The 72,089-nt window shown below is 35.7% G+C and overlaps 3 protein-coding genes across 3 annotated transcripts; 1 reads left to right on the top strand and 2 right to left on the bottom strand.

Annotated features, from left to right (window-relative positions):
• Positions 1–46,177: 46,177 nt before the first annotated feature.
• LOC131659136 (secreted RxLR effector protein 161-like) lies at positions 46,178–46,735 on the top strand. Its single transcript, XM_058928369.1, has one exon. It carries the CDS (start codon positions 46,178–46,180, stop codon positions 46,733–46,735), a length of 558 nt encoding a protein of 185 aa, XP_058784352.1.
• A 7,297-nt stretch (positions 46,736–54,032) lies between these two features.
• On the bottom strand, positions 54,033–54,808 carry LOC131656784 (glutathione S-transferase F9-like). Its single transcript, XM_058926393.1, has 2 exons — positions 54,616–54,808; positions 54,033–54,517 (listed from the first exon to the last, which is right to left on the bottom strand). Exons 1-2 carry the CDS (start codon positions 54,806–54,808, stop codon positions 54,063–54,065), a joined length of 648 nt encoding a protein of 215 aa, XP_058782376.1. The 3' UTR covers positions 54,033–54,062.
• An 11,334-nt stretch (positions 54,809–66,142) lies between these two features.
• On the bottom strand, positions 66,143–67,054 carry LOC131656782 (glutathione S-transferase F10-like). Its single transcript, XM_058926392.1, has 2 exons — positions 66,862–67,054; positions 66,143–66,649 (listed from the first exon to the last, which is right to left on the bottom strand). The coding sequence occupies exons 1-2, from the start codon at positions 67,052–67,054 to the stop codon at positions 66,195–66,197; spliced, it is 648 nt and encodes a 215-aa protein (XP_058782375.1). The 3' UTR covers positions 66,143–66,194.
• Positions 67,055–72,089: the final 5,035 nt, after the last annotated feature.

The following is a 72,089-nucleotide window of genomic DNA, read 5'->3' as shown; positions in this document are numbered from 1 at the left end:
AGAAAGTCTGTCGGGTACACAACTCGAGTGGTACTACCAGCTGGAAAGTACCAAAGTTCATACCTGGGAAGATTTAGCTGCTGCTTTTTACAAACAGTATCAATACAATGCTGATCTTGCACCAACCCGTACTCAACTAAGGGGCATGTCCATGGCACCAAAAGAAAGTTTCAAAGGATATGCACAAAAGTGGAGAGATATGGCTGGAAGGGTTCAACCACCCTTATCTGATCGCGAGCTGGTCGACATGTTCATGGGCACTTTAACTGGCCCTTTCTATAGTCATTTGCTGGGAAGCTCATCATCAGGTTTCACTGACCTAATATTGACTGGAGAACGTGTCGAAAGTGGCATTCAAAATGGAAAAGTTCAAATAGGCTCTTCCTCTGGTACTACAAAAAGGCCCATTAGTGGGAGAAATGAGGTCAATACAATGCAAATTCAGAAAGGTCGCAAAAGTGACCAGCACCAATCTGTGGGGGCAGTTCTGATCTCCGCATCTGCACCTCAAAAAGATCAACAGCCAAAACATACGCGTCGACCAGATGCGCCAAGAAGAAATTTCACCAGAATCAATATGCCGATCTCTCAGGCATTGCAGCATTTGCTAAAAGCAGATCTAATCACATTAAAAGATCCTCCAAAGAATGTCAACACTTCCTCTCCGAGTTATCGCCCCGATGCAACGTGTGCGTATCACTCAAACTGTCCAGGACATGACGCAGATCACTGTTGGGCCCTGAAAAATAAAATACAAGACATGATAGATGCTGGGGAAATTGAGTTTGATCCTCCAGAAACTCCAAATGTCATCACGGCACCCATGCCGAAGCATGACAAAACTGTTAACGCTATCCTAGACACTGTTTACATCTATGATGTGACCGAATTGTCAACTCCGTTCCTCGAAGTCAAAGGAAAGCTAATCCAAGCTGGTTACTTTCCAGGTTGTGACCCTGATTGCTTTTATTGCTCATACCTGCCCAATGGTTGTGAAAATCTGAGAATGGGAATTCAAAAATGGATGGATCGCCGTATCATTATGTTTGAGAGGCTCCCTTCTATGGACGTTTTATGCGAAGTCTTTGCAAACGGGATGAGAATAGAGGATGTCTCAGTGGTTTCCAACTTACCATTCAAAATCTCTGCCAAGGCTCCTTTCAAAATTTCTGCTACACTCAAAGTGGCATCAGTAATCATTGCTAGTCCAACTCCATTTCCATACTCCTCAGACAAATCTGTCCCGTGGGGTTACGACACTAATGTTTATGTCCATGGAGTTAAACAGGATACCTCGACTGAAGAGGCCACGAAGTTAACTGCTCCAACTGTGGATAATATTGTGGGTACCAGCAAGATCACGAGAAGTGGAAGGATCTTTTCACCAGAAATTTCTCCAAATGTTGCTACTGGTCCAGTCCAGGTCCCAGTTCCTAATCAAGATGACAACGCTCGAGGCAAAGAGCCACAAGTTGAGCCAGTTCAAATACCGGTGGAGGTCACTGTTGAAGATCCATCGAAGCAAGAAATGGAGGAAATACTGAAAATCATCTGCAAGAGTGATTACAATATTGTCGAACAACTGGGGCACACTGCTTCAAAAATCTCAATGCTGTCTCTGCTAAAGTATTCAGAAGCTCATGCCAAAGCTCTGATGAAGTTCCTGAAAGCTGCGCATGTGCCTCAAGAGATTTCAGTCGTTCAATTTGAGAATTGTGTTGCCAATCTAACCGCGAATAACAGCCTCGGTTTCTCTGATGTTGATCTAACCCCTGCTAGAAAGAATCACAATAAAGCCCTACATATCTCCATTGAATGTAATGGCACCACTCTATCTCATGTGCTGGTAGATAACGGTTCTTCTTTGAACGTGTTACCAAAAACAGTACTAGAAAAGCTTGACTTCGAAGGAATTATGTTACAACCGAGCGATGTTGTGGTAAGAGCCTTCGATGGGTCAACAAGAACAGTGTACGGAAAGGTGAATCTCCCAATCAGAGTGGGCTCTCAGATCTTTGATTCTACCTTTTACGTAATGGAAATTCGCCCAGCATATTCCTGTTTACTTGGACGCCCTTGGATACATGGGGCAAATGCTGTAACTTCTACCCTGCATCAGAAGTTAAAATATCCAGTAAAAGGAAAGATTGTCACAGTTTATGGCGAAGAGGAATATGTGGTTAGTCACCTGAGCAATTCCAAATATGTTGAGTTGGATGACGAATTCATCAAAACTCCCTGCCAATCTTTTGAGGTGGTCTCTCCAGATGTCTCTACTACCAAGCATATTTCTGCTACTCCAACTACAACTATGGCTTCTCTCAAAGATGCCAAAGCTGTGATCAAAAAAGGTGATTGCACAGTATGGGGACAGCTCCTCGATATACCTTACAAGTCCGACAAGCTAGGCCTGGGCTATGATAGTGGAAATCAAAAGAATGATCAAAGTCCTTGTTCTAGAGGACTAATATCACATTTCATCAGCCAAGGAGTGAATGCTATTGAAGAAGATGGAGTGTTCTTGAACCATATCATTCAGCCATATCCAGATGAAATTCCACCCCTTCCCATGGGAATGTGGGATACTTTGGGAGAACCAAGCAGCGGGTATAATTATCAATATACCGCACCTCAGAATTCTTTTATTGCTATGGAAGATATTACCCCAACTGGATGGGGTGATCAATTTGAAAATGACAAAAGTCTCACAAGTCCCAGCACTCAGCAATATCAAAATCCACCTAAAGAAGTATGGGATACGCTAGGAGAGCCAAGTGGCAAATATGACTTTATGGTGAAATACTCCGCTCCTCCGAGCTCACAAATCACCATGGAAGCCATTGTCCCAACTGGATGGGATGAACATTACGACGACAATTTCACTCTCGAAGAAGCCAGGGAAACACCAAATAACGAGGGTTACTTTCTGTCAGAATACACCCCTCACCAGGATACACAAGTCTCTATCCAAAACATCATCCCGACTGGATGGGACGGCCTTATCGAGCATCTCGCTCAGCCAACAGAGATATCTCAGCCTGGGCTCTCGTATCCAGCAGAGTATATCACTTATCCCGAAAGATCACCGGCTCATTTCCCCACTAATGAAATCAATGCTGTGGGAGATGAAGAAGACAACTGCAACTGGAGCAGCTGGATACTCCCTGCTCACAACAATGGATTGAACAACTGGGAAGCTGAGGATGTGATCTCCTTTGATCAGGAGTAAATGCAATTTCCTGTTTTCGCTGTTTATATTGTTCAAAGATAAAAATGGTTCCTGTACTATCAAACCATGAGCTTGAAAGCCGTGTGCCTTGCCCGAAGCACACTGGTCCTTTTATAAGGGTTTGTCATATCATGATCATGTGCATTCAATAAAATCATGGGACGTTTGCATATTCAAATTTTGTGATCCTTTTTCTTTCTTTTCTTTTCAAATAGCTATGTTTTCTTACACACACCCACATAAATAAATGCAGATTCACACTCACTTTGGATCCAGTCAATAACGATTCTGCTATTGCCCGTCATGACTTTGAAAATCCGATCTACCAAACTGAGGACGAAAGTGAGGAAGATTGTGAAGTACCAAGAGAACTTGCAAGGCTGCTAGAACAAGAAGAGAAGGCTATACAGCCTCATGAGGAACCAATTGAGGTTATCAACTTGGGCAGCAAGGAAGAAAAGAAAGAAGTCAAAATAGGGGCTGATTTAGAAAACAGTGTCAAGCAAAGACTGATTCAAATGTTGCAAGACTACGTCGAGATATTCGCCTGGTTCTATGAAGATACGCCAAGCCTTGACACGGACATTGTGGTTCATCGCCTGCCAATCAAAGAAGGTAGCACTCCAGTCAAGAAGAAACTACGAAGGAGTAGGCCTGATATGTCAAAAAAGATCAAAGACGAGGTTGAGAAGCAATTCAATGCCGGCTTCCTGAAAGTTGTAAGTTATCCTCCTTGGATAGCTAACATCGTGCCCATACCTAAAAAATACGGGAAAGTCAGAATGTGTGTAGACTACAGAGATCTGAACCGGGCAAGCCCCAAAGATGATTTCCCTTTACCTCACATCGATGTACTGGTTGATAATACCGCACAATGCAAGGTATTCTCCTTTATGGATGGATTCTCAGGGTACAATCAAATCAAGATGGCACCCGAAGAAATGGAAAAAACAACCTTCACAACACCCTAGGGAACCTTTTGTTACAAAGTAATGCCCTTTGGTTTAAAGAACGCAGGAGCAACCTATCAACGTGCAATGGTAGCTCTATTTCATAATATGATTCATTAGGAGATAGAGGTGTATGTCGATGATATGATTGCAAAGTCCAACACCGAAGAAGAACATCTGGGTCATCTACACAAGCTGTTTGACAGACTCAAGAAATACAGGTTGCGACTGAATCCAAATAAGTGTACCTTTGGAGTAAGATCCGGCAAACTCTTAGGTTTCATCGTCAGTAGCAAAGGTATTGAGGTTGATCCTGCCAAGGTCAAAGCCATTCAAGAAATGCCTATACCCCGTACCGAGAAACAAGTCATAGGATTCTTGGGACGTCTGAATTACATCGCCCGATTTATTGCCCACATGACTACTACTTGTATGCCGATCTTCAAACTGTTGAAGAAAGATCAAGTGGAAAGGTGGAATGACAAATGCCAGTTAGCCTTTGACAAAATCAAAGAGTATCTCCAAAAACCGCCAATCTTGTTACCACCTGTGGAAGGAAGACCTCTGATAATGTACCTAACTGTGTTAGAAGATTCAATGGGGTGTGTACTGGGGCAACATGACGAGTCCGGCCGAAAGGAGCATGCAATCTACTATCTTAGCAAAAAGTTTACCGATTGTGAAACAAGATACTCACTACTCGAAAAAACTTGTTGTGCCTTAGCATGGGCGGCTCGCCGACTAAGACAGTATATGCTAAATCACACCACTTTCCTAATCTCCAAAATGGATCCTATCAAGTACGTGTTCGAAAAACCTGCTCTCTCTGGAAGAATAGCAAGATGGCAAATGATCTTAACAGAATATGACATTCAATACACTTCACAAAAAGCAATCAAAGGAAGTGTGGTAGTTGATCATCTGGCTCATCAAGCAGTGGATGATTATCAAACATTGAATTTTGACTTCCCAGACGAGGACATTATGCTAGTCAATGACTACAAACAACCAGGACCAGAAGAAGGACCCGAGCCAGGATCCCGGTGGACTATGGTTTTTGACGGAGCTTCTAACGCACTTGGCAATGGCATCGGAGCTGTGATCATTTCTCCTGCAGGAGGTTATACACCATTCACTGCCAGATTATGCTTCAACTGCACTAACAATATAGCCGAGTACGAAGCATGTATTCTGGGTCTCAAAGCTGCAATCGATCTAAGAATCAAGTTCCTGAAGGTCTACGGAGACTCGGCTTTGGTAATTTACCAAGTCAAAGAGGAATGGGACACGAAGCACCCGAATCTAATTCCTTACAAAGAATATGTGCTGAGTCTGATTCCTTATTTCGAAGAAATCACTTTTGAACACATCCCACGCGAGGAAAATCAACTAGCTGATGCCTTAGCTACCATGTCATCCATGTTCAAAGTCAGGTGGGACAATGAGGCGCCGATGATCACCATTTACAGACAAGATGAACCATCCTATTGCAATGAGATCGATGCCGAAGGAACAGAAGAAAAACCATGTTTCCATGAAGTTAAAAGATATCTCGAAGCTCAGGAGTACCCTGAAGGGGCGTCCATTAACGACAGAAAGTTTCTAAGGAGGTTTGCTGCCAAATTCTTTCTAAGTAATGGGACCCTATACAAACGCAACCATGACTCGACTTTACTTCGTTGTGTAAACAAGAAGGAAGCAGAACAGATTATGGAAGACATACACGATGGTGCCTTTGGTACTCATTCAAGTGGACACACAATGGCTAAAAAGATCCTCAGAGTAGGTTATTACTGGTCTACCATGGAGGCAGACTGTCATCATCATTCCAGAACCTGTCACAAATGTCAGATATATGCTGACAAAGTACATGTACCTCCAGTTCCGTTAAACATCCTGACGGCTCCTTGGCCTTTTGCAATGTGGGGTATTGATATGATTGGAGAAATCAAGCCTACTGCCTCCAACGGACATCGCTTTATCCTGGTCGCTATTGATTACTTCATTAAATGGGTAGAAGCAGCTTCTTTTGCTTCTGTCACCAAAAATGTTGTGGCCCGATTTATCAAGCACAATCTCATTTGTCGGTATGGCATCCCTGAACGGATCATCACAGACAATGGCACAAACCTAAACAACAGAATGATTACTGAACTTTGCACACAGTTCAAGATCAAACATCATAATTCTTCTCCATATCGACCAAAGATGAATGGCGCGGTGGAAGCTGCCAATAAAAACATCAAGAAAATCATACAAAAGATGACAGTAACCTACAAAGACTGGCATGAGATGTTACCTTTTGCTCTTCATGGTTATCGCACATTTGCGCGTACTTCAACAGGGGCAACTCCATTCTCCTTAGTCTATGGTAGGGAGGCAGTTCTTCCAATTGAAATTCAGATTCCTTCCCTAAGGATTATGAAAGAAGCCGATCTAGACGAAGACGATTGGATTCAGACCCGGTTGGTTTAGATAAACTTGATTGATGAGAAAAGGCTCGCAGCTATTTGTCATGGTCAATTGTACCAAAAGCGTATGATTAAAGCCTTCAACAAAAAAGTCAAAAGTCAGGCATATCAAACTGGTGGCTTGGTTGTCAAACGCATCATCTTACCACAAGGTGATCCCAGAGGCAAGTGGACTCCCACTTATGAGGGGCCATTTGTAATCAAGAAAATATTCTCCGGCGGTGCCATATTGCTTACCACTAAGGATGGCGAGGATTTCCCACACCCTGTAAATGCGGACATAGTCAAAAAATACTTCGCTTGAAGAAAAGCTCGCTAAGTTGAAAACCTGAAAGGGCAACTTAGGCAAAAAAAGAGCGTCTCGGTGGATCGAAAACCCGAAAGGGCGATCCGGGAAAAAATTAGAGACTAAATAATACTATCCCGGTAGGCTGAAAACCTGAAAAGGCATCCTAGGCAAAAGTTAGGGAATAAAGCGTACAACTATGTTCCGTTCAGTTGCCTACTCACCGTCAAAATTCAATACATCGAAGACACCGATCAGTCCAATTACTTTCTTCCAACAAGTGAGGGATGAGATGCTCGAAGACAGATTGGCAATAGCAGAATTGAAACTTGACTGGATTGTTTTCACATAGCTATTTCACTTTATAAATATTTTTCAAAGCTTTATGACAATTTCCTACTACTAGGATTGTTGTCTTCCTGTACTAATCAGCCTATCATGGCTCTTTTTCAAAAATCAATGCAGCTTAGGCTCAAAATCAACATTTTCACTTTTCTGTTTTGAATACGTAAACGTCCCAATGATAATTTTGAATGAACATGTGCATTTGAATATGATTGATGTTTACCAGGAAAAACAGGAATAGCATTCAAGTAATGTCCCAATCATTTGGACATCATCCCGAAACCAGCATCAGAAGAAAAATCTCCAACAGAGATGCATTTCTCAGCAAAATCCTCGATAAGATTTTTCTCTCCAAGCAAAGTGATTCGAGAAATCTTATCCCCCAGCAGGGCTGTTCCAGATTACTATCTCCAGAAGGTGTGGTCTCCACACCAGGACTTGGTCAAATAGTGCATCGGAGGATTATGCATCTTCCTCATTCCCACTTTAAAGGGCATCAAAATCAGAACTTTCAAATTACCTTTCATCCCCGAACAGTAGTCGAAGATCCTTCAACAGAGTACCATGGTTCTCAAAGAAGGTTCCCAGCCGAGGGTACTCAAACAAGACGGCAAAAATCATCAACGATCACAATGCCTTCACGTCCAGATGACTAGCAGGGATTTATTCTCCCAACTAGAAGCTTGATATGCTCAAAATCATACATCATACATCATACATCATACACCATGCATCATACATCATACATCATATTCATACACATATTCATACACAACATAACATGCATATTTCTCCTTTAGTTCGAGAATCTCAACACATCCATTACATACATCATAAACATTGCATATCACTAATTTGATTTTTTCAGGCAGACGGATGTCTTCAGCAAAGATGTTCTCAAACACATGCAGTGTTCCCCTGAATTCTGTAAGCAGTCCTCTCAGATATAATCAAGCCAAGGATTCATTCTGAAGAGATCTCTCTTTCCAAATCACTTATCAACTCAAAAAACAAGTAACACAGATCAAAGTCGATACCTCAGACGATTCCAGAACGATCTACCATCGAAGATCTAAAGCTGATACCTCTGACGGTTCCAGAACGATCTACCATCGAAGATCTAAAGCTGATACCTCAGACGGTTCCACAACGATCAACTTTCGAAATCTAAAGCGGAAAACCTTTGAACAGTTCCATAACGATCATCCTCCTAGACTTAAAGCGGTAACCTTGGACGGTTCCGGAACAGTCAACGCAGAGGTTTTCAAATCCTTCATCAAGATATAATCAATGGATTCATTCTGGTGAACAAACCATCAAATACATTTGCCAGATGGCATCTGGAAAGCCCATCTCATGTAATGTTTCAATCTGCCAACAACATTTCTCAGACAACGTTCAAAGACAAACTTCCAACATCTCTTCCGATCAAGGTAAGTGCAAATTTTCAGGGCATCTAAAATATTCAATCATCTTCCACCTTCAGATTTCAGACAATCTCTTCAGGTTTAAGAATATTGAATAGGGGCAACTGTTATACCCAAAAATTTGCCCGCATCTTTTTTTAAGAAAACTCCAATTTAAAAATTAGGAGTTTCATATAATCATGGATTTTTATTTCATAAATATCCTGACATATGAAATAATTAGTTTTTAGAATTTTTCTTATACAGTATTTTGGCTCGCTGTTGAATTTATTCTTACGCAAACGCAAGTTACTGTTTATTACTTCACACACGCTATTTATTTGATATTTATTTACAGATAAATAGTACTGACACAATTGGTACAGAGATAAATCTTTTGCGGGCGCAGAGTCCGGGATTCAGACTGTACTGGTAACAAGTAAATTATTACTAATTTTTTTGTTTCTCACTAACTTTTGTACTATATTCCATTGTTTTCAAAATCTCTTTTCAAATCTCTTTTTCAAAAATCAAATCCTAACTTTATTCTATACATCTTTCTTTTTCCCAACACTATCATACACTTTTTTTCAAATCTTACTTCCACTCAAATTTTTATTTTGTACGGAATCACTTCATTCCCCAACGTCTCTATCCTTCTTTTCATTCTATAAATACCTCTCATTTTTTCCATAAAATCTCACATCAAATTCTAACTCATCTCTCAAATTTCTACTTCATATTCGTTCTCTCTTCTTCCCCGGCAAAAATGGCGAAGCGGATAGAGACGTGTTTTCTTATGATCATCACCGTCGTGGTGGTAATCATGTCTTTATTCTGTCTACATAGCCCGGAAAAATGTGGACCTGGGATGTTGACACTCCCAATCATCTACATGTTATTGTTTGTAGCATGGGTTATTAATCGTCATTCTTAAAGTTTGCCGTATCTCTTATTTTCTTAAATGTACCGTTTACTCGTCGTACTGTTCATTATAGTATGTAATATTTGTACTGTCAGTATTAAATGTTGTACTATTTGTCATACTGTTGCTTAATTATTCAGATAATATTTTGTGTGACAGTCAAATATTTATTTTTCTGTGCATTAAATGATTTTCAGGGTTATCGGTAATTTTGCTCGCGTACAGTAAATATTAGTTATTTATTATGTCTGTGTTTTTTAACAAGTCATGTAGATAAACTTTCGTCTTCCACATAAAACAAAAACAACAAAAAGAAAATTAACTTTGACTGTTGATCTTTCACTCTAACTGCTACATTAATACCTGAACAGTCAGTTGACAGTCAAAACTGCTGACAGTGCAATTCTCCGTGTCTTGTACCATCAATCAAATCAAACTTTTGCATTTCAAAATTCCAAGATTTTTGTCCTAGAAGTCTTCTGAATATCACATGATTAGCAGAGACTCAGCACTGCACAAAAATCAAGTACGCTTAACTGTCTCCTACACAAACAGTCCCTAACTAGGGTTTCTTGTTTTTTCAGGAGAAACAAGTTTTTGAGACCTCAAATGGATTTCATGGATCTCCATATATCTCAAAGTACCATCATACAAATTTTCAAACTTCAATTCACTCAGACGCACCGTCAGCAGCTCAAACAGTCAACAGACGACCCGGTTGACCAAAAAGTCAACAGACAGTCAAAAATGAAATTTTTTGTCAACATCCATATTTTGTCAAAGGATTCATCATTTGATCATTGGATGATCATAATTCATCAAGGAAAGATCAAAAATCAACAAAACCCTAAGATTCAAAATTAGGGTTTTCTCCTAAAACGTCAACTGAACTTTGACTGGTCATAACTCTCTCATCCTTCATCCAAAAAATTCAAACCAAAGCTCATTTTGAACGAAATTCAATTATATTTCAAATGCAATTGGTCCCATGGTCATTAGGTTCACCATTTGAAAAATATGAACCAAGACATTACAGGTCATTTTCAAAGTCAACAAAAAGTCACTTTTTTCAAAAGGACACACAAGGAGCATCAAAAATCATTTTGACATGAGACCAAAGACATTGGTTAGAGGACTCTTTGAGGTTTCCAAAAAGTGCAAGATCTCCTTTATATGACAAAATGTGAGGGATTTACACCTTGTTGAAGTTGGCTAAATTTTGGGAAAATGCATAAAACCAACATTGATCAAAAATGTATTTTTTTCCAAATGGGGCCAAGTTTTCATAGTTCAAACATACTTCCCATGATATAATGGGCCTCCCACGACCAAGACAAAGCCCACATCATTTTTATTCCATTTTTGGTTTAATTTTATCCCATTTAAGATTAAATTGAAAAAGGAAAATGGAAGGATAATGCATGGCTTAAATCTTAAGCATGACTCATCAAAGAATCTTTAATTTTCTGCAGAAAATTGAAGTACAAGGCAAGAGAAGTGAAGAAGAGCAAGACTTGGTCAAATATTCAAAGATTTTTAATATTTAAAAATCAAAGTTTCAACAAAGCAATGAATGCTTCTTGGCTTAGTTTCTAAGCACCTCTTGGCTTATAAATGAAGCTGCATACTCCATCAAATAAACACACACAAAAATAGCAAGGGAGATAGCAAAGAAACTTCACAAAATTCTCAAAAATTCCATAACTTTGTAAATTTTCGTTTTCCATATTCCAATCATTATCAATACAAATAAACACTTCCAATCATCTCCTAAAGTAATATAGAGTAAGAATAAGCTTTTTGTTTGGTCCCATGAGAGTCATAATATGCGTATGATGTTTTACATGAACATACACACATAGCTTTCGTTTTCGTATGCATGCTTAACTAAAATGAAATCTAACCATTTGCATGGACTCATGGCATGATATAGAGTAGGTTTGAGTGATCACATGCAAGCTTTAACGTGGTTTTGAAGCTCCACCATTTTTGAGCTTCAAACATGTGAAGCTTTCGTTCTCCATGATACAGGCTCCAAATGAAAAAACTAACGACGCTATCATGTTCAGAAGGGTCCATTTAGGTGATCTGGGTGGCCCTTGTTCTTTTCCATTTTCATTTTGTAGGTCATTCAAAAGGTTAAAGAATTGAAAGCAAAATCCGCAGGAAAATCCGCAGGTAAGTCTGCAAGAAATTCCGCAGGTAAAAGGAAGAAGATGATGAATAGTGAGGTTGACCATTTGACCGCTCGCGTGGCATATTCTCCTCTTTCTATTCGCCAGTCAGCTTTAGTGGGCCCCATGTTGGACTCTTAAATTCAGCATGATCACATGTTGCACCTCTAACCACGTGTACCATGTATCCACGCATCTGGGCCATAGATCTCCACTAATTCTCCATCCAACGCACCAAAACCCACTCCCCATATCATAGACTCTCAGATCAATCACACATGATCATGCCTTATTTTATTTTCTATTTCTATTTTAATTTCTTTGCAAAATTAATTAAAAATAGTTTTAAAAATCCAAAAAATACATAAAAAATATTTTTAAGTTGCTAAAATAATATTTTATTTTCTGAAATAAAAATATTTTATTTTTCTTCATAATTTAAATATTTTGTATAATTAATTAGATAATATGCATATATTTATCTTTTAATTATTTTAACCAATCAAAAAATCATTAAAAAAAATTGTTCTTTATATTAAATATAGTTTATATATTATAGGCTAATTTTGTACATATTAAGGATAATTTTCTCTTTAATTTTTAATTATTTGTGTAATTATTTGTATAATTATGTATTAATTAACTTAATAAATTTCAAATCAATTTCAAAAATTCCAAAAAAATTAGTTTTGTTTTAAAATTAATTGAAAAGCATTTTGAACATATTTTGAACTTAATTTTTAGGTTTAAATTTATTTTCATCTTTTTTCCTCATTTTAATTTAATTAATCATGCATTAATTATAATTAAAATCAATCATAAAAAATCCAAAAACATTTCTTTATTTTCTTGCAATTTAAATTCCTAGATAAATGTATAGGTTGTCAAATCCATGTAAATAGCGTAGTTTACATTTCCTGCACAATCGATGTAATAGCGTAGATTTACTTTCCGCATTTTACATTTCCGCATTTTAAATTCCAGCACATATAAAACTGCGTGTATGTCAAAGATAAAAATTGAATCGTTATATCACTAACTTCAAAGATAAAATATCTGAATCTAAACACAATCACACTTGCACCTCTTAAGGTAATCCCTTTTCTCATTCTTTTCAAAATCAAAAAATCAAATTCTACTATTTCGAGTACAAAATCGAACTTTTGTTTATATCCGGTGAAAGGATAGATTTTTAAAGGAAATAGGATAAAGACCTTATAACTCAGGGTAGACCTCCTAATTTGCTTGCTCAAATCAAAACAAACAAATCTCTCATATATCATTGTTTTTCAAAATAAAACTTTCAAAAAGACAATACTTTGTATATATCCAAACAAGGATCATTACGAAGTTAACGTTCTTTTTTCAAAACATCTTTTGAAAGATAAAAACACTTTGTATACATCCGCACAAGGATCATTACAAAGTCAATTTACAAAGGTATTTGAAACCACATACGAGCATTTCAAGGCAATAGAAAAGTAATTGAAAACAAGTGAGCTAAGCAAATTAAAGAGCCCATGGATAACCATGGATACAAAGGGTGCTAACACCTTCCCTTTGTATAACCTACCCCCTTACCCAGAATTTCTTAAAGGTCTTTTTTCTGTTTCTTTTATAAACCTTTCCTTAATTGGATAAAATAAAAGGTCGGTGGCGACTCTCTGATTTTCAAATACAAAAGCAGAAACAAAAAAGAGTCAATTCGCGTATCTCTCTGTGAGAGGTATGGCAAAAAACCGAGGGCGCGACAGAACTGGCGACTCTGCTGGGGATTTACTTTCTAAAAACAAAATGTTTTCAAAAGGGGTTACCTTTAGAGAATAGATCACTTCGATGTTTTCAATTGTTTGGCTTGATTGCTCTATTTTTCAAAGGTTTGTTTGGGTATTTTGCTTGTGTGAAAGATTCTAACCCGAATCTCGAGATACCTTAAGTATGTGACAATAGACCAAGGAAACTGTACGGCATGTACCGATACGATTGATCTGGTAGTCACCGTTAGTGCGATACTTTGGTTTATACTGATGTCCCTTGAAAACGATCAAGGAGTATATTAGGCTTCCGAAATGTCATTAAACACTAATTTGTCTTAGAACCTTTTAGTTGAACTTGACTTGTGGCCTATTAAGTGGCTAGCTTTGAAGTTGATCGAAGTTAGTTATCCTCGAGGAATATTTTAATCGGCCGTCCGAGCGCCGTATTGAGATGTTACCTCCAAGGATCATAGAACCCAAATACTATTCTAGGATAGGTTTTAACCAACTCAACTTTAGTGGGGAGGGTATCACCTATGGACTTCATGCAAGCCTTTAAACTTAAGGCTATTGTTTGATTTGTTTTTGTGTGCCACATGTTTGACATCATAACATCATAAGCATCATAAGCATATCATTTTCTCACTAATCATTTCAAGGATCAAAGAGTTTACCTTTGTTTTGTTATTGCAGGTTGTAACACCCCATAATTTCAGTTTATTAATTTAATTTGGATTTAAATTAAATAATTGGAATTTTAGTATTTTTATTGGGAATTATTTGGAAAATGATGAGTTATTGGCATTGGGCCTAGAGTGGTGATTAGCAGAAGAGGGGGTGTTGACTAAGCAAGCCCATTATAATATTTATTTTATTTTATTTTTCATAAAATAAGGAATTTGGGAAAAAGAGGAAGCAGAAGCAGGAACTGAGTCTGAAGAAAGGAGAACACGTGAAAGTGAGAAGAGCCAAAGGGGAAGAGAACCTTCGAAGTTTCGACTCTGAGGTAAGGGGGGATTCTTCGGGTTAGTATTCCTTATGTGATTGTAGGTAGTATGATTGATTAGGATTGTTATCTAGTTCAATCGTACGTGTCGGGTTTGGGATTTATGTTAGGTTTTGATGAATTGTATGAATTACATGATTTTGTTGATATTCATGTTATATGTGTTAATACTTGTATAAAACTTGTCTGAAATATGTTATGATGTGCAAACTGATGGTAATTGTGTGCTATGTTCGTATGTACCTGAAATTGGGGTTATGGGATAGGGTAAAAGCTGTCAAAATGGTGATTTTTGCTGTACAGGTACGTAGGAACCGGTTCCCATGTGGGACGAACCGGTTCCCCCTTGTAAAAACAGAGAAATATGGATTCTGGGTAGCTGGGAACCGGTTCCCATGTAGGGACAACCCGGTTCCCCATAGTAAAAACCAGAGACGAGACTTTGAAGCTGCCAGGAACCGGTTCCCACGTAGGGACAACCCCGTTCCTGCAGCATTTTTCTAAAAATGTTTTATCTTTGAAAACTCATAACTTTTGATCTGAGTATCCGATTTATGTGCCGTTTTGGGCGTTGCGAAGCTAATGAGATGCTTTATCTGATGAATTGATAAAATGGGCAATAGCCAACTTTACTTTTTAAACTCGATTTAATGATTAATGAATTGAAAGATAGTATATGTATATGTGCTTATATATATGACTATTGATGCATGTATTTGTGTTGGTGATGAGATTGTGATATCCATTGAGTGATGTTAGTATATAACATGTCGTAGATGATATATGTTTTGTGATTATGTTGTTGGGTTGCTTTGACAATTTGTTACATTGTGTGCAATGATGATGGATATAACGATGTTTGATCGTGGTGATGATTGGTGATTGTGAATATTAATATATTGTTAATATTAATATGTTGGTTATGGTGGCAATTAACATTAATATGATGTGTATGTTAATTGTGAGGATGTAGTGTACATATGTGAATGATTGTATATGTATGATGATGATGATTGATGATTGTGAATATTAATATGTTGTTAATATTAATATGTTGGCTATGGTGGCAATTAACATTAATATGATGTGTATGTTAATTGTGATGATGTGATGTATGAATGTGAATGATTGAATGATGCTTATACATGTACATACTTGTTGTGACCTTATTGGTAAGAGGTGTTAAGCGATGTTAAGCATCGGAATGATGATGATGTATGAAGATGTAAGTATGTGTCATGTGTGCATTATTCATAAATCATTTGCATTGGAAGGCTAATTCCCATTGTGTGGAGATTAGCGGGAAGTCATCGTGTGCCCATGTGGGGTGTGAGCGATGAGGCAGTAGTCGTGTGCCCATGTGGGGTGTGAGCGACTAGAGGGCAGTATCAAAGAGAGAAGTCCTGTGATATGATTCACGAATTTTGGTACCACATGCATAGTGTCAGTTGCATCATATGCATTGGTGATAACATGATTGGATGAGATCCAGTGTTATGCCTTGGTGTGTTTACATGATTGATGTGTTGAGAAGATGATGTTAATATGACTTGATCCTTGATGAAATTGATGAATTGTGGGCCGATGGCCAATGTTGTTGGATGATGCTTGCTTGTTGTAATAATTCCGATTATATGTATGATTGAGTGGATGATAATTACTATGAGATTTTATTGCTTATGATTGCATAATGCTTATTAATTCGAATGAAACTCACCCTTACTTTGATGATTTCAGATTAAGGATGTAGCGGCGTCTTGATTGGGTGAAGATAGCTTGTAAGCTAGCCCGTAGTTCGTGTCGAGTCATGCTCTGATTGTAACACTGGGGAACGATAGTTTAGAGACGAATGATTATGTCGGTCTTGTTGTTTTATGATTGTTTTATAATAACTTGCATGGATAATGAATATGCAATGTTATGGATTATTGTCCGCTGTGTTGAACATGAATTGTAATTATGTTAAGTGGTTCCTCGTGTAGCATGACAAATGACTATGGTATTTTTCTGTTAAAGAAGTTGTGACATCCTTGTATTTCATGTTTACTCTGAATATTATTCTATTTTCCGCGGGGGTTTAGAAGGGTGTTACAATAGTGGTATCAGAGCATAGTCGGTCGTTGTGACCAGAGTCTTGTTGTTAATTCCTGTCGGTATGCGACATGTGTGAGAAACACTGTCGGTACTCAGTGTGTTCTGACGGTTTGCTTGCAGAAGTAGGATTGAAACTAGTGGGGGAGAAGTCATGCTTCTCGGATATGTCTCAGATGCAAGATGTTAGAGTGATGCGTAGGGCAGCAGTACAAGAGTGTGGAGTTATTGTTTTCTGAAGTAAAGGTGACATGGACTGAAGACCGTGGTTGTTGTTCAGTCGGGGTGTCTCGGAGTAAATGATGGTTATTTCTGAGAAATGGAATTTCGAAGTTGTGATGCTTCAAGTGCTACTGACGTACTGCGATGTTGTTGTATGAGTAGCCCTATGTAAAAGGTTGTTGTTGAAGCAGTGATTAAAGGAAGTATTGTCGTAGACCTTGTCGTAGGATTACTAGTAAGTAATTGAGATGATAGTAGAGGTTATCGATGTTGTTGAGAAAGTTTCGAAGTGCGAGTAACGTAAAGAGACGAGTATGATCTCAAGGATAAGAAGGTTGATGATGGCGTACATGAATTTGGTTTCCGGATGTTGCAGAAATCGAACTTCAGCGATGAAATGTGTTGTTTAAGTTATAAGAAGTTTGGAAGCGAAGAGATGTGATGAGATAATGTTAATAATGAGATTAATTTGGAAAGGATGAGTTTTGGAGCAGAATTTCCATAAGCAAATCGCAGGAAGATTGCTGAATCGTTATGAAACTTCGAAAATTCATAACTGGAGTTCTGGACATCCGATTTGAGTTCCGTTTGAGGCGTCGGAAAGCTAAAGAGATGGAGTTTGTTATAAAAATGGTTGCAGCAGCTGTAACATATTTAATTGTGACCGGGTGCTGTTGGAAAGAGGTGAAGTACGGTTACACTTGTCCTTAGAACTAGATTGTTCGTTGGTGCGGCATGGGATGTCAGTGTCAGAGTTAAACAGAATAAAGGAATAATGAGGAGGCTTGTTGAGAAGCAATCTTAGAGATTAAATGTGCCAACTGAGAAGTTTTGGAGATGTCGTATAGGGTTTTGTTGCATGGTGTCGGTATTGTATCTTGGATAACGATTGGAAACATTCATGTCTTGAGCTTTGAGTGTCAGATTAATGTACCGTTTGAATCCACGAAGAGGAGAGATTATGTTCTACATTGTGGAAGAGTTATAAATACAGTAGAGTGGTCCTATGAGGAGATATTATAATGTTGGATAAAGAGGCCTAGACCAGTGTTGAAATAGGAATGTTTATTACCGCGATTGTTCAGAACGAAGTCGAGTAGAATATGTCGTTGATGAATAAGATGATAAATATGATTTAAGTATTAATGGAATTGAGTGATGAGGAATCAGTAGAAAAAGTGAAATAGACTTTGGAACCATTTGTGGTATATTGTGATGCGTCGTTGATGGGTTTGGATGGTGTATTGATGTAAAACCAGTAAGTAGTAACTTATGCGTCGGGACGATTGAAAGCGCCGGAAAGGAATTATCTGACTCATGATTTAGAATTGGCAGCCATGGTTTGTTTGAAGTTGCGGTGACGTTATTTGTATGGTTCGAGGTTCGAAGTGTTTAGTGATCATAAGAGTCTGGAGTACCCCTTTGATCAGCAAGGACTTAATGTGAAGCAATAGAAATGGTTAGAGTTTTTGGATTATCATCTTGGTGAAGAAAATGTTGTGCCGATGCCCTGAGTAGGGAATCTCTGTAATGTCGATGCTGATGGTGAAAGAGTTGGATTTAATTGAACAATTCAGAGAATTAAGTTTGGTATGTGAAGGTGTTCCTACTAATGTTGGATTGGGTATGCTGAGATTGACTAATGGTATTCCTGACGAGATTAGAGGAAATCAAAAAGCTGATGTTGAGTTGATCGATAAGTCTACTTTGGATTACCAAAGTAAAGATGACGGGTTCAGAATCGGAGGGGATGGTATAATGAGGTTGGTAGTCGCAGTTGTGTTCCAGATGTTACCGAGCTGAAAAGGAATATTCTAGAAGAAGGACACCATAGAGAATTATTAGACTATGACAATGTTAATGAGTTTGGGTGCAAACTCGGAAAAGACACTATTATGTAGTAACAACGGTTTATGCTTAAATATGATTGTCGGCTATCTATTGACAAATTGAGGACTTGATCACCCTTAATCTCTTGTTGATAATAGGCGGAATTATATAGATGGTATAAGATTGCTTGTTACCTTAATGGTATAAGATGTGGTGAATGCTGAGATGTGAGAACAACCACTCACCATATTGTGGGAACCTATGAGGGATTGAATATGAAGGAGTGCAAAGCATTGGACGGTGACTTAAGACGAGTAATCGTAGTCGTACAGCGAAAGTATGATGTAGAGTGGTGTTATGAGTACTACTCGTGAGCAGTGAGGAATTAATATGTCGGAATCCTACATAAAGAATATGTGTTTATCTATAGGTTGGATTTGGAATCTCGTAGACATAAGGATGTCGTGCCAAAGGATTAGAACCCTTTTGAATAATTGCCGAGATGATGGATATCCTATTATGGTTGAATGTAGTTAAGGAGTATGTGTTCGGAGAAGTTAAGACAACGAGTTGACACTATGTAATGCCATAATAATTTTGTATTGTTGTAAGTTGTTATGTAAATTTATGAATGTAATGAGGGATTATACTCTACGAAGGACGAAGTTGATTTGATTCTTAGTGGAGAGTGGGACTCAGTTGAGCTATCTTGTAAGCAATGGTATATTGAGGATGATGAGCTATGTAATTATAACTACTGATGTGTGCTTGTTCTGATAGTGGGAATGTTTTTAATAGATGAAGTAAATCAGGAATTGTTTTTGAGTGCGAGTAAGTATTGACGAGTGGTGAGTTAGAACCATGGATGGTAAAGAATGATTCTTGAACGAATGAGTAAAGAGGGCCAGAGTTGGGTATAACCTAGAAGTCTAATTGATAATGATGGTTGCAATGACAGAATGTAGCGTATTGAGTAATTCTGGTGTGACCTAGAGGGGCCAGACAATTGGAATTCAATGGTATAGAAATATGAGTATTGGGTTCTTGAAGGAAGCAGTTGGTAAAGAGTGTAAGTATTACTTTATCGCTCAATTGGAAGAGTGTGCCTAAGGTTAGTACATGGGTAAATGGAATCCATTACTACGGTGTTGATCAGTTGTGATCATACCATGGATTGTGTAATTGTATTATTTAGTTATTGAGTGTATTGTATGGATCACACCTCGAAGTTTCATTGTTGTTAACCGTTGAGTTATAGCGAGTGGTATACCTTGGGAATGGTCGAATGCAACGTAAGAACTGAGATTGAACGCATGAGGTATGCTTGTGTTGGTTATGTCAGATGAATTTTGAGACTCGACTAAGAAGGTGTTAACGGAGAATGGGGGAGTCAAATGAAGTACTCTTATCTGGGACTTTTACTTGAAGTATGTTTTCGAGGACGAAAACTCTTTTAGTGGGGGAGAGTTGTAACACCCCATAATTTCAGTTTATTAATTTAATTTGGATTTAAATTAAATAATTGGAATTTTAGTATTTTTATTGGGAATTATTTGGAAAATGATGAGTTATTGGCATTGGGCCTAGAGTGGTGATTAGCAGAAGAGGGGGTGTTGACTAAGCAAGCCCATTATAATATTTATTTTATTTTATTTTTCATAAAATAAGGAATTTGGGAAAAAGAGGAAGCAGAAGCAGGAACTGAGTCTGAAGAAAGGAGAACACGTGAAAGTGAGAAGAGCCAAAGGGGAAGAGAACCTTCGAAGTTTCGACTCTGAGGTAAGGGGGGATTCTTCGGGTTAGTATTCCTTATGTGATTGTAGGTAGTATGATTGATTAGGATTGTTATCTAGTTCAATCGTACGTGTCGGGTTTGGGATTTATGTTAGGTTTTGATGAATTGTATGAATTACATGATTTTGTTGATATTCATGTTATATGTGTTAATACTTGTATAAAACTTGTCTGAAATATGTTATGATGTGCAAACTGATGGTAATTGTGTGCTATGTTCGTATGTACCTGAAATTGGGGTTATGGGATAGGGTAAAAGCTGTCAAAATGGTGATTTTTGCTGTACAGGTACGTAGGAACCGGTTCCCATGTGGGACGAACCGGTTCCCCCTTGTAAAAACAGAGAAATATGGATTCTGGGTAGCTGGGAACCGGTTCCCATGTAGGGACAACCCGGTTCCCCATAGTAAAAACCAGAGACGAGACTTTGAAGCTGCCAGGAACCGGTTCCCACGTAGGGACAACCCCGTTCCTGCAGCATTTTTCTAAAAATGTTTTATCTTTGAAAACTCATAACTTTTGATCTGAGTATCCGATTTATGTGCCGTTTTGGGCGTTGCGAAGCTAATGAGATGCTTTATCTGATGAATTGATAAAATGGGCAATAGCCAACTTTACTTTTTAAACTCGATTTAATGATTAATGAATTGAAAGATAGTATATGTATATGTGCTTATATATATGACTATTGATGCATGTATTTGTGTTGGTGATGAGATTGTGATATCCATTGAGTGATGTTAGTATATAACATGTCGTAGATGATATATGTTTTGTGATTATGTTGTTGGGTTGCTTTGACAATTTGTTACATTGTGTGCAATGATGATGGATATAACGATGTTTGATCGTGGTGATGATTGGTGATTGTGAATATTAATATATTGTTAATATTAATATGTTGGTTATGGTGGCAATTAACATTAATATGATGTGTATGTTAATTGTGAGGATGTAGTGTACATATGTGAATGATTGTATATGTATGATGATGATGATTGATGATTGTGAATATTAATATGTTGTTAATATTAATATGTTGGCTATGGTGGCAATTAACATTAATATGATGTGTATGTTAATTGTGATGATGTGATGTATGAATGTGAATGATTGAATGATGCTTATACATGTACATACTTGTTGTGACCTTATTGGTAAGAGGTGTTAAGCGATGTTAAGCATCGGAATGATGATGATGTATGAAGATGTAAGTATGTGTCATGTGTGCATTATTCATAAATCATTTGCATTGGAAGGCTAATTCCCATTGTGTGGAGATTAGCGGGAAGTCATCGTGTGCCCATGTGGGGTGTGAGCGATGAGGCAGTAGTCGTGTGCCCATGTGGGGTGTGAGCGACTAGAGGGCAGTATCAAAGAGAGAAGTCCTGTGATATGATTCACGAATTTTGGTACCACATGCATAGTGTCAGTTGCATCATATGCATTGGTGATAACATGATTGGATGAGATCCAGTGTTATGCCTTGGTGTGTTTACATGATTGATGTGTTGAGAAGATGATGTTAATATGACTTGATCCTTGATGAAATTGATGAATTGTGGGCCGATGGCCAATGTTGTTGGATGATGCTTGCTTGTTGTAATAATTCCGATTATATGTATGATTGAGTGGATGATAATTACTATGAGATTTTATTGCTTATGATTGCATAATGCTTATTAATTCGAATGAAACTCACCCTTACTTTGATGATTTCAGATTAAGGATGTAGCGGCGTCTTGATTGGGTGAAGATAGCTTGTAAGCTAGCCCGTAGTTCGTGTCGAGTCATGCTCTGATTGTAACACTGGGGAACGATAGTTTAGAGACGAATGATTATGTCGGTCTTGTTGTTTTATGATTGTTTTATAATAACTTGCATGGATAATGAATATGCAATGTTATGGATTATTGTCCGCTGTGTTGAACATGAATTGTAATTATGTTAAGTGGTTCCTCGTGTAGCATGACAAATGACTATGGTATTTTTCTGTTAAAGAAGTTGTGACATCCTTGTATTTCATGTTTACTCTGAATATTATTCTATTTTCCGCGGGGGTTTAGAAGGGTGTTACACAGGTAATGGCTCCCGCCACCAGAGATTACATCCGAATCAACATCTCAACGGTGCCATCTGAACTGAAAAACTTAGTATCAGAATTCCCCAGGAATGTTCAATTCACCGAAAAGCACGGTCACCTACTCCATTTGGTTACCTCAAAATTTGAAGAAGACATGATACGGGTCCTGTTCCAGTTCTTTGACCCCGAACATCATTGCTTTACCTTTCCTGATTACCAGTTAGTACCCACCTTGGAAGAGTTTTCTGAACTAATTGGATTACCTGTTCGAAATCAATTAGTGTTGATGGAGGGGATCGAACCCAGGTCTCCTCTCTTACCAATAAGCTCCTTTACCATCTAGGCTGTCAATGTTAGTTGATAGAAAAACAATACAAAAATTAAAAATAGGAAAATAAGCTTTGATTGGTGCATTCGACCAAAAAGGTCAAACTGGGCCCACACTAGCGCTGACGAACCAACCATAAATCAACACGCATGAAGAGAGAGAGTATACGAATTGACTAGCAAATAAGGGCTCACGAAATTGCCACGCACGCAGTCAACCACTCAAAGCATACTGTTCATCTTCTTCTTCGCGTAAACCTGCGGAAATACCTGCGATAATAGCTAGGAGTTTACCTGCGGAATTTCCTTGGTATTTTCTGCAACATGGAAACTCAACAATAACACGTTAGCAATGTGAAACAAAAACCCAGATTACATAAACCGACCGTCCCGAGTTCGATGGTGGCATTGTTTTTTCCTGAAACGCATCGCAGCCATGAAAACGAAGAGGATAACCTCTCTTGCCCTAGCCATGGTGCTTATTGATTCGCACGTTAGAGATTCGCTCTCACCATCCAAATCCCCTCTAACTGTTCCCAGGAACTCATACATAGGCATGAAATTCGTTAAAACGCAAGGATAAATGCAATATGAAATTTTCAAAATATTAGTGAATATGTCAAATATGGTACATGCGATTCAAGCCATATGAGCCCTAGTTATGAATGTATTATTACTATTAACGAACCTGGGAGTGTATTGGAATGGATTAGAAGTTTTGAAACCGGCTGCAATGGGGAATCCGGGTTTGTAACTATTCTTGAGTTTTTGTTCTTTGGAAACCCTAGCCTCTCTCCTCTAATTTTCGTCCTCTCTCTTGCAGCATAATTTGCATATATATAGGGGAGCATATTAGGGTAAAAAATTTGTAGAGAAAGCCATTCATTGATTGGAAAAAAATTTGATTGGATCTTGCATGAAAACTTTCCAATATTGGCCAATTTGCTCCTTCTCTTTCCAATCTCAATCTCCACGAAATTAGATCAAATATATTGTTTGATTGTTGATTTAATTTGATTAAAATATTTTCTCTAATCAAATCTTTGATTTTTTCCTTGATTTATTTGATTTTTATCACTTTTTAAATGAATAAAAATCCATAATAAAACAAATAAATCAAATAAATTCGTGGGAATTGGATCTTGGACTCTACATATGATAAGGATGGAGATTGGGCCTAGAAAGATTGGGCTCCTTTGCAAAAAGATTCATTTTGGAGCCATTTACTTCACATTTTTTTACTTAAAATCGACCAACTTTGACAATGCATATCTCCCTCAATTTCTAAGGTATGGAGGAGTTCTAGGACTTTTTAGAAACCTTAAAGAGTCCTCTAACCAATGTATTTGGTCTCATGTCAAAATAATTTTCCATGCTCCTTGTGTGTCCTTTTAAAAAAATGACTTTTGTTGACTTTTGAAAAGGACCTATAATGTTTTGGTCCATATCTCTCAAATGAAGCATTTCTAGCCTTGGCATGTGAGAGACAAAGTTGTAGAGAATTCAATTTCCTTAAAACTAAGCTTTGGATGGGAAATTTCTGATGTTCCATGTGGGAGTTATGACCGGTCAAAGTTCAGTTGACTTTCTCCCATGAAAACCCTAATTTAGAAACTTTTTGATTTGTTGATTTTTGATATTTCCTTGATGAACCATGATCAATACTTGATCAAATGGTGAATGATACTTCAATATGAGGATCTTGACAGAAAATCAGGAGTTTTGACTTTACTTTGACCACAGTTGACTTTTAGGTTAACTTAGTCGACTGTTGACTTTTTGAACAACTGAGTGACCAATCTTTTGAGATGAGACTTGATATTTGTCATGGAGATGATGTAAGATATATTGAGCCATGTGAGATGCCTTGGAGCCATTGATTCACTGATTTTCTTTTGAGCAGACCAAACCCTAGTTTCAGAGCCTTGCATAGGAGAGTGTGTCCTGGAGCTTTATGTACTGATTTGACTTTGAGTAGGAGAAAATGTGTGGGCAAATTTTGGGGTATGACAAACTCATTTTATCCATGAGGTTCGAATTTTTGGGGTAGGTTCTCGGAGAGATCAGCCAAGTATCTAGTCCTGCCCTCAACAAAGTCAAGCCTCGTTTTGGACATTTTCGAATACTCAACCCACTCCGAGTGGAGTTATCAATGAGACTCGTAGGCGATTCGATTCCCCCCTGATCTCAAAGTTAACTCCCACACTTAGGGTTTAACACAACATAAAAAAAACCAGCAATGCATATAATATATAATCAAACATTTTAAATAAAACATTCAATAAAAAAAAACCAATGACAAAAGACAAAACAAATAAATAAAATATTTATTATAAAGATGAACCTCCCCCAAACCCTGAAAATGGCACGTTTGCCAAACCCTAAAACGCGCCACAAACCTAAACCATTAACCATAAACCTAAAGGAGCATAATAATTCACCATTTCTAGTTATCCCCAGCAGAGTCGCCAGCTGTAGCAACCTGCCTAAAAATTTATAACTTAGAGAGTCGCCACCTATTCTACCAAGGCGAATAGGAAACCTTTAATGGTTAAGAGATTTAGGGTAAGATACTATATTTGGGTTAAGGGAAGGTGTTAGGCACCCAAAACCCTTTCCCAAAGGTTAACATTGCAAAGATGAAGGTTATGGCAAAAAACATAGAGAAAGGCAATAGATAGTTAATAGGGTTAAAGGCTTAATTATTGACATGATTAAGATTTGGAGGAGGGGGACTCGCCTTGGTTATCCAAGTGCCTACGTATCTCCTTAGGGAGAATCAGAGTCAACGTAGTTCGGGGAGGGTTGTACGCCCTTAGAATTGAATTTTGATTTGAGATGGTTTTTAGAGAATTTGTGAAATATTTTAAGGTTTGGGCGTACAACCCTGATTTTGTACTATTAACCGCAATGATCAATGGATTCGATCACCATAGTTAAAAGATTTGGAATTGTATCACTACCAATTTTAATCGATTGATTCGATTATCACTAATAATGAATTAAGGTATTTTTTAATAATTTTATAGTTTAGTTTATATCATTACCCCTCGCAATCGATTAATTCGATTAAAAAGAATAAGGAATTTGAAATGAGGAAATTGAATAGTTAATCATCGCAACCAATGAGAATGGTTGAAACCATTTAACCAAATAATAATTCATTATATTTTAATTAAATAAACATTTTAATTAAAATTTATCATTGACCATAGCGATTAATTGATTTAATCGGCACGAACAACAAATTATGACTCCTTAATATAAATATCATATATTGATTTTATTTATCAAAAAATAATTATTATAATTAATTACATTAAAAGTATTTTAATTAAAATAAACAAATAATTAAGATTTTTAGTTTATTAGGGTTCATGATTCAGTAGGGTTGTTATTAAGGTTCATAATATAGGCATGAAATCAGGAGCGTTAGATCTAAGCTAATGATAGATTAAGGGTCAGATCTAAAGGGTTCACGAGGCATTGTATGGTGACGCACCCACAGGATCCAGAGTCTGAAAATTCAGAAAAATAATATGTGGGAGCGAGGGATCGAACCTATGACCCTCCACTCCCATACGCGCCCTCTAACCACTCCAGCTAACTGGATTGTTTGTTCAAACCACGCGTCCAATAGAATAAGTAAAAAATATAAACCAGAACAAGATGATGCGCGCGAATTTTAAACTGGCGAATCAAGTGGTGACACGCCATCGTCTTCCACCCCAGAACTCACAAAAACCTGCAACTATGGCTACGATTTTACTACGAAATCGTTTGTAGCAAGGGCACCTGGGAAAATAGCGATTAGCTCATGCTTGCCCATAAATTCTTCGCGACCTAACGATTGTCTTCGTCTAAACCATACGAATTCAATTATGTGTTCAATTCATCCTAATTTTAACCCTAATTAAAAACCCCAAATTAAAAACCTAGAACTCGAACCGGCCTCTAATGGCCAAACATGTTCAAGACACGTAAACTTCAAACAAACGATTCAGACACGATCAGAGCATTAATACAAACCAGAACATATGATCAAAACACCATGAGGATGCATATAATGTGCTAATCGAATCAAAGTTTGTAGCGACTTACTTTAGTCAATAAGAGGTAATTCTAGGGGTGTTGATGCTATGCTAGTATCCAGACAGCTTCAGAGTGATCCTAGGAACGTGTTGTGATCCTCAAATCCTTTTGAAAAGCTCTCAATCTCTGAATCCGATTTTGACTTTTCTTGAAGATTTTTGCGTTCTTGCAAGCTTAGCTCTGATCCAATTTTCCAACCCTTATTCACTTGGTATATGTTAGGTATTTATAGGCAACGATTTAGGTTAACAAAAACTTCCAAAATCTTTCTTGAATCAAATCTTGCAATATTGAGAATTTGCTTAAAAACTTGATTTGGAAGCTTTTCTAATTTTGTCCAATATCATACCAATTTTCCCTAATTAATTGTGCACGAAAATATTTCATTATTTTGTCATAATTGTGATTGGAAACAATCAAAATATATTTTTCCACTAAAATATTTGATTTTCTTCAATTATATCTTTTTATATCATTTTTAAATAAAATAAAAATCATATAAAATAAAATAGAAGGTGAAATTCGTGGCTTATGGTTTGGGTAGCTTGGGCATCAAGTTTGAGTCATAAAATATAGGCCCACTTGCAAGAAATTCCATTTGGACCTCCTTTATTTCACATTTGGTCCTCTAAAATTACCCAACTTTAACCAAGCATATTTCACTCAATTTTTAAGCTATGAGGGAGTTCTAGGACCTTTTGGAAACCTCAAGAGGTCCTCTATAAGCCACTTTGGAACATATTTTTCATTTGGAGCTTTTATCTTGATCATATCCTCTTTGGGAAAAAACTACTTTTGAAGGATGCCTGGAAATGACCTGTAATCTTTTGCACCATACCTCTCAAACGAAGCATTTCTAGCCTTGGCTTGTGAGAGACAAAGTTGTAGAGAATTCAATTTCCTTCAAAATAGGCTTTGAGTGGGGAATTTCTGATGTTCCATGTGAAAGTTATGGCCAGTCAAAGTTGAGTTGACTTTCTCCTAGAGAAACCCTAATTTGAACCTTTTTGTATTTGTTCATCTATGAGTTTCTACTGATAAATCATGATCAAATTTTGATCAAATGATGGATATACACTTATGTACTTGATGTTTAATCAATGATCAGAGGCTTGGACCATGCTTTGATTGTGATTGACTTTTTAGGCTTAATCAGTTGACTGTGAATCTTGGAGTTTGTTTGAGCATATAACTTTGGAGTTGAGCCTTGATCTTTGCCCTGGGGCTATCTTAAGTCATTATGATCCAAAGACTTTTGATTGAGACCCTTATCTTATTGATCTTCCCAAGAGAGCCCCAGACCCTAGCCTCAGGAGACTCTTGACTTATGGGATGTTGTCTGGATAAAACCCTAATTGTAGATGGGATGAGTAGGCAAATTTTGGGGTATGACAAGCACCACTCTAAAAATTTATGGTTATACTGAAGAAGCGAATAGACTGAGGATGTTCCCTTTTACTCTAGCAGAAGAGGCAGAAGAGTGGTTCTATTCGCTACCAGCGGGCAGTATCACATCGTGGGAAGATATGGAAAAAGATTTCCTAAATGAATATTTTCCAGCGTCAGTCTTTCTACGAAAAAGGTATGAAATTCTGAACTTCAAGCAAAAGGAGGGTGAGTTTTTGGGGGATGCTTATAAAAGGTTCAAGAGGACTCTGGTGGCATGTCCAACACACAATATGGACAAAACTGAACAGATGCAAATGTTTGTCAACGGGCTCAGAATTAAGACAAAGCAATTAATCGACACAGCAGCTGGAGGCTCAACAAATTTCACAACAGCCTCTGGTATCATCAAGATCATTGAAGCAATAGCTGCAAATGAGCATTTAGAATTGTATGACAGGTGTGCGAGCAAACCAGAAGGAGTCATTGATCTGAAGCTAGAAACCAGCAAAATTCGGGTAGAAGATGCAATAGCGGCTGAAGTTGAAAAGAGGTTGAAGGCTATGAATATAGGTACACAACAGGTTGCTCAAGTGAAACAAGCTCAACCTGTAGTCTGTGAAATTTGCAATGGTCCTCATCAAACTATTTGTTGTGTTGCTACTCCCAAGCAAATTGAAGAAATCAAATTCTTGAGGCAAAATAATACATATTCTAACACCTATAATCCTAGGTGGAAGAATCATCCCAACTTCGCTTGGAAAGATCAACAACAACAACAATAAGGCCCTCATAAGGCGGAGTGGGAAGTAGCTATCGAGAGATTGGCTGGGCAATGTTCTCAGTTTCAAGAAGAGACAAGAAACAACCATAGGAACACCACAGCGTCAATCAAAAATATTGAATCTCAAGTGGGTCAAATAGCACAACACCTAACTCTACAGGCACAAGGTACTTTTCCGAGCTCAACTGTGAAGAATCTGAAAGACCAAGAGAAGATTAATGCAGTTACAACAAGGAGCAAAAAAATGGCAGAATCTGAAAAAGAAAAAGAGGAAATAGATGACCCCATGGTAATTGAGGTAGATTTGGAGATAAGAGAGAATGTGAAAGAGCCTGAAATTGTGATACCACCGGTTAAGCCACTTGAAGAGAAAAATAAGAAAGAGACTAAACCGGCAAGCAAGTTACCCTTTCCTTCTAGAGTGACAAAGAAGGATTCAAAAGAGAAAGACTTTGAGAAGTTTACGGCTTTGTTCAAAATGTTAGAGGTCAATCTACCCTTCTTCGAAGCACTAGAGCACATGCCCTTGTATAGGAAATTTATGAAGGAGGTGATGGCAAAAAAGAGATCACTAGGAGGAGAACCAAAAATTGAAACTGAGAAGTGTGGTATAGTCTCGTCAGTAAGGAAGATCCCAACCAAGAGGAAAGACCCTGGAGCTGTGGCAATACCATGCACTATCAATAATAGAATGTTCAAAAAGGTACTCATTGATTCTGGTTCTAGTGTCAGTTTAATGCCACTATCTATTTTCAAGAAGCTTGAATTGGGAGAGGTTAAGGAAAGTAAGAAAAAGTTAAGGTTCGCTGATCACACCACCAAGAAATCATATGGGGTAGCTGAAGATGTGCTAGTAGAGGTTGATAAGTTTGTATTCCCTGTGGACTTCCACATCATGGACATTCCAGAAGATGAAGAAACTCCTATCCTTCTTGGGAGACCCTTTTTGTTGACAGGCCGCTGCAACTTTGACATTGAAAAAGGGACACTAACACTGAAATCATTTGATGAAGAAGTAACCTTGAAGATGTTAGGAGTTAAGAAACATAGGACAGGTGTAAATGATCAAACTTCTGTGGATATGGCGGAAAGTGAGGAAAAAGGCAAAAGGCCTGAACAGCTCCAAGAAAAAGTTTCAAGCATAGCCTCTCGGGTGGAACCAACTTATGTAGCTGTCAAAAGTCCTAAGAAGGCTAAGAAAGTCAAGAAGAAAGTGGGAAGTGAATTGAAGAGAAAAGTTGTCCATGCTTTCCATCTTCATGAGTTCGTGGTTGCGAAAGTGAAAAGCAACAAGGTTTGGAAAAGGAAATACCCTCCATAATAAAGGGTAATGGACCGTCGAGCCATGCGACGTTAAACGAAGCGCTTCTTGGGAGGCAACCCACGTTTTAATAATTACTTTGTCTTCTTGTTTATTTTATTTCAAGAAATAAAAGGGGCATTTCAAGTGGAAGCTATGGAGTGCATGACCCTCTGTGAGACACCTCTCTCGGGCTTGTTCTAAAACATTGAGGTCAATGTTTCGTTCAAGTTTGGGGAAGGTTTTACTCTTTGCATTTTAATTTATATTACTGCTATAATACGTGTAAGACCTACAGAATCATATTTGTCCCAAATTTTGACCGAAATTTTTATTTTTGAAGAGTTTTGATCTTAAAGAGTGATCGGGAAGAGTATATAGAGATGAAGGGAGGATTGTTTGAGGACAGGAAGTTCGGAATAATGTGACAAGAAGAGGTTTGTTTAAACACCCTTGGTTCCCTAAAATAAATACGAGTCCAGCGTGTAGATTTGCACCATAGTACTTGTATCCTGAGAAGTACTCCTCGAGTAGTTTATTGATACAGTCTGGCATAACTCAGATTCACATGCATGATGATTGGTTGAGAAAAAAATAAAGGATATAAAGTTTGCACCAAATGATGAAAAGGCGGTAAAAGGCAACCGGCTCGCTAAGTTGGGTAACCCTCACCCGGTTATTCAGCCTAAAGGAGGTTGATCCCAAAACATCGTCCAAAAGGACAATATATAACTGCAAAGTTTGAAAATTTCATCGGTAGATAAAAAGTAGCAAATGCTGCTCGTTTGGTATCAGGAAAAAAATAATAAAAAGCCTTGATTTGTCTCATGCATGTGATGAATATTATAAGAAATGCAGTGCCTTAATGTGATTGTCCGAATGAAAGAGGAGGAAAATCGGAAAGAGACTTAAGTGCAAAGCATAGTTGGAGAGGTATCCGAAAGGGGAGCTTAAGGTTTAATGTTGTAGCAGAAACTCGTCGCGTCATGTGAATGCGGGACCAACTGTTTCTTGATCAATACAAACGGATATCTCACGTATGAACACCGGTGTGCTTTGAAGGTCATCAACTCTTGTAATTGTCGCTTGAGGTCAAGCAACGGTTTAAGTTTGGGGGAGTTTGATCAGTGGTTTTTACATATGTTTTTACCGTTGTTTTTTAGTTATCTTTAAGTTATTTTATTTAGTGTTTTACTTTATTATTCATCATTTTATGCTTTGGTTGTGTGTAATAGTGTTTGTAGATTATGGTAAATGAAATGGGAGAAATCGGGGCGTAAAAGTGCAAAATTGAAGAAAAGTGAATAAACTGGCAAAACGCGTTCCCAGACGCGTGTGGAAGAAGAAAAATGCAATCAGCCGACAAAACGCGTCCCCACACGCGTTTGGAAGTGAAAACTGCTATATGCTGCCCAGACACGTCCCGGGACGCGTCCCGTTGTCCCAAACACGTCCCTGACTGTTCATGCATGCCACACGCGTCCCACTGGCCCAGACGCGTTCCGGGACGCGTCCCAGGAGAAAGAAATACAAAGGAAAAATGCCTGTCTGCCCAAACGAGTCCCCACACGCGTCCCGTCTGCCCAAACGCGTCCCACTGTCCCAAACGCGTCCCCACACGCGTGTGCACGTATTGTCATGGGCCTTTTGGTCTGAAAAGCCCAGAAACACTAGAATAAAAGGAGGAAAACGCGTTGGGACAAGGGTTAGACAGTTTTGGGTGCGAAAATACACTGTGAAAGGCTAGAGAACTCAGACTTGATGAAGGATTGAAGAACTCTATGAGCTTTTGCCATTGAAGATTGGATTTCCTTCATTTATCTGTAATGTCTACAATTAACACTATGTTTTCTGTTTTTATTATGAGCAGCTAAACCCCCCAATGCTAGGGGGTGATCCTGATTTTGATCTGTAATGAATAAAGTTATATTTTTGCAACAATAATTTGGTTTGTTCTATATTGATTTGTTCTCTTACTGTCTTATTGCTTTTTCTGTCGGACAAACGGAAATTGATTATGTGTGATACAATTAAGTAGGACCAGCTGTTGTTCATGATCTGTCTGAGAACATATTTTAGTAGATATTACCTAGGACTAGGAATACCCTTTAATAATCAGAATATTCTTGATATTGGAAAGCTTAATGTCAGCCGTAATTTCTATGGACATAGTGATTAGGTTGAGGGATTAAAGAATTATTACCTAAGGACTTGGGAGTAATAAACCTTAAGAACTGATAGTCAATTGGGCAAACCATTTTTGCAAGATATAGTTATATTTGTTGCATGATCAAATCATTCACCAGCCCTAGCATCCTACTCATCTTTGTTCATCGTTCTATTATTCTGTATATTTACTTTATTTGCAAACCAACCTAAACCCCTTTTGAACTTTTGTTTAATTGAAATATTGATAAAAACTCGTATTCGTCAAGCAGTCCTTGAGATTCGATATTCGGGGAATTTTCCCTTTCTTACTGCAAAGGAAAAATAGTACACTTGCTATTTTACCGATCACAGCTCATTGAAGAAAACAAAAACGAAAAGCAAACACGCAAGCATTCAATGCTTCGTCCAAGAATCAAGTTAACGGACAAAAAATCTTGAGCTATATATTCATGTTCGTTTGAAACAACAAAGACAATGATTACACACACAAAAATCATTATTCTAAAAATTATCAAAGTGTAGAGATACATCAAAACTCGCTGAAGAAAAGTTTTCATATCCATAGTCTGAGTTCAAACTTTCTGTACTAAATATTAGTGAAATATCACAGTTGTGATTAACGCTTTATAGAAGCAATCTTAAACACTTTCATTTGAAGTTACTCTGTAACAGTTCCTTGAGAGACCAGTTAGGTCATAAGTCTCAAGAAGTCTAGGACTAGTTGAGTCTTAGAAGTTGGTTAGTCACAAACAGTTGGTTTATGTAGATTGTTAGTCACCAACAATTGGCTCATGCATTGTATTGTTAGTCACACCATTTGGCTGTGTAATTGTAATCAAGTTCTGATTATAGTGGATTAAGTCCTCGTTGAGAGAGGAAAATCACCTGTGGAGAGTGGACTAGAGTAGTTTGAGTTGTAAACGAACCAGGATAAAAGTAACTATGTTCTGTCTATTGTTGTTCAAAGTGAAAAAGAAAAACTTATTCAACCCCCTTTTAAGTGTTTTCTCAACCTTCAATTGGCATCAGAGCGCTTGGTTCTAGGTGCAAACACTTAACTGTGTCAGATAAAGATCCAGAAGGAAAACACTATGGCTAATGAAGTAAACAACACTGGTTTTTCAAGACCTCCTGTATTTGATGGGGAAACTTTGAATAATGGAAAGATAGAATAGAAAGCTTCTTTCTAGGATTTGATCCTGACCTATGGGATACTTTACTAGATGGCTACGAACATCCTGCAAATGAAGGAAAAAATATAGACAGTAAAAACATGAGAGATCAACAAAAGAAGGATTTCAAGAAGCATCACAAAACCAGAACCATCTTACTAAGTGCTATCTCACACGCTGAATATGAAAAAAATCACAAACATAGACACAGCCCACGGCATGTTTGAGTCACTCAAAATGAATCATGAAGGCAATGCTAAAGTCAAAGAGACAAAAGCTCTGGCTCTTATCCAAAAGTATGAAGCCTTCAAGATGGAAGATGACGAGACCATTGAAGCCATGTTCTCGAGGTTTCAAACTCTGACTGCTGGCTTAAGAGTTCTAAACAAAGGATATACTAAAGCTGATCATGTCAAGAAAATAGTCAGAAGTCTACCAAGAAGATGGGGGCTAATTGTTATAGCGTTCAAAGTCGCAAAAAATCTTGATGAAGTATCCCTTGAAGAACTCATCAGTGCTCTAAGAAGTCATGATATTAAGCTCGATCGAAATGAGCCTCAAAAGAAAGGTAAGACTATAGCTCTTAAATCTGTTAAAAAATTTGAAACTAATGCTTTACATGCTAAGGAAGAATGCTTAAGAAAATCTGGATCAGAGGAGGAAGATGAGTTGTCTCTTCTTTCCAGAAGAGTGAATCAACTCTGGAAGAACGAGCAAAGGAAGTTCAGAAACTTCAGAAGACCAGAATACAAAGGAGAATCCTCCGAATACAAAAGGACCAGAAGAAAAGGTAATGTATTCTATGAATGTAATGAACCAGGACACTTCAAGAGTGAATTTCCCAGACTACAAAGAGAAAGGCCTAAGAAAAGGTTCGAAAAGAAGAAAAGTTTGATGGCTACATGGGATGATTCTGAATCATCTGAAGACGAATACAACTCAGAAGATGAACACACCAACATAGCATTCATGGCCACCACCGAAAATAACTCAGACTCAGAAGCAGAAACTAATGAGGTATTTTCTGAACTTACTAGAGAAGAGCTAGAAGAAAGCCTCTCAGAACTTCTAGAGAACCACAATAGATTAAAAATCAAATATAAGAAGCTAAAGAACAATTTAGTAATTGCAATAGAAAAACTTAAATTGAGAATGCTGAGATTAAAGATAATAATCTGAAACTCATAGAGGATCTGAAAACTCAAAAAATCCTTAAGTTAGAAAGTGCTTCAAGTACTAACGATATTTTGAAAGAATATGACGATGGTTTTCAAAAATTTATTGCTAAAATTATAAACAGAAGCAAAATAACTTCTATGATTTATGGTGTAAGTAGAAACGATAGAACTGGTATTAGCTATAATACACCCGAAGGAAAGGAACCGTATCAACCTAAACCGGATGATGAAATGACAATCACATATAAACCCTTACACACATAATTTAATTTTGAACACACTCATGACATCAAATATACATCCTATTTTGATAGTTCTCATGCTAGACCTAAAGTCAAATAGAACTTTAGGCACACACTACGTCAAATTTGAGTTTTGCCAGCACAGCTACGAAAGCGCCGCTGCTATAGGTTTCGCTAAAAACAAATCTAAAAAACAAGGAAAAAAAGTGCTGCTGTAGGGGAACATTAGAAAGTGCTTAAAAAAAGCGCTGGTAAAGGGTCCCCTTGCGAAAGCGCTTTTGAAAAAGCGTTGGTAAAGGCCCCCCATTTCAAAGCGCTTTTAAAAAGCGCTGGTAAAGGCCCCCCATTACAAAGCGCTTTTGCTGAAAGCGCTGTCTTAGGCCATGTATTTAAAAAAAAAAAAACATCCCAAAGCCCTAATTCTTTTTCACGATTTTCTTTGTCCCCTACAGTATGAACTCTCTCCTTTCCACTTCTCAACTCTCTCGTCTTCTTCTCCTCTCAAACCGCTGCACCTCCATCATCTCATAAAACCTAGAAAAACCTTTCTCCCACAAACCCCAAACAACAACAACAAGAACCCTAAGTAACCACAACAAGAACCCTAAAACATTTAATCATAACCCTAGGATTTCCAGGAAAATAAAGATTGATTGAAAGCTCTCCGTTTACAACATTCATCTCTCTGTAACAACTCTTTCTCTCTCTTCAATTTCAATTTTCTGTAATTTCTGTAACCTAACCTAATTTTGAACTTTTTCAGGTGATTCTCCCGGTTCTTCGTGTCCGTTCTGCATACTCGAGAAACAAATTTATCGGTTACTCCGCGCGGTCCGTTGCGTCTCCTTCAAAGATCCAAAGTTGTTTACGTCTCTTTGCTGAGCACTTCCGTTGCGGTCGTCAAGAGGATGCGCATGAGTTTCTTCGGTTTGTTATTGATGCTTGTCATAGCTCGTGTCTTCGTTTGAAGAAGCTTAGAAAGAAAGGAGGTGGTGGAGGTGGCGGTGAAGGTGGTGCTTCCCTTGTGAAGGAGATTTTTGGAGGTGCTTTGCAGAGTCAGGTTAAGTGTTTATGTTGCGGATACGAATCGCTTATTGCAAATATTTGAAACACTAGTTTTATGGAATAAGCTTATTGTAGAACATTAGTGTTTTTCTTTTGTTGTTCTTTTTTTTAGGTTTGCTTGTATTTGTCGTTCTTTATTTTTTGTAATGATGGTATGTTTATGAATTTGGATTGTAGAGATTTAAGGGCATATTGGGGGAAAGATTGATAAGACTGTTGGATTTGAAGAGGTTTTGGTGCTTTCTAGCTTCATGTGCAAAGCAAGCCAAGTATGTTTAGTGTTTGTTTTAAACTAGTTAATGTGATAGTGTTTCAGGTTTTGCACATTGAGGCACACTTGACATGATAATTGGTGCTTAAGGCATGCTAGGTAGATATCTGAGTCTGGTTCTTTCTTTAAGCTTGTCACTTGTAGTCTCCAAATTTTGATATTCCACTTATCCAAATTTTGATCTTCCACACTTCAATTTTTTTAATAACTCACCAGCTTAACTTCTCAAAAAAGACATTTATTTATTCATAACAATGAAAAACATATGGTTGATTGATTATGGATGAAATTTTATGCATCAAATTCATTTTTGTTATACCTATATCATTTTAAAGTGTTATGTATGTTGATTAAGGAAGAAATTTTATGGCATTTTCATTGTAATAATTAACATGTGCAAAGATGTTTCATCGAGGAGTTAACTATAGAACCCTTGAGGAATTGTTTCGAATTTCTGAAGAGAGACAAAGCATTATAAAATATGAATTGCTAGTTAGTATGTTGGAGGTTGTCGCACGCTCGCGAAAAATGAACAGAGTCGCCACTAACATATCTATTCTAAAAGGAAAGGAACGCCAGCAAACCTAAAACGAATAAGAACAAGGTCTTTCGACCAGAGAACTAGGTACGGGAGTCGGTTACGCAAGGGGAAGGTGCTAGCACCCCTCGCGCCCATCGTACTCGATGGTATCCACCTATGTTTGTTTATATCTAAAGGGTGTAATCTAAATTCTAAGCCTATATGCCAATGAATGCAAAAGAAATACGGGGAAAAAAAGGAAATATTTACATTTGTGCTCGTTCAAGCCCCGCGACTTGATGCCTACCTATCCCTTTAAGGAATCAAAGTGTCGTAGTTCAGCTCAAATGTTTTTGTTTTTTTTTTTTGTGTTTTTTGGTTGAACAGAGGTTAAGGTCACAATCCACGATGCTCGACCCTGGGAGACTTACACGCCTAAGTATGGAATGGACTTAACTTGTTCTTAGAAGAAAGAGAACATGGGTTTGTGTTTTTTGATGTAATTCCATGATGACAAAACTCACTACAAGGCTTCGCACCACTTCCTTACTTTGTTTTAAATCTGACCATTTATTAAGTATCTTGAGTATTTTTGGTTGGGTGTTTTTTAGAAGGAATTTATTTGTGACTTAGATCATACAAAAAGAGCTTGAGTATTTAGAGAAATACACCAAGGCCTATACCTCAATCATTTCTCTAAATAGCGGTTAAGAAATACACCGAGGCCTACGTCTCAACCATTTCTCTCCCACTAAGTAGAGAAGAAATACACCGGGGCCTACGTCCCAATCATTTCTTTCCTACTATAAAAAAAATAGTAGTATGATCCCCGTCGGTGTTTATTAGGTTTTTTAATGTTAAAAAGAAAAAGAAATGAAAAAGAGGGAGACTAACCTATGTAAGTCTAGCCTAATGATTATTGTTAAAAGTCTAAATCCTAATTAAGACTAAACTAAAATCTAAGGGGAATTAACTAAGTGAAAGAAGGGGAGAAAGTTATTTAAGTTGACTAAAGTCAACTTTAACAACTAGGGGCGTTTTTGGTATTTCACAAAGTATGAAAATATTCACAAAAATTAAGAGAAATAAATTCTAAACTATTAAGGAAAATATTCACAAGCATTTTGACATTTTACTTAACAAGCCTAAACCATTTTTATGAATTAAAATCTAAAAACTATGTATTTTTATCATTTATTAATCAATCAAAAATTAAAATCAACAATTAAAAATTCTAAAAAAAGGGAACTAAAAGTCCTACAATTCTAATTGGATGGAAAGACATTTTTGTCATTTTTAGTTCAAAAGGAAAATGAATTAACAAACAAAAATTAAAGAGGAAACAATTTTGAAACAAATTCTAAAGAAAATGCCCTATGGGGGTGTAAATAAATTCTCAACATGGACTGAATCTTTCATGAGGCGCACTGGGCCTGTTACTGGGGGGTGTGGGAATCATTGGCACTGAGGCCCAATCCAAAACGTGGCCCATGATCTTTTTATTGTAACATCATTTTTATTGTTCTAATTTTATTTCCCAGGATGCATTACATTACACAATGGCTTTATTAAAAGGTGTGGAACGTGACATACACATGCAGCATGAGATATCAATTGGTCACAAGTTTATTTAAGTCGCTAGAAGACAAAAAGGGCACGAGCTAATCAGGACGCCACACGTCATGAACCAATCATTGCATTCAAATGAAGTAAACAAGGAAAAATAAAACGCAGGGGCCAATCACAGGGCAGCAAGCCCATGCACTCACGTGAACAATACGAAGGTGCTGTAGCTCTCCTCCGACGAGCAAAATGGCAGCCACGACGGCGTCGATGCAAAAGTGATAGGAAAATAAAAAGAGAACCACCGATCTCACTCGATTTTCGACGTAGATTCCACATTTGCCATCGGTTTTAACATTTGAACACTCTACCATCAAGAATCACAGCACACAATATCGAATCGGAAAATCAATCGAGAGTACAAAGATGCTGAGAAAGATTGAAAGAACTCACCTGCCAAATCTTGAATCGCTGCTAATATTCAGAAAAACCTACGCTCCAAACTTGAATCTTGGCACGTATATGAATCTTTTAGTAATAAACGCGAACGAAAATCCATGGTGATGATGATGAATCTTGAGGGAGTGAGGATGTAGTGATTGATGAAGCTTGGAGTCCGAAAAAGTTTGTTAGGGAGTTTGTTAAGGTAGTTTGAAGAATGAAGATGAAGGAGAGAGTGTAGATGTGAGGATTATGAAACTAAGAAAGGGAAGAAGTGAAATCGTGGGAAGAGAATGGAGATGGAGGTTGTTGCTGGGGGTGATGGCAGAAGAGTGATGGTGGTTGTGGTCACTGGCGGAGCCAGGCCAAAATTTTTGAGGTGGCCGCTACGATAAAGTAAAAGTTATAAATAAAAATAAAAATTATATTAGATAAAACATTTAAATAGTAATCAAATATAATAAAATATTAACAAAATACAACTATATTAAGGCGAAATTGAGACAAAATTTTAAAGAGCTTTTAAGATAAGAATTTACAAAATACACGACTATTATTTATTTTACTTATTTATTTTTTTAAAAAATTTGTCTCAAGTCTTTGACAAACATAGATTATAGAAAATAATGTAAATATTAACAATAAATAAAATAATTAATTCAGTAATTATGAATTATAATAATAATTAGTTTTGAAATGTGGAGTTGTAGTTGATAGAATAAAGTATAAATATAATTGGTTCTCCTATTTTGTCTTTTTTTTTCAATTTTGGTATCCTCTTTTTTAAAACTACGATTTTGGTCCTCCTTTTAAATTTTCTGTTGAAAAATGGACAAAAATATGAACTAATTTTGCAGTAAAAAGAAAAATAAGGAGACAGAAATTGCACAAAAAACTTAAAAAGAGAAATAAATATTGGTATTTAAAATAAAAGAATCAAAATAAAAAATAAAGAAAAACTAAAATTATAATTAAACCTATAAAATATAGGTTGACTTTTCTTATTAATAAATTAGTTAGTTGTATATATCGGTGTGGGACAATAAAGTAGTACATTCCAATGTTTACTAATACTTTTAAATCACTATTTATATAAACTAAATGAATAAAATATTTTTTTGAATTAAAATGAATTTTTATTAATTCAAAAACCAATGAGGAACAACACTATCTCAAAGAGACACAGCTAACAAAGAGACAAAAACAAAGGACAAAGCTAGGTCATTAAACTAGCAATACACCTGTTTCATGATGATATTTTGACTCACCAGCATTCTGTCCCACAACAGCTGGATATGATTGAGATTGTCTCTCACCAGCATTTATCAAGTGGTATGAGTATATGAATTTATTTTTTTAAGAAACAATGGGGTGGCCGTGGCCTTCCTATGCCACCCCCTAGTTCCGCCACTGGTTGTGGTGGTGTTTGAAGAAGATGAAGATTGGTTTTTGTCACGTGGTTGTTAGAAAACGGTTATGGGTGGTTATGGTGGAGAGAGAGATGAGAGAGAAGAGAGAGTGGAGAGAGTTTTTTTATGAAGAATGTGAAGAATGAAAACGTGGCCTTTGTGAAATGTGAGCTTTGGGTTATATAGTATGGTGCATGAGCTTATGAGCTTATGGTATGGAACCTGTAGTGAAAAGTTTTGTGGTTTTTAATACTTAATGTGTAAGGGTTGATATATATTGTGCATGGCTAACCTTGGAAATGGTTGGGACACTCGCATGCATGCTGCAAAAAATGTGAAGAATGACCTGGCTACTTTGTGCCCTAAACATTACTCATGATTCCAACTTTATGTGTCTATAACTTTAGCTATGGCCCACTATTTGTTTCAACTCTAATATTAATGTTAAGAGGAGGTGGAGGAGAAGGACTTTGATGTTGGGAGCCATTTGAGATTATGATTGCAAGCTCATTGAAACCGTTTTGAAACACAACGTACCGCTAATGCATGGCCCCTGCATGGATTTGCCCCCCTATGCCACAGTCAGACACATTTCCAAATGGCTCACTTTGATGCTTCATATCTCAATCCACACTTAATAAAAAGTCATGAGACTAGTATCAAATGGAAGATGGAATGGAGTAGAATATATTTGCATTGAAATTAACTCCATGTGATGCTTTTAATTCCTTAAAATGTATCTCTAAAATGGCCCACCAAGTGCTTGATCAAATGCCTCGCGTGTGCCCTGAATTTGTGCCCATGTCTGTCAAAATGTGACTTTGCGAGGGCTTGACTTTGGTGACTTATATCAAGCTCCAAACACATCCAAATTTCATGATTTTTATCTTTTTGGATAGAGGACATGGAGGTGAGAAGATTGGTACTGAATTTGAATCAAGATGATGCTTAAAATTCCTTAAAGTTAGTCTTGAAAATGGCACGTTACATGTTTGATTAAATGCTTCCGGTACCCAGAATTCTGCCCAGCAACATGACTTGGAAAACTTTGAATCTTCAAATGTTTCTCCAACACAACTTTTAATTTAGATCTCAAATGAGAAAATCCCCTACTACAAAGTTGTAGAGGGCCATGAAACGAACAACTTTGGTCTTGAGCTTGTCTTGAATTGAAACCTAGAGGCACTTGTAAAATGATGATGAAGTGGACTGATCAACCAAATTTCAAAACTCCAAAACTCCCAAAATTTCCTAAGACTTTTCTTCCTTCCCACTTTTAGAATTTCCCATTCTAACTACCATCCCAAAAGGGAAATTTTGTTCATTTCTTGATTTTATTTACTTTGTTGACTTTCTTTGACCGATTTTCACCAAAAGTCAATATTTGAGAGTTAACCCTGATTTTGACCAAAAAGGTCAACTGTTTGATTTTTTCAGCTTCAGATGAATTTTCTGATTAATCGATCTCTGATTCCACTTCAAATCAATCATCAACCAAAGAAAATCAATTGCACACCCTCACCTGGGCCTCATTCCATCTCGCACCATAAAATCATCTCCTGATTAAATGTTGACCAAAAAGTCAACTGCATTGACTTCAGTCAGAAACCCTGATTTGAGAGACCAGATGATTTGCAAGCTTGTACCCTTCAATCAATGTCTTGAATTGAAGGTTGTGACACCCTAATTCCAGGAGAACTTTAATGGAGATAAAGCCACACAATTAGACCTCAGATCCACCTTTTTATCAGGAATCTCCTTCAATGGAACTCCCTTTCTTGTCAACTCTTTGAGCAGTGATTATGAAATGGATGAATGTATGGGATGAATGACCTATATGAAATATGCACATGAATGTAAGCCAGATAAATAGGGTAAGACAAATTTAGGGTATGACAGAGGTGTATAATGAAAAGATCAGAGACCTCTTGGCAGGAAATTCTTCTAAAACCACTAAGAATTGAGTTTGTTCTACTTTAACTATTATATTTATCTTCACAAACTTAGCTTGCACTGTTTCATGTATTGCTAATACTGAAAACCGAAAAGTTCTAGAGACATATATTGCTTGCAAGATAGCGTTGCTGGTAAAAGTAATCATAGGAAGGACTTGTTCTTTCCTATTTTCTGCTGCCAGGTTGTAGAGTTCAAATAATCATTAATATGTAATATTAATGCTTTTGAAGATGAGGTATGATTCAATTATGTGAATGTGAATGTGTCTAGGTTATGTCCATTTATGTGTTTGAAATAATATAAATATTATCTAAATCTTGATTTGGTTTTTGATATCCATGATTTTTTTATTTATTTTCCAACTTATTATATGATACATTTGTTTGTGTGTCTGAATGTTCAAGCATGACTTATCTTATTTATAACTTAATAGTTTCACAAGTAGGAAGATTAGTTTCACATTTCTAGTGTAGTGACAATTTACTTATGTGACTTATCTATAATTTAGTCAATATGTATTATACTCCTTTATTAACTTTATTTTTTTCTTCTTCTTATTTTTATATGTATACATGTGATGGACAATTGAAGATAAATTAGAAGTTGATTTGTGCATTGTTGGAAAGTCAATTATGGCCATCGAGGAGTCACGCTCGGCTGGAGAGAACTAGTTTTCTTAGGGAGCGAATCAATATATATATATATATATATATATATATATATATATATATATATATATATATATATATATATATATATATATATATATATATATATATATATATATATATATATTTGTATTGTATTTTGTGTTTTAAGAATTTGATTGTAAACTTAGCTTCTAGAGCACTTATAAAATTAGTGATGTTTTATTTGTATTTTGATAATAAATATATGCAATACTAATTCATAAAATGTTTCATATTAAATGTATTTTTTTATATTTTTATTTGTTTAATATAATAAATGTATTTCTCAAAATATTAGTGAGAATTTGAGATATGTCAAAATGTTAGAAATTATAAAAATAATAGGTTTAATAAAAACACCAACGAAAGCGCTTTTTTAGAAAAAGCGTTGCCTTAGGCCGATATATGAAAGCACTTTTTAAGAAAAAGAGTTGCCTTATGCCAATTTATGAAAGCGCTTTTTAAGAAAAAGCGATGCCTTAGGCCTACCTACGCCAACGCTTTTGCCTAAACCAAAAGCGCTGCTAAAACCTATAGCAGCGCCACCTACAACAGCGCTTTTAAAGCCCAAAAAAACGCTGTCGTAGGTCTTTTATGGCATAGTGACACTAACACAAAAGGACCCAAAAAGATATGGGTACCTAAGAAGAAAATAATCTAAGTTGCAGATGTCCTGAGCAGTGAAGTTAAGACACTAATCATGGTACCTGAACTCTGGATGCTCGCGTCACATGATGGGAAGAAAGTCTATGTTCCAAAGCTTGGAACTTAAATCTGGCGGGGACGTCAGATTTGGAGGGAACCAAAAAGGAAAGATTATTGGTTCAGGAACTATCGGTAACGGTAACTCTTCCTCTATAACTAATGTTTTACTACTAGATGGTTTAACCCATAACTTGTTGTCTATAAGTCAATTAAGAGACAACGGCTATGCCATAATCTTTAATCAAGAGTCTTGTAAGCTTGTTAGTCAGAAAGACAGATCAATCCTTTTTACAGGTAAGAGAAGGAACAATATTTATAAAATTGATCTTTCTGAACTTAAAACTCAGAAAGTAACTTGTCTTTTGTCTGTTAATGATGAGCAATGGGTTTGGCACAGAATATTGGGGCATGTTAGCTTGAGAAGATTATCTCAACTCAACAAACTCAGTTTGGTAAGAGGTCTCCCAAATCTGAAGTTCAACTCAGATGCTCTTTGTGAAGCATGCCAAAAGGGAAAGTTTTCAAAAACCTCTTTCAAATCTAAAAATTTTGTTTCCTCCTCTGGACCATTAGAACTTCTGCATGTTGATTTATTTGGTCCAGTTAAAACTGCATCAATCAGAGGCAAGAAGTATGGATTGGTCATTATTGATGACTACAGCAGATGGACATGGGTAAAATTCTTAAAACACAAAGATGAATCACACACTATGTTCTTTTACTTCTGTAACCAAGTTCAAAATGAAAAAGAACTTAAAATCATAAAGGTTAGAAGTGATCATGGAGGAGAATTTGAGAGCCATCTCTTCGAGAAGTTCTTTAAAGATAATGGAATCTCTCATAATTTCTCCTGTCCTAGAACTCCTCAACAGAATGACGTGGTAGAACGTAAGAACAGGATATTACAAGAAATGGCTAGAACTATGATTAATGAAGCTAATATGGCTAAGCATTTCTGGGCAGAAGCTGTAAACACAACATGCTATATTCAAAATAGAGTTTCCATAAGACCTATTCTTGAAAAGACCCCTTATGAACTATGGAAGAATAGGAAACCCAACATTTCATATTTTCATCCATTTGGTTGTACTTGTTTTATTCTTAATACTAAAGAACATATGAACAAGTTTGATTCTAAAGCACAAAAGTGTTTTCTGCTAGGATACTCTGAATGTTCAAAAGGCTATCGAGTATATAATACAGAAACCTTGATTGCTGAAGAATCAATCAATATCAGATTTGATGATAAGCTTAGCCATCAAAAGCCAAAGCAGATTGAAAATTTTGCAGATACAGATGAACAATTCACGAATCTTGATGATTCAGAAGATAAAGATGTGTCAAAAGTCCCCTCAATCACATCAACCATGGAGAACCGGAGAATCTCTGAAGAGACCCCTCATAAAAGATTTCCAAGACTCACTACACATCGTCCAGAAGATGTCATACTTGGCAAGAAAGATGACCCTATCAGAACTAGAGCATTCCTAAGAAATAATGAGAATTCATTATTTGGTTTAGTGTCAATGATTGAGCTAACTTCAGTAGATGAAGCCTTTCAAGATACAGATATGATTATTGCCATGCAAGAAGAATTAAACCAATTCACCAGAAATGATGTATGGGATCTAGTTCCGAGACCTGAAGGATTCAACATAATTGGAACAAAGTGGGTGTTTAGAAACAAAATGAATGAGCAAGGAGAAGTTATCAGAAATAAGGCACGACTGGTTTCTCAAGGGTATAGTCAACAAGAAGGTATTGACAATAATGAAACCTTTGCCCCAGTCACCAGGTTAGAATCTATCAGATTATTAATTGCTTATGCTATTCAATATAACATAACACTATATCAAATGGATGTTAAAAGTGCATTTTTAAATGATTATATTGAAGAAGGAGTGTATGTTCATCAACCCCTTGGATTTGAAGATTCAATATATCCTAGACATGTTTTTAAACTAAAGAAATCTTTATATGGACTAAAACAAGCTCCCCGAGCTTGGTACGAACGTTTAAGTTCATTCGTTCTAGATAAAGATTTCACAAGAGGAAAAGTTGATACAACACTATTTCATAAATCATTTAAGAATGATATCTTAATCTGTCAAATATATGTGGATGATATTATTTTTGGAACTTCTAATATCTCATTTGGAAGAGAATTTGCTGAGTCTATGCAGGCAGAATTTGAAATGAGCATGATGGGAAAGCGAAAACTCTTTCTGGGAATTCAAATAAATCAAACTTCTGAAGGTACTTACATACATCAAACAAAGTATGTCAAGGAACTTCTGAAGAGATTTAAGCTATCGGAAATTAAAGAAACAAAAACTCTAATGCATCTTACTTGCATTTTAGGTAAAGAGGAGGTAAGTAAAAAGGTAGACCAGAAGCTCTACAGATGTATGATTGGTTCACTACTCTACCTAACTGCATCTAGACCTGATATTCTGTTTAGTGTCTGCTTATGTGCAAGATTCCAATCAGATTCTAGAAAGTCACACTTAATTGCTGTCAAGAGAATTCTGAGGTATCTGAAAGGTACTACTAATGTTGGACTTTCTTATAGAAAATCCAAAGAGTTCAATTTAGTAGGTTATTATGATGCTGATTTTGCTGGAGACAGAGTAGAATGTAAAGGTACACCTGGAAGCTGTCAGTTTCTAGGAAATAATCTGGTCTCCTGGTACATCAAAAAGCAAGCCACAATTGCACTATCAACTACAAAAGCAGAATACGTTGCTGTTGCAGGCTGTAGCACTCAGATGCTTTGGATGAAAAGTCAGTTAGAGGATTATCACTTCTATGAGCGTAAGATTCCTATTCTCTATGATAATACTTCTGCTATATGTCTTTCTAAAGGCCTATCCTACACTCCAAAGCTAAACACATAGAAATTAAGCATCATTTCATTAGGGACTATATTCAGAAAGAGATATTAAGCTTAAACTTCACTGATACAGACCATCAATGGGCTGATGTTTTCACAAAACCTCTTTCTGAAGATAGATTCAAATTCATTCTAAAGAATATTAGTATGGAATTGTGTCCTGAATGAAATTATGATCCTGAATGAAATAATGATATGTTAAATTTTTACCCTGTGACAAAAATAAAATTAACAATCAATACACATGTATAAAGTAAGAAATAGGAGATAAAAACTATCATATAAATTTGAAGATTAGCATAAAAATGAAAATCTGAAACTAAAGTCACGTATTTATACTCACATCTAAAAAGAGGGTCAATAGATATTAATAAAATTATAACAGAATTTTTTTATTAATTTAATATTAATACAATTATTATGTTAGTAATTAGAATTGAAGAGTTTTATAAACAATAAATTCAATAAAAATGTAACGTAACTACTAAAACTAATTTATAATTATGTAAGAATTAAATTTTTAGAAAATGAATAGCATGATAAACCGTCAATTCAATGATTATTTAAAGGCAAAATTAATGAAAGGCGTTATAAAAATAATTCTCAATTAAAATATATTAGTGGTAAATAAATTATAAAAATTAATTTAAAATTATATTAGTGCTATTAACTTTTATAATTTTTATATAATAATAAACAAAAAAAATGAAATTTCATTAAAAAATAGAAAACATATCCCTATTGTACATTTCAAATTTAAAAAACTATAAAGAATAAATATTTTAATATAAATGAATAAAATAATAAATCTTTAGTATCATTTTTAAAAATAGTTTATCTACTTTAATTATTTAAAGCATCTTTTTTAGTTTCGTAAGAACATTTTTATTTTATATTATTTAATGCATATTTTTTAGTTTGGAAAAAATATTTTTATTTTATATTATTAAATTATTAAAATAAAATGCATAAGAGTTAAGAACTTTAAACTATTCTATTATTTAATCTTTAGATCCATTTTTAAATTATTATTTTTATAAAATGTTATCTACTACAATTGTTAACATATATTTTTTGATTTGAAAGATTTTTTTAAAAATTATTATCAACATGATTTTGGAAGCTTTAAAGTGCTAGGTATAAAAGTCATTTTAACAATATAAAATAAAAAGCACTATAATAATTTTATTATTTATAATAAAATATTAATGTCACTTTTATTAAAAATAATTGTAATTTAATATCTTACGAATAAAGTAGTAAAAAATTTAAAAATCTTTTATAATATTAGTTACAATTTTATTGATCATGAAAATGATTTTTTTTTAAATTTATATTTTTATATATTTTTATTATTGTAGTGTATTAATTACAATTTTAGTGGTAACCAAAATGAAAATTATTGAAAATATAATTATAAAAGTTAAGAATTAAAGTTTAAAAAATGAAAAGATATATTATTTGGTTTAGGTAATCAACTATCAAGCCATTATTAGAAAAGGCAAGCACACTTACAATATTGTCCATCCACTTTAAAAAAATTACACTACAAAAAGGATAACTTTGTCTTTTCATAAACATTGATTTATTCCACCTCCCACAACATTTCTCACCTTGCCACCTGGATTACCCAATAGATTTTAGAACACTTTTACCTATTTTTGTTTTGTCAAACACTCAAAGTTGGAGTACTTTTACCAACTTTGTCTTTTCAACTCTCTCTCTTTCTCTCTCACGAAGCTCACTCTCTCTTTCTCTCAAACACAAGCTCACTCTCTAACCATAACTCCCTCTCTCTCTTGAAGCTCACTCTAAGCAGCACTCTCTCTGAAAAACCAAGGTAAACTATCTCTATGCTCTCTCTTTGTTCCATCGTGTCTGTACTTACAAACACTTCCAACATCTTTGTCTCTCTCCCAAAGCTCACTCTCTCTCAAGCCACAACTGCATCTCTCTCTCAGGTATATTTCTTCGTCGTTTACCTCTTTTCATTTGCTTTAATGTTTTGTTGTTGCCTTTGCTTCTTCTCTTTGTTTACCGTTTTCGTGTTGCTCGCGAGTTTTATTCATGAGATTTTTCGAGCTTTGCGTTTTGGTTTGACAATGAGATTTCTTGAACTTTTCAAAGGTTTAAGCTTTGTGTTCTATGAACTTTTTTTTTTCAAAGGTTGAAGCTTTATGGTCCATGATGTTCTTTTCAAAGTTTGAAGCTTTATGTTCCATGCACCTCATTTTTTAAGTTTGAAGCTTTATGTTTGATGAACTTCATTTTCTAAGGTTGATGAACTTCATTTTTAAATGTTGAAGCTTTGTGTTCTATTAACTTCATTTACAAAGGTTAAACCTTTATGTTTTATACACTTCGTTTGCAAAGGTTGTAGCTTTATGTCACATGAACTTGCTTTAAATTGAATCGTGTTTTCGTTTTGGCTTCAAATTAAGTCGTGTTTTTTCATTTTTGCTTGCAGTTAAATATGTTTTCATTTTGATTAACAATATTACAGATCTAAGAGATGGAGAATGGGGAAGAACTAATACATTTATCATTGTTTGCCTTTCCTTTAACATTTTCATAATATATTTTGATTTGTTGTAGTGGATAACTTATTTTAACTCTATGTTTTATGCATTTTCATGTTTCTTCTAATGGTTTTTGTAGGTTCTTTTACAAACTGATTTTTATTTTACAAACCAGTTTCTTCTAATGTATGCTTAAATTCTTCAACATTTGTCGTTGTTTGGCTTAGAAATTCTGACAGTTGAAATATATTACTTATGAATTTTAATGACACTAGAAGTTTTAAATTGTAGGAACTAATGTAAAGATGGCTACAGGTTCATCTAATGTAGTGGTTCTAAAGATGGCTATAAGATGGCTACATAGTACATAATGAATCACCATTTACAATTGATAAAAAGGAAGCCAACTGTAGGACGACAGAAAATGCAGCTGACAACATTCTCATTTCTCAGTCAGTAGGTTAAGGCTTTTGGCTTGGTGATGAAAAAATGTCTCCTGATTGGAATTATGGTGCAAGATCTTCCAGCCATATTAACGATGAGCACGGGCAGAATAAGCAACAAGGTGCTCCAGGTAATTGTTTGTTTATTGAGAAACATTTGTCTGTTGAAAAAATCATTTAATAATGCATCTGGAAAAAAGAGGATATGGTGTTGTTACATTACAGTTTTTCATTTAATAAATCAGTTTTTCAAAAGCATCATATATCTTCATATTTGTACTTTATTTTTCATTATAGTTCAATTTACAAAAGCTACAATTTTGAATGACTTTTGAATTGGTCAAATCTTGGCAAGTAACTTTAAATATGGTTTACATTGATTTTGCAGACGGGCACATTATGCTATGCAATGTGAAGGAGTTTTGAAATGAATCAGACTGTACACTTTTGTAATCATGATGAGACCTAATCTATAGATTCATTAACTATTAATATAATAACCAAAACTGCTTTATTTTCAAAAAGTTTATGATATAAAGTTGTTTTGTAAATGCATTGGTCTACACAATTTTTCATTTGGGACTGCACCCAATGTGATTTGCCTCACATGCTGTCAATTTCTCATATTCAGGTATTTAATGCAAAGCAATTTCACCCATCGCGTCAGCAGCTGTCTGTCCTTCATAATATATATAATAGCTATATCCCATAAAACAGAACAACTTTGGCTGCAAATACACTCAAGGATGATGCATTTTCTTTCTAAGTTATACCATTATTTTATATAGACATTTTCTTAATGATATGATAATAAAAGTATTGTGTTGCATATTATACTTACATGATCCATGTTATTTCAAGTAATGCATATGATAATGTGTTCTGCACCTTACTTTTCTCACAGTGCCATTTAATAGTATTAATACATTTAATATGACATTTAATAGTATGCTATTTAGAAAATATTTTGGAACAAACATGGACTATTACTATTATTCATTTGGTCTAAATATTATCATAAAAAATATCTAATAATATTTTAAAATTTATAACGGGACACGATCAGTTAGATTCAAGCAAAAAAAACATTGATAAGCATTGCTTTCAACGTGTATTTAAGTACAAATTCACAATACAAAATCATTTTAATCTATGTGAACGCACGAATATCATTATTATTTATACAATTACATTTACCATTCACCATTCAATATTTATAAGTATATCTAAATAAATTATTATATATAATATCAAATAAATTTACCCGTGCGGGAGCACGGGTAGTTTACTAGTTTTTTTAATAATAATTAAAACAATTTAATTTAAAAAACAATGAGAGAATGACACATCATCTAAAAAGCTATGAGAGAATCACACATCATCCTAAATTAGAGTTTTTTCTAGAGTTGTGATTGTGATAACCTTAGATATATTGAGTAGATATTTTATTATTTTCGCTGAATAAACTTGTGACAAAAAGGAAAAGAAAAACGAATATAAAAGGGGAGTAACGTAAGGGGCGAAGAATTAGGGTATGGAAATTTGACAGTGGCGATGAGCGAGAGGGGAAGAAAGTGCTTGAAGCTGCAAGGAAGAAGGAACTAGCATGTGGATGAAATACAAATCTGAATCAAAAGGGGTTTTTATCATTTCATGATGTTCTCTTTTTATAATAGTTTTCAATCTGAATCACGTTCCTCTCCTTGAAGCTCGCATTCTCTTCCCTCTTCAAGCTCTTTCAGTTCCCAACAACCCTATGAGCCTTGTGATGATAATCTGAAGGCTCTAATGTTCTTAATTTTGCGTATTCACGTTAATGATTTTGTTATGATTTTGATGTTTTCACTATTTCTCTGGTTGAGATCTAATGTTTTTGTTGGTGTTTTAATGTTTATTTTATTCGAGTTGTTTGTGTTATGTTGTTTATTTTGTTCTACTCATCTGTGTTTTGTTATATTGTTGTTTTGGTTATTTTCAAGGTTGCGCCCCATGTGTTTGTTGAAATGCATCATAAGTATTTGCCCCTAATGTTGTTTAAAAAATCGACTATTAGGTGAGGAGTATACAACGAAAGGAGGTGTTGAGCCCGGGCGCGTGCCCTGCTTTTGTTTATTTAATTGTGACTTTTGCTTTTTCAGTTTTGGTTGCTTAAAAGCTTTTGCGATTTCAGATAATTGCAAACTTGCAATTACTGTTGTGACAATAATTGTTGTTGTTGCAGTGTGAATTATTCATAATTTTTCTTTAATATAAAGTTTGTCGCTGCTATTTTGGCATGGAGAATGACATAATGCTCCACCAAACATGAAGTAATAATGTAGAGTCCAGAAACATTTAATAAGCATTCTGCACAGAAGTAATATTATTGAATCCAGAAAAACATTTTAAGCAATCTTCACTGCAATGTGACAACATTTGAAGTTTCATAATTGGCTTGATAGGGAGTTTGCTAGTTAACATTTGAAAAATGCTTATACACATTATGATGTAGCATATTGATCGTTTATTGGTCAATTAGAGCAAAATGATGTATATCTTCTAAACTAAAATACCATATATTATTTATTTAGATTTTTATTTTAGTAAACTAACAACTTATGTACTAGTGGCCCTATCTTGGTCTACATGATAGCAATCCAAGGAATGCGGTTATTTGGAGTTCAACAATATCATTGATTTGTTTACGATAGTTAAATATATCCCTACACAACTCAACAACACAAATACACATCAACAGCTCTTTCACACACAATACCAACATATGATATGCAAAACACCAACATTGATAGAAGGGTGTTATATGACTTATATTAGTAGTATTGTTATTGATAGAGGTGATATTAGAACTTATATTATTAGTATGTTATTGGGCTTTTGTGTATTTGGGTTTTTAAGTGAACATCCATTATGGAAACTATATATGTAGTGTCTTTGACACAATCAAATGTATAAAAGAAATCAAAGTTATCTTTAAAATTCATTGCTGAAGTTTTCATATTTTACATTATTGCTAAAGGACATTATAGCGAAAAAGCTACTGCTATTATATGTAGATAGATTGTTAATGTTGTTCATATTTGTCATTTTATGGGGGGTTATGCATAGGAATCTCAAGCCAGAGAAATTCTTGTTGTCTAGTAAAGCTGAAAGTTGCCTTAAGTTTGTCTGTTTTTTATTGAAGAAGTTCTTCGATGCAAATGCGGAAAGGAAATAGATATACGGAGTGTAGGAGTAATATTATATCTCTTACTTGGTGGTGTTTCCCCATTTTGGGTTGAGACTTGGAAAGGGAATATTTGATACAATATTGAAGCAATTCAGAGCTATGAATATGAATAAATTAGAGAAACTTGCATTGAAGGCTTTCTTTCCAATTCTGAAGCAACGACTTCTTCTCAGCCATCAAATAACGCTGAGAAATAATGAAGATAATCAACAAGGGGCACCTCAATATTGAACCAACAGTCACCTATATTCTTAATTATGTAATAAAGTTTACCTATTTTAATTGTATTGCAACTTTAATTTAGTTTATTAATTTTTTAATCAAATATATAACTATTTTATTTGGATAGAAGCTTGCAAGGGACTATGATAGTATTAGGGAATGCCCATATGACAAGTAGATAGTCACTTTGAAGCTAAAGTTGATTCCATCCTCTAGAAGCATTCTCTATAGCTATAATGATACTTGTGAGTTCAGTTTGAGAAGAAGTTGTGATACCTAGATTAGCCGATAATGCTCCTAAGTAGGTGTCCAATGAGTCAAAAACTTAGCCACATTGCATGTCCATGATTCTCCAAATGATTTTTTTATCATGCATATGTTGTTAATTTGGACAAATGTGGAGCCACTTCTATTTGAATTGTGCTTGTAGAAACCAAATATATAAATCGTAACTAGATAGAACTAAAGACTGTGAACTCATCTCAAATTTTGTTCGTTAGGTTCTAAAAAATTGGCTTAATGACATTTTTGTATATGAACTCTTTCGATGTATTGTAGTCTAAGATTTAATTCATTTTCTCTCTGGGAATGCCCCAACACTGATGTCTCAATCTCTATTTTCTCTTTTAATATAACTATACACTATCATATGAAATAACTTAATAACATGTCATATACCATTTGTATAAATTTGTTCAAATATTGAAAATGACCAAACATCAAATTTTATTACTGATATCAGATTTGCAAACATAAATAGATTTGGAGCTTCCAACAACACATTGAGGAGAACAAAACCAAACTCAAAACTAAATAGAACTTCACTGCATTGCACTCTATTTTATTCTCAAAGCAAGTAACATAAATCATTGAAGAATCTCTTATTTGCTGTCTTTGCAATGTTCTTGACAAACCAAACCATTACATAGGGTAGTTATATAGTTCCAGAACCTTCTTCCAAGATGGCCTGCTACTAATATCATCCCACCAAGCACTCACATGTTTCCTCTCTCTAACCAAATTTCCTCTCCCAGTTTGATTCACCAAATAGTGACCAAATGCAAGATGACTAAGATCAGCAAGACTAAAGAAATCACCAGCCAAGTACTTTGTCTTTGACAGCCTTTCTTCATAAACATCCAACACTTTTTTGAGTTTTTCTTCACTCTCTTCAATCACTTTTTGGTCAGAAGGATTACCGAGTAATGGAGCAATCACGACATTGATGACCAACTTGAAGATTGCTGGATGAAAGTTATGAGCTTCCACTTCAAGCCATTGTTCCACAAGTCCTTTTTCTTCTATTGTCTTTCCTAACAAATCAGTCCCTTGATTCTTGTACTTTTCTGCATAGTATCTGATTATTGCTCGAGATTCTGAAATTTTTGTTTCAAATATATTAGTCTAGTACTACATTAATGTTACACAAAACAAAACAAAAAACAGAAAATAGTAAAGGGTTGAAGTAACTAACCATAGAGTATAAAATCACCATCTTGAATAAGAGGAACCTCTCCAAATGGGTGCAGTTTGAGGAAATCGGGTTGTTTGTGTTCTCCCTTGAAGAGATCAATATCAACTGTTTCAAACTCAACTTCTTTTTCAAACAGACAGGCCAACACCCTTTTCGGATTACCATAGGGTGCTCCATACACTTTAACAACCATGTTGTTTTGTAGTTGAATTTTGAGACAGTTGAATTGCTCCTTATAAAGAGGTAGTTTTTGAAGAATGTGATAGTCATGTCTTGGTGATCAGAATCTTTATATTTAGGAAAAATGAATAGTAAGATGGAAACTGTTGAGTGATTTTGCTTAAATGGCTAACACGGTTCTCACACTCATGTAGTAACTTAGACCACCTACATGGTCACGTCCATTGCGTTTATTTGCTTTCTTTAAATGGATTTTTACTTAATTTTTTATATTACTTTGTTTAGTAGAAATAATAGCATTAAATATATTAAAAATAACACAATATATGACATAAATAGTAAAATGAAAGAAAAGAAAGAAAAAATAACACAGATGAAATGAACATATTCTTATCTGGTTGATGACATTGATTGTGCATGTGCAGATAGGACAATTGAGACTATGGCTGAATGGTGTCTAAATGGTTTGTGGGAGTTATTTAAAATTTATCTCTCGATTTTTCAACCAACATAGTAAAGGGCAGGGCCGGTCCCGACTATTTAGAGGTCCAGGGCAAACAAAAAAATGGACCTCTAACAAAAAATTGACTTTTTATTCGTCTTCAAAATAAAGAAGAATCTCGGAGACATGATCAAAAATATAAAGTCTTGGTTGCTTCTAACAACAACAAAAATTTCAACGCGATAAGAAGTCGTCTACAAATCAATAGAAATTTTAAAATCGCAATATGATTAACTAAATTAAGAATGAGAATCTTTTAAGGGCAAAGCATAAATAATAATATTGAACCGCTGGGCTACATACATTAAATCGTTGGTAAATTTCGCTAAGAAATATATAATATATTTTTTCAGTATAATAATTTCTAAATAATTTTTAAAATTGAGGCCCTCATATTTGTGAGGCCCTGGGCTATGGGCCTGCTTGCCCTGGTAAAAGGAGTAGTATTCTATAAGGCACATTTATTTTATTATAATTTTTAATTCAAAAATATATCACATATTCTCTAGATTGTTATAAAAATCGAGCTGAAAATTTCCTTCGGGATAAGTTTCTATTCTCCGCACAAGCAATTTAGTTTTTATTTATAATTAAAGTGGCACATTTTTTTTTTAAAATTAGAAGTAAATTACTTTTCCCCCAAGTTTGAAAAAAAATTAAAATAACCAGGTTTAATAAAAAAATTACAGAAAAAACCAAGTTTTCGGGGTATTTACCAAACTGTCTAGGTTTGGGACCGACTGGAAGTGAATGCGCCAAATGAAATGGCGTAATAGTGTTGGAAATAGGTGAATACGCCAAACCATTTGGCACACACTAAATTAGGGTGTGTTTGCGCCAAATGGAATGGCGCATTAGGCTATCATTTTTGCCCTAATAGCTAAACCATTTGGCGCATTAGGGTCTTTCCTTTTTTTTTTCTTTTTTATTTTTTTTTAGTTAATTTATGTTAATACATATATTTTTAAAATTCCAATTTTTTTTATTAGTTAAGTTATATTTTCAAAATATTTTTTTAGTCTTAAAAATGTAGTGCACAAAACGTAAGTTGACATTTGTTAATCGAAAATGTAACATCGGTTTCAATATATTAAAGAAACGAAACATCGATTACAAATAATTAGAGAAACGATACATCGACACAATTGATTAAAGAAAATACAACAAAATGATCAATGACGTCCATCACCAAGATAGCCATCTGTTCTGCACCCTGGTCTTGTTATCACACGTTTACCGCGATCGTTGATCCCGCCGCGAATATTGGCACCACCCCTTTCCCTAGCTCTACCCCTACCCCTGCCCCTTTGTGCTTCTTGCTGGGTTTGTGTCACTGGGCCTGGAAGTGGGATGTCTCGTGGGTCGCTGTCTATGAATTCGTCCATGCCCCCATAATTTTCCGGAAAACGGCTATTGTAAAGTCGGTTACCCATCCCCTCAAACGTGTTAAGTCGTGGTGGTGGAGTGGGTTGGGAAAAGACTTCAGGTTCGTAGCATCCAGCAGCACTAGAACTACCCTGATTAAAGCCGAATTGGTTTGACGGTGTTGCATAGCCGGAGGGGGTGCCACGGTGAAAGGATTCACCATGAGGACCATCGTCGGGACTTTGATGAAGGCTTGACGATCCGGGCGAAAGGTTTTGGCCGAAAGACCTTGTTGACCCTGCAAACGATGCAAATCCAAATGGTTGTGATTGGGTCTGATATTGGTCCGCGGAATGATGGTGGTCTTCATATTCTTGTAATGGTTGAGACTGGGATTGGAAAATATTTGGTTGTCGGTAGTTGCGGGCGGAACGGGATGGAGTACTGAAAAGATTTTGTTGTTGCTGCTGGAGTTGTTGTTGTTGTAGTTGTTGTTGTTGTAGTTGTTGTTGCTGTAGTTGTTGGCGTTGTTGTTGGCGTTGTTGTTGTCGTTGTTGTTGCCGTAGTTGTTGTTGTTGTTGTTGTTCCTCTTCAGGTTGTTGTTGTTGTTGGGGTAAGATGTAGTTGTGTGCACGGGGATCAATTAAATAGAACGGAGCTGCAATAAACAAGTTAGGGGATGTAGTTGTACGATACCAACTCATGTACTCGGGGGACGGTTTCATTTCATGGTCACTGACGGGGAAGTTTATGACATATTGGCGACGGTCCTTCCACATCTGGCGGTGTTCGGGTGCAAAATCCTTCCAGTTTTGGTGTGTCCATTGATGGTTAACTCGTCTGATGTGCCACACTCCCAAGTCAACTGGAGGGTCGGGTATACGTTGACGCATTCTGAACTGTAGCATGACCCGGTCACTTTGATGCATTTCTATGATGTTGTACCGGATTAGGCAACACTTTGTGGTCCAAATTTCTGCATCCTGAGCTCTAGGCTCATATTCGCATTCGAGATACGGTCGCCATATGAACTGCATGCATAAGAGTTATACATTATTTCGGGAAAATATTTATAAAAAATACACTTATAAAAGAGAAAAAGATTAGAGATAATACCTGATGGGGTCCTAGGTGATCAATCAGCTGGCGGTATATTGTGATATTTGACCGCGGATTTGGTGTGAAATCCATTTTTTTCACACAAAATCTACAACGTAAATATAATGATTTAGTTAGAGTGGAGTAGATTGTGTAAGAAAAATATGGTATACTAAAAACTTACCTCAGTGCATACGGAAAGGTCCAACTGCCATTGTTAACCGGGGCCAGTATGGGCATCCTCCACCACCCCCACACCTGCACCAACAGGGCGCATCCATAGAATGTGCAAGAATCAGCTTTTGAGTTCTTGCACAGGGATTGGTACACCGTAGCCAGCACTCCAGACCCCTAGCTATATAGACCAACTCTAGTAAAATCCATTAGTAAACGAAGATACATAAAATTAACAGTGTTACTAGTGCTATCTGGGAACAAAACGTTTCCAATTAGCAAGAGTAGGTAGCACCTAGTTTTCTGAAGTATGGTCTCTTGGGGAGACGCATCATCCAACTGAAACCGATTATAATAAAGCCTTAACCTCTTAAGGTTAATACCTTTCCCCTAGCACCAACTTCTCCCTCTATCAAGTCTATGCCAATTGCCTGAAAGCATAAGGAATTTGCCTGCATTACACATCCATTAATTGCCTTACCGTCAACTGGAAGGCCTAGTAACATATGAACATCCTCCAGGGTGATGGTGCACTCCCCTGTTGGAAGATGGAAGGTGTGTGTCTCCGGCCTCCAGCGTTCTAGCAACACAAGAACAAATTTGTGGTCAATAGAAGACTCGGCGATGGTGCTAATCGGTCCGAAACCAGCAACAGCCAAGTAGGGTCTTATGCGGTCGTCCGGGGAGATGATCGAGTGACTACGAGTCCGAAAACATTGAGGGTTCTGAAAAAAGTATGTATGCAAAAATAATTCAGTTATTTAATCACAGACAGTTGCATGTTATTAACGTAATACTAAAATACTTACAAAGGTAGCGATATTCTCGGGGGTTCCTCTGTGTGTATCACCCATTGTTAGGAGAGACATGGTTGAAGGATGAAAATTTGGAATTTGATTGCAAAAGGATTGTTGTGAGAGTAGATGAGTGAAAGTGGTGCGAAATCTGCAGAGTCCTAAGTGGTTTATATACTCATGAGGCAAAAACGGTAACAAGCTGCATGCTGGACATGTCAACACATCCATAGTTGCTAGGTGTTGCTTCTGCAGAAATTGTTGGCATGCATGCAGCCTAACTTTCGGTGACAAGACATGGTGACATGCATGCAGCTCAGAACTAGGTGCCAGCTAGGGTAGCATGCAGTAGTAGGAGGAATCGTGCTAGGAATCTTATCAGGAATCTTATCAGGAATCGTTTCAGAAATTGTTTCAGACGCATGCTAGGTTACAGTAACTCGTTTCGGACGCATGCAGGTGGGGACCATGTGGGGCCAGGAGGGGTCCACATATAATACATATGCGCCAAATGATTTGGCTTTTTTTTGAAATTCCTTCAAATGCGCCAAACCATTTGGCGCCTTCCAGTTTTTGAAAAGCACTAATGCGCCATTTCATTTGGCGCATTAGTAGGACCATTTTTTTTCAAAATTAGGGTTTACGTTTTTTTTCTTGTAGATGAAACCCTAGATGAAACCCTAATTGTGATACAGACCTAAGGCAAGGCGTCCGTCCCTCTATAAATCAGGGTTTCTTGTGTGCATTAGTACACACAAAAAATGAGATCTCGAATAAGGCCATATAGCACGCACCGGACTTCTGAGCCTCTACCACCTGTGAGGCGTTTGGACTATCAACCGGACTTTCGTCGAAGGAACGGATACGTTATTTTCTCTGCCGTCAAACCCCCCATACAAGTAATGTTTTGGAATATCCATTCCATGGACCAGCTTAAGAGAACCATCCTTAGGTTTTTGGACGGGGAGTACAGTCCAGGCGAACAAATCAGATCTATCAAGAGACTTAGAACAAGGGGTGGCGTTTTTCTTGAAAGACAGCGTTGGTGGGAGACTATGGAAGACGACATCCAATGCACTCGAATGATGGAGGACAGAGAAGACATTGTTTTAACCATTGTAATAGCCTAGACGCCGCAGTTTCTTTATCATTTCAGTAAATTCTGTACCATTCAATTAAATGCTCTTAGCATATTTCAATGAAATGATTTTTTATTGTTACAAAGTTTCCAATTATTATTTAAGTTAATAATAATTAACAAAAAAATTTCCCTCCGTATTTCACCCGCTATAAATAGAGGTGTGTGTGTGGAGTTGAAGTACTAACTCTTCTTTCATTCTTACTGCAAACACTAAAAAATGAACTCAGTTTGGGCTGTGGTCTTTTTTGAGGAAGGTAGTCACATGCGGGTTTGCCTTAACCCCCATTGGAATTTCCAGAGAATTGTTAGAGCCATCAACAATGGGTTTCGTCAACTAGATGGTCCAACCAGGAAAGTTAGACAGATAGATTACCGATGTCCATACATTACGTTGACGGATAATAACCCTGAAGGCACGTACATGTATTATTGGGATCGTGTGAAAGACGATGTGGACGTGGATCTAATGTTTTGGACACACAGTGGAGAAGTTAACCGAGGCGTTGAAAATCCCCTCGTTCTTGCAGTGATACTTGGGTAGTTTAGATTAAGTGTTGTTTTATTTGTTGCAATGAGTGAGCGTGTACTACCAGTTGTTCTGTGTTATTTACTATTTTGCAATGTAATATCGTGATTCACCGGTTGTTTTGTGTTGTCAACGCCGGATCATTGAATTAAAATAAATGTGGTTGTTGTGTTAGTTGTAATATATATATATATATATATATATATATATATATATATATATATATATATATATATATATAATTATATATAAATGTGGTTGTTGTTGTGTTAGATGTAATATATATATATATATATATATATATATATATATATATATATATATATATAGTTATATATAATTATATATTTACCGGTTGATAATATATATAATTAATAATATATATACATAATTATTAATTATATATATAATTGAATTTATATATACAGTAAAATATAATTATTAATTAAAATATATATATTTATTAATTAAAATATATATACATAATTATTAATATATATATATATATATATATATATATATATATATATATATATATGTATATATATATATATATATATATATATATATATATGTATATATATATATATATATATATATATATATATATATATATATATATATATATATATATATATATATATATATATATATATATATATATATATATATATATATATATATATAGACCTAGATCAGTGTGCGTCTGTCTTTTGAGTTGCCAACGCCGGATCATTTAATTAAAATAAATGTGGTTGTTGTGTTAGGTGTGGTTGTTAAACATCAATTACGCTAACAGATATATACAATTGAATTTATATATATACATAATTATTAATTATATATATAATTGATAATATATATAATTAATAATATATATACATAATTATTAATTATATATATAATTGAATTTATATATACAGTAAAATATAATTATTAATTAAAATATATATACATAATTATTAAAATATGTTTATATATATATATATATATATATATATATATATATATATATATATATATATATATATATATATATATATACAGACCTAGATCAGTGTGGTTGTCTGTCTTTTATAATCAATTCGGAATCTTGTGGCAGACCTAGATCAATGTGCGTCTGTCTTTTATAATCAATTCGGAATCTTGTGGCAGACCTAGATCAGTGTATCTGTCTTTTATAATCAATTCGGAATCTTGGGACAGCCCTATATCAGCGTGTCTGTGTGTTGAGACAATTCAAAGCTGTAAGAACCACCATATATAAGACAACCAATGTTTTCTAAACATTACAACTCACACCAGCAATTTTGCCTAATCTGACTTGATCTTACAACACCCACACACTTCCCCGTCGAAATGACTTCATCTACCCAGTACCTTGTGCATGCCCATCTAAACGGTGAGACTTACTCTCATGAAATAGCCGGTTTTGTGATGAGAAACACTCAGGTTATTCCATTTTTGCTAAGCAAAAGAGCAAACTTTTGTACTTCATTCAGCGACTATACGCTAAGATTGCAATGGGTCCTATTGCAAATGTTTTTTACAAATGTCCCTCTTTCAATGACGACAACACCGTCAAGTTTTATGAGATGGAGATTGCCACTGACGAAGACCTGCAAGATATGTTTACTACCCACGAATACTCTGGCTTGGATTCCATCGAGTTGTACGTTACTCTACAGGTTGGGACACAAGAAACTCATGTTGTCCAGTCACAAGTTATAGACCCACTAGTCAACGAGCAAGAAGAAGTTGATGTTATAGACGAGGAAGAATAAGATCTGGAAACTGAATTTGACGACATGGTCAACGAGGAATCCGACGACGAGCAACAAACGTTGGTGCCTCCAGCTCATGTGTACGCACCTCCAGCACATATGAGTAACCTGAACCTGGAAGGTGACGAACCATCATCCGACATCTTCTTCACACCGTACATCCAAACTGACGATGAATTAAAGGAAGGAGACAAGTTTCCCTCTAAGGAGGCTTGTCTTAGAACAATAAAAAAATGGCACATGGCGCACAACGTTGATTTTGAAGTAGATCGTTCAAACCTGGAACGGTATGTAATCACTTGTAAGAATCCAGAGTGTGGCTTCAGACTGTTGGCTTCTTATAGGAAGAGAAGTAATGCATGGAAAATAGGGTCGATTACGCAGCAACACACGTGTGTCAACCCTAACACTTCCCAGGATCATACAAAACTCAATGCCGATCTCATCTGTCAGGAGATCTTGCCTCTAATAAGCTCTGATCCGTCTCTGAAGGTCAAAAATATTATCTCGCATATCGTTACAACCTTCAACTACACTCCATCTTACAAAAAGGCGTGGGTTGCAAAAACAAAGGCAATTGAGACAGTCTACGGCAACTGGGAGGAGTCATACAAAATTCTTCCCCGATACCTCAATGCGCTACATAGTTACGCACCTGGCACTGTTACTATTCTAGAGACACTGCCCGCGCATGCCCCGGATGGAAACCCTGTCCAAGGAAACGGAATATTCCATCGGCTTTTTTGGGCGTTCAAACCTTGCGTACGAGGATTTGCACATTGTAAACCCATACTTCAAATTGATGGGACATGGTTGTACGGCAAATACAAAGGAACCATGCTCATGGCGGTTGCACAAGACGGGAACAACAACATATTTCCAGTGGCGTTTGCAATCGTCAAAGGTGAAACTGTGGCGGCTTGGAGTTTCTTTCTAAGGAACCTCCGAGAACATTTTGCTCCTCAGCCTGACATATGTTTAATCTCTGATAGGCACGCTTCCATAGAGAGTTCTTATAATAATCCAGCAAACGGATGGCATGACCCCCCTTCAAAACACGTCTATTGTATTCCCCACATCGCCCAGAACTTCATGCGGGAGATCAAGGACAAACATTTAAGAAAGGCCTTGGTCAATGCTGGTTATGCATTGACCCAACCCACATTCCAGCATTATCGGAGTGAGATTGTAATGACAAATCCAGAGGCGGGTAGTTGGGTAGATAACCTTTCTAGGGAGAAATGGACAAGGGCTTACGACAAGGGCGTGCGATGGGGCCATATGACGACAAATCTCGTGGAATCCATGAATGGCGTTTTCAAAGGCATTCGTAACCTTCCAATCACAACACTAGTGGAGGCTACATACTTTAGGATGACTTCACTCTTCTCAACGAGAGGCAGGAAATGGGGTGATGTTAGGCAATCTGGTCAACTATTAAGTGATAGTTGCATGAAATTTATGCAACAACAATCGGCAAAAGCAAACACTCATCAAGTAACTTCTTTCGACCGATTCAATCGCACGTTCAGTGTGCGCGAGACAATTGACCACAATGAGGGATTGCCAAGACAACAATATAGGGTTCTTCTGGACGAAGATTGGTGCGACTGTGGAAGGTTTCAAGCTTTTCGTATGCCTTGCTCGCACGTCATAGCTGCATGTGCGTATGCGCACCGCGACGCTAAATCACTACTGTCTCCGATTTACAAGACTCAGACATTGCTCAGAGTTTACAGTGCTGCGTTTCTAGTGGTAGCCAAGGAGGATTACTGGCCTGAGTATGATGGAGAGGTAGTTTGGCATAACGACGCAATGCGGCGATAGAAAAAGGGTCGTCCCAATAGTACACGGATTAGAATCGAAATGGACGTCCACAACAAAATGGAACGAAAATGCAGCATTTGTCGTCAAGTGGGGCACAATAGAAAAAGATGCCCTAATCGTGGCGCGACCTCGTCGCAAGTTTAATATAATCTGTATTTTTTTTACGACAATGTATCAGTTTCTCTTACCACCTCTTGTAACCGTTCATCGGTCTTTCATCAATAAATTATGCTTTAGTGAAAAACCGATATCGATAACGCAAACATTATTTAGGGTTAGTGATAATTTTACAAACTCGATTTATCAGACGTTTTTACGAAAATAAAAGACCGGAATAAAAAACGGTGCGCAAAAATACCCGAAACGGGTTAATTTTGAAAAAAATAAAGGCACAACACATAGGAGCCAAATGAAATGGCGCCTATGTGTTAAAGCTTGGCCTAATGCGCCAAATCAAATGGCTCACAATTTTTTGCCCTAATTTTTATGCATTTGTGCCAAATGGTTTGGTATGTAACCTATGCATGCGCCATTTCATTTGACGCATTCACTTCCAGTCGGTCCCAAACCTAGACAGTTTGGTAAATACCCCGAAAACTTGGTTTTTTCTGTAATTTTTTTATTAAACCTGGTTATTTAAATTATTTTTCCCCAAGTTTATAAGAACTACTGGAAGGAAATGTTACCAAAGTTTTGTATATAAAGCTCTACAGTTTTTCATTTTTGCCCTAGACCTAATTTATTTTTCGGTCTCCAAATTCTATTTAGTGCTATTCTTGCTGTCGTTGATTTTGTTGTTGTTGCTAGAATAGTTTCTTGATGTTGTCATCCAAGACAAAAATGCAATGATTTAATACTTGTCTTGCTGCCACTATTGAGAAATACATTTTATATATATATATATATATATATATATATATATATATATATATATATATATATATATATATATATATATATATATATATATATATATATATATATATATATATATATATATATATATATATAACTCCCAAAACAATCATCTTCGGACAGTTTGTAATGATCTAATCCTTGTAATAACATTGATGAAATCATCTCCATCAAATCCCAAACAAATACCGCATTCAAGATTAAAGACCTTGGCAATGTCATATTTTCTTAGTCATTGAGTTCTTAGATCCAATCTTGGCATCACCATTTTCCAAGAAAAAATAAGCCTTAAAGCTCCTACACGATACTAGTCTTCTTGTTGCAAAACCTACCTCTACTCCTATGGTCACGAAGACTCGCAAGTTCATCACCTTTTATGGTTTCATTGCCACTAATCCTGTTGAATATAGGCGCTTGATTGGCATATTTCTCTACTTAACAACTACTAAACCATATCTATGTTATTTGATCCAATAATTTAGAAAATTCATGTCTTCACCAACTATTGTTCATTTTAAGACTTATTATTTCCCTCTTATTCTAAACTACTACTCAAGGCCTTTAGTGACTCTAATTTGGTCTCCTTCATTGTAAATCACAATGCTTAACCTACTTGTTAACTGATTTGCATGTGTCTTTCATCATGACTCTTGCTATTCTATATTGTGACAACCAGTTGGCGCCCGACACATTGCAACAACCGTTACTTTCCATGAAAAAACAAGACATACAGAAATGGACTGTTACATGGTTAGGGAGAAGCTTATTGCTAAGTTGTTTAAGTTGTTATACCTATTACAATTAGCTGACATCGTGACAAAGCAATTGGATCCGCTTGCGATTTCAACCATTTTGTCCAAGCTTGGAATTTTGAGAAACTACACTTTAGCATCCGGGAGCGTATTGAAGGATTGTTAAACTATATAAGTGTTTTCTGTTTATGATATAACTGTTTTAGGTTGTTATGCTAGTTACGACAATTATATTTCGTTTCTTGTGATCCAAGTCACTCCGGTGGGATAAATTTTAATCTTATCAAAACATCAAATTTTATTACTTAATAAGGAATAAGGAAAACATAAATAAATTTGAAGCTTCTAAGCTCAAACAACACATTGACAAGAACAAAACCAAACTCGAAAGTAAATAGATCATCAGTACATTGCGCTCGATCGCCTCTATTTTATTCTCAAAGCAAGTAACATAAATCATTGAAGAATCTCTTATTAGGTGTCTTTGCAATGTTGCTCATAAACCAAATCAAACCGAACCGTTACACAGGTTTGTCATATAACTCGAGAACCTTCTTCCAAGATGGCCTGCTACTAATATCATCCCACCAAGCACTCAAATGTTTCCTCTCTTTAACCAAATTTCCTCTCCCAGTTTTATTCACCAAATAGTGACCAGGTGCAAGATGGCTAAGATCAGCAAGACTGAAGAAATCACCAGCCAAGTACTTTGTCTTTGATAGTCTTTCTTCATAAATATCCAACACTTTTTTGATCTTTTCATCACTCTCTTCAATTACGTTTTGGTCAACAGGATTACCCATTAATGGAGCAAGCATAATATTGGTGATCAACTTGTATATTGGTGGCTGAAAGTTATGAGCTTCCACTTCAAGCCATTGTTCGATAAGTCCTCTTTCTTCTATTGTCTTGCCTAACAAATCAGTTCCTTGGTTCTTGTACTTTTCTGCATAGTATCTGATTATTGCTCGAGATTCTGAAATATTTGTTTCAAATATTATTAGTGTATTAGTATGAAAATATAGCATACAAATATGAGACACAGACACTCAACACGACCCTGACACTGACACGGCGACACCGGTAATAATTAAAAAAAAAAAAGAAAGTAAATTGAACGTAAATACATGTGTCGGTACAAGTGTCTGGCATCGAAACGGACAAAAGTACAAAGGGGATGTAACTAACCGTAGAGGGTAAAATCACCATCTTGAATAAGAGGAAGCTCTCCAAAAGGCTGAAGTTTGAGGAAATCGGGATGTTTGTGCTCTCCCTTGAAGATATTGATATCAACTGTTTCAAACTCTACTTCTTTTTCAAAGAGACACACCAACACCCTTTTCGGATTACCATAGTTTGGACCATACACTTTGACAACCATGTTGTTTTGTAGTTGAATTTTGAGATTGAGTTGCTCCTTATAAAGAGGTGGTTTCAAGAATGTGATAGTCATGTCTTGGTCATCAGAATCGTTATAGTTTGGAAAAATAATTAGTAAGATCTTAAATGGCTTTAAAGTGATGAATTACATGGCTCACACGGTTCTCACACGTAGTAACTTACTGAGACCACTTACATTCCATGGCTACGTACATCCATTCCATTTATTTGCTTTCTCAATATGGGTTTTTACTTAATTTTATAAATGACTTTATTACTATTGTTTAGAAAAATTAAAATCATTAAATATTTTTAAATAACACAATATATGACATAAATAGGTAAAATACAAGAAAAGAAAAAACACAGATGCAGATATTCTTGTATGATTGATGACAATGGTTTTGCATGTGGTGATAGGTCAATTGAGACAATGGCTGAATTATAGATTTTTTTACTAATATGTCACACTATTGAAAATAATACATTAAAATACCACACTTTTTTAAAAGAAAAAAAACTCTAAAATATCATTTTTTCCTTCACAGGTTCGTCCATTCAATGGCTGAACCAAAACTAAAAAAATTTATTTTTATAGGATCATCCATACATCGGACGAATGCTTGAAAAATTTCAAAATTACATAATGCTTTTTAAGTCGGTTAAATAGGAAATCTGATTTAAAAAGTGCATAATTTGAAATTTCCACTTGTTAAGTCAGATATCCTATTTAAAAAAAAAAAGTGCCATTTTAAAATTACAAAATTTTTATTATCGGTTCAGCGAAAAGTGCCATTTAAAAAAAAAAAAATTCATAGTATGGCATTTTGGTTTATTATTCTCAATAGTGTGATATATTAGGAAAAAAAAATTCCTAAATAGTGGCTTATGTTTTTAGATTGCCTCCTCATGCATGGGATACTAAAGTTTTTAAGATTATTGGGTCAAAGTTTCGTCACTCACTGATGGTTGATCTAGCTACAAGAAATTGCTTGTGATTTGAGTTTGGTCCATTTTGTATTAATTATATAATTTTAAATTATGAAACAAATATAAAACAATATTTATTAAAAATTCAAAATAATATTTTTAATTTGTTTATATTTGTTTTAAATATTATATTTGATAATTAATTATATATACAAGAAATAGTTAAATAAATGTATAAAAATTATATATATATATATATATATATATATATATATATATATATATATATATATATATATATATATATATATATATATATATATATATATATATATATATATATATATATATATATATATATATATATATATATATATATATGAAAAGAATATTCTTCCTATTGAGTTGATTACAAATTCTGCGCCTATTAGATATGTTAGAAGGTTTCAGCCAATTAGGTTTGTTGTATGGGCATCTATACTATTTGAGTGTAAGAAGGTTGGATATTCATTTTACTCATTTCACATACTTATTAATAAGATTTATCTGGTTGTTGTATTTTATGATCAGAATAAGCATTTGAGCATTTGCTTAGATCCACATTGGAATTTCAGAATAGTGATTGAAGTCATCAACACAATTTTGACTATTAGGTTGTCGAACTAGAAAGATAAGAAAATAAAAATATCGTTGTCCACACCTGGATGTGATAGAGAGTAGAATTTACTATTTAGTATTTAGATTTATTAAGAATTTATATAAGTACTAGTTTTATTTGTATTGTTATTTATTTGGGCCTTTATTAATATTTGGGCTTTTAGTTTGTTACCCAATAGTAACATTATATATTGTAGTCTCATGGAGACATTAAGGTATCAATGAAAACAAATGAAGTTTATTTTCTTAGTCTAGTTTTATTGTCTCTTTTAGTTTACAGCTTTTATTAGTTTTGTTAGGGTTCCAATCCAACTTCCTAACATTGGTGCTTTCATTCTTGAACTTCAATCCTTCCATGGCATATTCATATTCCCATACTTTCATTCCTCCATCACCATTTTATCATTCCTCCATTTCTCCTTATTATTCTACAGTTACATCCACACCACCTATATCATCTAACCCATATCTACCACCCATAAACTCATACCCTCCATGTTACTATTCATTCTCAAATCCTCCATTTTCAACATTCACTCCACACCAACAACAACACGTAGATTATTCTCCGCCTCAACCTCAAAATTTCTTCTCACAACCCGAAACACTTCAACAATTAGAAACAATCAAACAATATTTGGTTGAAACTCATGAGATCTCAAACAAATATAGAGAAGAGTTGAAAGAACAAATTCAAAATTTGAGTTATTCTTTCAAAAATTCCTCACAAAAGCTCTCTGAATCTTTGAAAAGGTCACGAGAAAAACTCAAGGAAAAATATGCATTCAAGAGTACTGTAGAAAAACAGACAGAAGAACAAAAAGAAAGAGAAAATACTGGTTCGCAGGTAATTTTTCCGACGAAATTTTCAACTCCGGTAACATTGATAACGTCATCTTCAGCCAAACCTTCCGGATCTGTAGCAACACTTGTGTCCTCTCCTCTAGCGAAGCAAATAATTCCAAAGTCACCACCAGCCCAACCAGAATCAAAGTCAGATCTGAAATCACTATATCTCTCATGGAAACCATCACTTCAAACATTATCAGTACAACCAACATCTTTATTTTTAGTTTTGGCTCCGCCATGGTTTCCACTACCTTCAAAGCCATCTGACAATAGACCGTCGCGACTAAATTTTATAATATTTGTTTTTGATCCCGGCGGCCATGGACACGCTGCTTCTTCTCCGCTTCCGGCTAGAGTTTCAGTGGGGAGAATGGATATGTTTGAAATAGAAGAAAGAAACGTTTTATTTTTCTCTCTCCTGGGTTTTATTTCAATTGAAAAGATCCCAGCCTTACAATGAAAAGCCAATCCGTGTAAGGTATTAAAGTTCAATCATATATTGACACGTGTTTAGATTTTAACTTTAAAAAAAAAAAAAATTCCAATGGTCCTTTCTTTTGCTTTATTCCCTCATTTTGTGCTGATACACTTCTCTCACATGCTTTCCATAAACCACTTTTTCTCCCACTCAAAATATTCCTCCACCATCCACACAAAAGACAAAACATGTGTCATTTTTTTTTTCACCACAAAGTCTTTTCTCCAAATTCTCATTTACCCACTAATTCCTTCCCACGTAATTTTTTTTTCAAACCCACAATTTAAGTGTCACATGAGTCAATTCTCTTCATTTTGCTAGGTCAAAGTTTGGACAAAAAAAAATTGCATGTAATCGGGTATAAAATTTCATGTTAATTTTAGAACCTTGAGGACAAGGTTCAAGTGGACCCCGCGGCAATGATAGAGAGTAGAATTTACTATTTAGTATTTAGATTTATTAAGAATTTATATAAGTACTAGTTTTATTTGTATTGTTATTTATTTGGGCCTTTATTAATATTTGGGCTTTTAGTTTGTTACCCAATAGTAACATTATATATTGTAGTCTCATGGAGACATTAAGGTATCAATGAAAACAAATGAAGTTTATTTTCTTAGTCTAGTTTTATTGTCTCTTTTAGTTTACAGCTTTTATTAGTTTTGTTAGGGTTCCAATCCAACTTCCTAACAGGATGATTTCCCAGATGGTACCTACTTATATAAATGGTGTCGTGTACATAATCATTTAGATGTGCATTGTATGTTTGAAACATAGAAGGGGAGTAAACAAAAGGGTTGAAGATCTACTTTATTTTATGTGTTGTTTTTTTTTTTTTTTGTAAGCAAGAAATATATTAATGGGAGAACTAAGGGTTCTCCAACCTTGATACACAAGATCGGAATAAATCCGACAAAAAAGAGAATATTACAAACCAATTACAATTACGATACAAAAGATAGTGGATCTTTACAAAAATCGTAAAAGTTACAATTGGAGTGAGTAATATTACCAAAAGAAGACCACCTCCACATCAAAAACTTGATTTTCCACACTATATCATTTATATTCCAAACCTCATTTTTAAAGCAAAAGTCATTCCTTGTCAACCAAATAATCCAACAAGTGGCCAACCAAAACACCCCCAATTTACCTTCTTTAATTTTTTTCAAGCGACTCATGGCATACCATTCCATAAAAAGCGGAATGCACTCATTCTCCTTCCAACCCGGATAATCCACCCACTCACCAATATCTTTCCAAACAAGTTTAATTACATAACAATTGAAGAAAATATGGTCTCTATCTTCCAAATGCACCCCACAAAAGACACAATTTAAATTAGAAGTAGGAAAAGAAATACCTCTAACTTTTAGGAGATCTTTGGTTGGAAGCCTATTAACAAAAAGTCTCCATGCAAATGCTTTAATTTTAAAAGGGATCTCCATCTTCCAAATAATTTCCAACGCCTCATCGAATCTATTTATGGGACCAAAAGGAATTCGCCGGAAAGCATACCGAAGGTAACATGATGCTACCGAAAAAGTCTTATCCGCCTCAATGTTCCAACACACGGCATCCTTTTCCGAATTGCAACCCACAAAATTTTCCAACAAGTTCCTTAGAGACAAAAGCTTAGATAATAACCCCGCCTCAACCGCTTCAACCAAAGAAATGCCCAAATCCCCCCATTTCCAAACACCGTCACTCCACCCTCCCATCGCCGCTACGGAAACATTTTTCAACAAAGAAATCTCAAAAAGTTCTGGGAAAACCTCCGACAAACAAACATTATTTAACCAACAAACATCCCAAAACGGAGTGTTGAAACCATTGCCCACAATAAAACAACTATTCTCAATAAAGGGGTCTTTATGAAAAGAAGAAGATTTACCAACCTTTAGCAAGTCACGCCACCAAATTGAAGAAGAGGAATTTGTTTTATGACTCCCGCCACCAAAAAGATGCAAATTTAAATCTCCATATCGCGCCTTCAAAACATCCAACCACAAAATCCTCCCCCCATTTGCAATTCTCCATCTCCACTTGTTTAAAAGGGATAAATAAAAATCGTTTAAATCCTTTATATTTAAGCCACCCTTCGAATAAGGCAATGTTACTC

The sequence above is a fragment of the Vicia villosa genome, linkage group LG3 (assembly GCF_029867415.1).
Source record: "Vicia villosa cultivar HV-30 ecotype Madison, WI linkage group LG3, Vvil1.0, whole genome shotgun sequence".
NCBI lineage: Eukaryota > Viridiplantae > Streptophyta > Magnoliopsida > Fabales > Fabaceae > Vicia > Vicia villosa.
Note: the sequence above shows the minus strand (reverse complement) of the source record. Positions and strands in the feature narration are given on the sequence as shown.

Excerpts from the sequence above, each read along its gene's own strand:
- LOC131659136 (XM_058928369.1), top strand. The coding sequence starts at position 46,178 with ATGCATCTTACTTGCATTTTAGGTAAAGAGGAGGTAAGTAAAAAGGTA.
- LOC131656784 (XM_058926393.1), bottom strand. The coding sequence starts at position 54,808 with ATGGTTGTTAAAGTGTATGGAGCACCCTATGGTAATCCGAAAAGGGTG. Across the intron at positions 54,518-54,615 it reads TGGTGATTTTATACTCTATG|AATCTCGAGCAATAATCAGA; the intron begins GTTAGTTACTTC and ends CAAAAATTTCAG.
- LOC131656782 (XM_058926392.1), bottom strand. The coding sequence starts at position 67,054 with ATGGTTGTCAAAGTGTATGGTCCAAACTATGGTAATCCGAAAAGGGTG. Across the intron at positions 66,650-66,861 it reads TGGTGATTTTACCCTCTACG|AATCTCGAGCAATAATCAGA; the intron begins GTTAGTTACATC and ends CAAATATTTCAG.